Raw genomic sequence first — 56,971 nt, 5'->3', positions numbered from 1 at the left:
ACAATAGATGCAGCAATGACTCGGTGTAAAGTTTTTTTTTTTAAATTAATTAATTTATTTTTATTTTTGGCTGTGTTGGGTCCTCGCTTCTGTGCTAGGGCTTTCTCTAGTTGCGGCAAGCGGGGGCCACTCTTCATCGCAGCGCGCGGGCCTCACTATCGCGGCCTCTCTTGTTGCAGAGCACAGGCTCCAGACGCGCAGGCTCAGTAGTTGTGGCTCACGGGCCCAGTTGCTCTGCGGCATGTGGGATCCTCCCAGACTAGGGCTCGAACCCGTGTCCCCTGCATTGGCAGGCAGATTCTCAACCACTGCACCACCAGGGAAGCCCCCGGTGTAAAGTATTGATAGCTGCAGGTCTCGTGTGGAAATGTACTGTGGGGCAAGGTCTTTAAGGCTTCTCCTTGGCCTATGTAGGGCTCACAGGTGGATTCTAAATAACTGGGTCGTAATGTAGACATCCAGGGTGCTGTAGGTCTCTGGCAAGCGGATGTGCTCATATTAGCCAGTCTGACTGGAAGAGAGATGCTGAAGGGATCCGGGCCTATGCTGGATAGAAAAATCACAGTATCTCCTATCGGATTCTTTTCTTGCTTTGGGTATATTTTTTCTTTAATCATTTTATTGAATGGCCTAAACTTGATAGGGAACAATGAGTCAATAGCTTTCTTTTTGTTTCCATGGCTACCTTCCAGTATGATCCTTTGGCTGTCCTTTCCCTGAGAACTTTATTGTCACGTTTGAGTATGAAAAGAATAATTTTCATGTATTACAGTGTCTGGACCAGTCTAGATCAAAAGTTCACTCTCATGCATTTGCTTCAGTGCTTCTCCCCTCATGTTAGTCCAGGCCTCAGCCTGAAGTTCAGGGACTAACAGTAAGGAAAGAGCCGTAGGATGTTTTTCTGCTCCCCTGCTCCGTTCCCCTCCTAACCCCCAGCTCCTGGCAGCCCTAGAGCCTGGGGGAGGAGAGTTTACAGCAGAAGAAGGCAAAGGACATTGTTTACTTTTGAAATAGTTTTGTTTCTAATACACTCATTCTTTGTTATGGCAAGAATCCAATTACTAGCTCTTGGGTGGGGTATTTTATGGGTTCTTCAGAGAGCTCTGTAGAAAACTTCCAGATCATTCCCTGATACGGCTTTTGGACATCCTGGCTGGCCTCTTTCAGTCCCTCTCAGCTCCCGCTCGAGTCCCTCACGCCGTCCAGCAGTGCTCTGGGACAGTGTCACCCAGACTGCCTGCCCCAGCACCCATCTGGGCTACAGAAGGCTTACCATCCTTGCCCCAGTAAAAGGCAGAAGGGCAGGTGCTGCCACTCTGCCCCACTCGAGCCAGCCCCCTGCTTCAGGCTGCTCCGGTGGTGGTCAGGCACCCTCGTCTGTGCCTCCGTAGCCCAGGAGTTTCTGCAGCTCGGCACGGGTGGGGTGGGTGTGTTTCAGATACCCGTCTTCCCTGCTGGGAACAGCTCCATCCGTGAGTGGTGCTTCTGAGGTCCATCTCCACCGCACTCCGCACAGGGAAGGGTAGAGACATCACCGTGCTCCCAACTGTTACGAATTCCCTTCCAGGAAGCCTCCCTAATGAGTCTGGGTGTTTCTCTTATGTAGGTGTTGGGTGTGAAGGCTGACCACCAGTTTGGTGACTTCTCAGCAGCAGTGTGGTGAGCCCCTGTCTTTAGAATCCAGGGCATGTATCACCCACGGGATTTGGCTTTGAGGCACTATTCAAAATTCTGGGGCTTCCCTGGTGGCGCAATGGTTGATAATCTGCCTGCCAATGCAGGGGACACAGGTTCAAGCCCTGGCTGGGAAGATCCCACATGCCGCGGAGCAACTGGGCCCGTGAGCCACAGCTACTGAGCCTGCGCATCTGGAGCCTGTGCTCCGCAACAACAGAGGCCGTGATAGTGAGAGGCCCGCGCACCGCGATGAAGAGCGGCCCCCACTCGCCGCAACTAGAGAAAGCCCTCGCACGGAAACGAAGACCCAACACAGCAAATAAATAAATAAATAAATAAATTTATAAAGTTCCTACCAAAATTCAAAAAAAAAAAATTCTGGGCAACAACAAAACAGTCTGTACACATACTATAAATGTGGACAAGGTAGCAAGAACAACTGGCTTAAAAAAATAAATCCATCAGTTAGTAGAGTGGAATGTGATCCCAGCTTCTTTCAGTTCCATATCAGAGGCCAGTGACTGCAGACATTTCCCTAACTCTGAGTTTTGTATTATCCTAACCCTCCCTGGCTGCTAAGACACATCTCCTGTCCAGAAGCCCATAAAACTATTTCTTACTTTCCTCCCATCCCAAAATGCGTCTAACCCTTGGGACTTTTCCCTTAGAGCTAGTCTCAGAGGCTCAGAAGGGTAACAGATGAATGTTTTGATAGGGACCTTCTGGAATGCCTTCTCTGCTAATGATGAAATGTTCAGACCCAGAGGAAGGCTGGTGGAGAAGATAGCACCGAACATATCAAATTCTAACTGCATCACGTTTGGCGAGTCCCCGGGTTATTTTCTTACAATGCTTTGCACATAATAAAAGCTTTTGCCTTGAAACATCGATTGATTGATGTCCCTTTCCGTTTCTAATACATATGACAACATACCTCTCCATGTGTAACCACAATAAAGAAATGTTTTTAATGTTAATTTGCCACAAATGTATGAGAAAAGGCTGAACTGAAGCTAAGATTTAATTAGTTCTATTTTTATTTCTCATTATTTTCCCTACAATGCAGGTAGATAAAAACAGTGGCAGTTTTTGGTGAAAAGCATCTTCTTCCTCAGACTCTTTCTATAAAAGTAGATTCTGGCCAGAATGCAGATCACCTTTCCTTCAGGGGATGACATGCTATTGACTGCTTGGGAATCAATCAACAGTCCCTGCTCCACTCCTATCATTTTAAAAAATGCCTTTGGGGACTTCCTTGGTGGTCCTGTGGGTAAGACTCTGAGCTCCCAATGCAGTGGGCCCGGGTTCGATCCCTGGTCCGGGAACTAGATCCCACATGCATGCCGAAACTAAGAAGTCTGCATGCTGCAACTAAAAGATCCTGCGTGCCGCAAGTAAGACCCGCCGCAGCCGAAATAAATTAATAAGTAAATATTTAAAAAGTGCAGACCTTTAAAAAAATTTTTTAAATGCCTTTGTGTCCTTCATAAAGGAGAGTTAGGAAGACAGGCTATTTTTTTTCTTAATAAATCTTTAGTTTGTGTCCATTTCTTTGCAGAGGAAGCCATAATCACATGCTGATGAAAAATACCATCAGCGCCTGCACACGTGGGATTAGGATGAGGGCTGCAGGTCACCAGCAGGACCAGGTGATCCACCTGGCAACAAAGATCCTGTTTAGACCTCAACAAATGCACAAAGCACAAGATTTTTCTTTTAGGTCTTTGGTTTTTTCTTCTGCTTGGGTGCTAGTTTTTCCTTTGGTCTGGTGGATTGTCTCAGCAACCCATCCCCATGAAGCAACAGGATGGGGTGGGTGACAAAAGCCTGCCATGGCATCCAAGCCTTGGATTCAAGTCTCAGCCAGCTAATTACTCACCACGGGCATGTTGCCTAAATTCTTCATTTTCCCATTAGCAAAACAAATAATATCTGTTCTCCCAATCTCAAAAAAAAAAAAAAACCCTCAATATAACAGTAAATAAAACACAAGATACGTGAAAGTGCGTTGTCATCTCTTAAACCCTACGCAACTGTGTGGTAGGGATACGGCCCAGGGACAAGGTGTTAGGAAAGGGGGAGCAGGCAACTGTTTCGGTCAGCTGAGCTCCTGTTCCTGGCCGCATGCTTGGCTTCCCTTGGTTCTGAGAACAGAGACAACATTCTCCAGGCCTTACAGGCCCTACAGGTCCTGCAAGATCCTGTTCCTTCCTACTTCACCAGCCTTGTCTTTTACTTTTTTCTCTCTCTATCTAGAATTGCTATCCATCCTTTAGCTTGTAGGCAGTTATCATTTCCTTAGGGTACCCGCTCATTTAACCCGACTAGGTTAAATTGCTCCTATTGCATGATCTTAGAGAACCATGTACCTTTCCAGATTTGTAAAGTTTGTCACAACTACGATTTGCATTGATGTGATTTCCCATTAATATTTGTCTCCCCTAATTGCCTATACAAGGGGCAGGGATACACTTTGTCCTACCGTTTTATTCCTGGTTGCTAGCACAATGCCTAGCACGTGGTAGGTGCTCAATAAATATTTGTTCAAAGAGTGAATAAGTGGCCAGATGGATGAATAACAAAATGAGTCCTTCTTGTAGGTCCTATGGGACCCAAGGATAACTCTTGGATATTTGAGCTTCACCCCTGATTGAAACTTGGCCTAAAGATCCTTGAAACATAATCAAGAAGGGGTAGTTGATAAAATGGGCATTGGAACCAGAGAAGGCCAGAATACAAATCTGATGCAAACCACTCTTTTATACTCAAAAATTTATTTACCTAAGAGTCACTTGGATTTGTGTATGTCAAGTGGACATATACAAAAAGACATACTGGGAAAGGAGCTTTCTGGAGAAACTGTGCCTCCTAGAGGATGCTATTCTGGGTGAGAAGGTAACTGAGTCAGGTGCTGAAGACGAAGTTGCACCTGAGCAGACTCATTTCCTCAGGAAAAAAAAGAAGGGAACTGGTCTGGGCTATGCCGGCAAACTTGTTTATTCCTGTGTCGGTGCGTGCATATTCTGTGGCGGCTACTTCAAGATGCCAGGGCTATGCCGATGTTATTTAACTGAGAAGGAGAGGCATCTGAGCACAAGCAGTACAGCCTCAAGGCAAAGCACAGGACCAGCGTGTGGAGGGAGGGAGCTCCTCAGTCCTGCGAGCAAAAGGTGCCTCCAAACTTGGAAAAGGGATATATCTGGGGACACTGGGAACCATCACCCTTAGTTGTTCTCCTGTGGGAATTGTCGACGGGGTCAGCGGTGACTCTCAACTGATTAAGGCAGTGGGAGGCAGATGGTAGCGAGAGGATCAGGGTGGACACGCAGGGTAGTTTCAGCTGATGAGCAGGTTTATGAGTAAATGGGAGGCTCCTCCTTGAGGACTTGCAGAAATGCCTGAGGAAGACCTGGGCCAGGCGGTCAGGAAGCAAAGGAACTTGGGTCATTGTTGTGAAAGGGACTTTTCTGGTTGCCACAGCCTAGGTAGGTCTGCTGACACTTGGGTTAAAACTTAAGGGATTTATAATGTGATTTTGCATATGGTAAAAGACATTTCCGAGGAGCTGATAAATCTCTCCACGTGTATGCCCACATTGGGCAGTCCTTGGGTACAGCCACAAGGACTGATGTATTGTGAAGCTCCCTTTCAAATCGTGCACCCGAGACTGAAAATGAACCCAAGGAGGGTCCCTGTCCTGAGGTGATATTATAGGCCAATAATTCATTTTCATTTGCAAAGGCATATCTTTAGCTTTTCTATCTTCATATCCAGTAGACTAGGTTTTCTAGGTTGAATGCTATCTTGTAATATGTCTTCCTTAGTAATAAAAGAATCAAGTATATAATTAATGTTATGAGCTTACAAGTATTTTATGCAAATAAAATCTAAATCAGATAAACATGTTTTTAGAAACTGTGCCTTGATTTTTCATTCTGAAATTAGGATCACCATATCACCAAGATAGTCAAATTCTTGAACAAATGAGACAGTGACTTCCACCCCTAAAATGAGGCAAGCAAATATAGAGTGATGACGGATAAGGAAGAGACAGGATTCTCCTGACATTCCTCTGTTCCATAGATTCCTTGGCAAAGCTTGTCCTAGGTGAACAGGATCCTAGGTCTTGGCATTAGGTAGAACGAGCGATCGGACTCTTCCGCTGGAGCACAGGCTGGTGGGGCTGCTGTAGGGACAGCCATCTGGACAGAGGGTACATCTTCTTTTCCCAGGCAGGCCGAGAAGATGAGGAGTAACCCACCAAGGGCCGGGAAAACACCAGCAGCCCAGCGCAGGTAGAGGGCATCTCCAAACTCCCACCGAGGCACAATCTCAGGGACGCTGTCATCCCAGAAGTCTTGGATTGTGGCGTAGGCCACCCAGGAGACTGGAAAGAGGGGAGTGACCGAAGCTGATGCCTCCAAAGTCCCCCCCGCAGGAGGCAAAGCCACCTCTGAAATACCCATCTGATCCTGTGAAACTGGAAGCATTGGGCCCCAAAGCCAGAGAGCAGAAGCCCCAGTAGTCCATGGGAGGCTACCACGAGGATGCGGGACGCCTGGAGCTCCAGGGGCAGAGACGAGAAGGACTCAGAGGCCTTGCACACAGTGGCAACTTCCTCCTGATCTACGCAGACCTCCCAAAGTCCCATGATCCAGGTCTCCATTTCGTTCACCTCCAGATTGAGAGTTTTCCATTGGGGCAGGACACATGAACAGACCCAGCTAAGCAGAGAGCAGTCCCCCAAGCTGGGCTTTCCCGCAGAAACTCCAGGCCATGGTTGCTCCCGCCACAAAAGAAAGGCAGAAAGAAAAGGAGGACAGGCGGCTTGGTGACTGATAAGCAGGCAGGACTTTTGGGGAGCTGAGTGGAAGTCTTTCACTTTTGGAGGAGGTTCCTGTTTCAGTTTTCTAGGCAGCAGCTGAGGCAGGTGCCAGGAACTTGGCAAAGTTTGGGTTTAGGGGGTGTGCCCAAGATTGGATGTGGGTGTGGATCCTGGGGGAGGGTCCCATGAGAGGCAAAAAAGCCAGACAGTAAGCCATCAATACATATTTGATAAGTGTATTCATACACTTAAATCACTCCCCAGTTCCGAGAAGACGAGAATGATGTTCTGGGAATATACATTGATGTAATCTTTCTGGAGGGTCACATGACTTCATGTTTTACACTTTAAAATATCTGCATACTTTGACCCAGCACCCTACGTCCAAGAACTTACCTTAATTTACTGTGAATATATACCAAGATTTATGAAAATATCCATTGAACTAGTGTTAATAATTGTATATTATTATGTACAATTTAGGCAGCTGTTTTAAATTGATGTAGAAGAAATTTTAATGACATGAAAAATGCTTTTGATACGTTGCTAAGTGAGAAAAGCAGTGACCAAACAGTATATAGAGTATATAGAACGCAGTTTCACTTTCACCAAAAAGCGCATATATCCGTATCTATGTGTGTGTATGTATGTATGTATCATATACCACAAAATGTTAACCATGGTTATTTTAGTGGAAGGATTATGGATAGTTCTTATTTTCTTATTTGTGCTTGTCTATGTATTTTATACATTTTTACAAATTTATCATTTAGTATTTTTGTAAGCAGAAGAAAAAAATTCCCGAATCCAAGGAACCTATCCAGACCCAGAATATACCAAGAGGGAAAGCCTTTCCTCCCCAGTCCCCTGCTGCTGCTGGGACAGCAGTTATAAATAGATGGTGGTCACACCAGCTTCCATTCGTATTTGTTGCTGCTGCCAAGAGGCAGGTTCCGACAGGGAAGGCAATACTTTGCATTTACTGAGTGAGGCTAAATACCAGACTTTTGGCTAGATTCTTTATCCTTATTTAATTTTCACACCACCGCTGTGAGAAGGTACGTGTTAGGTAACTTGCCAAGGTCCCCCAGCTGGCAAGCAACAGATCCAAGTCCTGAGCCAGGCGGTTCGGACTGTGACATTTCCTATTCTTGTCTCCAGCGCTGCAACAGAGATGCCTCCTGAGCTGCACCTGCCCACTGGTGACACAGCATGCAGGCGTGGGCTCCTCTTTATGGCAAAATACGGAAGAAAATTGGGATTTATTATATTGAAGACATAGATGTTGACCGATGTATTCTCCTATACATATTTTAACCTACTGATTGCCCTGTGGTACACTACGATGTGCAAAAGGGGCGTGGGATAGTAGGCAACGAGGAAGCGACTGAAAAAAGCAGTTATCTTGACTTTACCCGTATGACGTCTCAACACCTAAGCAGCCTGATTAGCTTATCAGTCTTGTAGGGGTGGAGGGAGGTGAGCAGAAACTTCTGGAATGCCTTTTTTTCTTTCATGTTTTATTATAGAAAATTTCAAACACATACGAAAGTAGAGCAAATGGTATAAAGAAATCTGATGTATTATCACCCAGCTTCAGAAATTATCCACTCATACCAATCTGTTTTCACCCATACCTGCATCCACCACTCCCCCTCCCTCCCTTAATCCTATCTTGAAGCAAATGGGATGCTCTTTTCAATTGTAGGCTCCTTCTGCTGCTTTTATAACAACCACATGTTCTAATCAAAACGATGGCAAAATATTATGCATCTCTAGAAAGTGTCTGCTTGTACTATATCCATCCAGATTTGTGTTTGATACTTTGCTTCCTGAATCCAGGCATGCCACATGTGTGTGAGACATGATTGGTCAGGAGGAATCCTTTCAAACATTGCTCCTTATTTCTTTGGCTTTTCTTCAGAGCCCTTTCTTGGTGATTTATGAAAATCTGTGAGTCAGGAGAGATACAAACCACAATAAGCGTGAAATATGAAGGAGGTCAGATTAGTGAGGGAAAACAGAACCCATTCATTTGTTAATTTCTTTTTTAAAATTTTAATTTCTTTTTTATTGAAGTATACTTGATTTACAATGTTGTGTTAGTTTCTGGTGTACAGCAAAGTGATTCAGGTTTATATCTACCTATCTATCTACCTATATTTCTATATATAAATATATATATTAATTCTTTTCCATTATAGTTTCTTACAAGATATTGAATATAGTTCCCTGTGCTATACAGTAGGTCCTTGTTGTTTATCTATTTTATACACAGATTGTATCTGCTAAACCCAAACTCCTAATTTTTCCCTCCATGGCTTTCCCCTTTGGTAACCATAAGTTTGTTTTCTATGTCTGTGAGTTTGTTTCTGTCTTGTAAATAAGCTCATTTGTAACATTTTTTTAGATTCCACATATAAGTGATATCATATATTTGTCTTTCTCTGTCTGACTTACTTCACTCAGTATGATAATCTCTAGGTCCATCCATGTTGCTGCAAAAGGCATTATTTCATTCCTTTTTATGGCTTTTTATCCCACTGTGTGTGTATATATATATATATATATATACCACATCTTCTTTATCCATTCATCTGTCAATGGGCATTTAGGTTGCTTCCATGTCTTGGCTATTGTAAATAGTGCTGCTGTGAACCTTGGAGTGCATGTATCTTTTCGTATTAGTGTTTTCTCCAGATATATGCCTAGGAGTGGGATTGCTGGATCATACAGTAACTCTAGTTTTAGGTTTTTAAGGAACGTCCATACTGTTCTCCACAGTGGCTGCACCAATTTACATTCCCACCAATGTAAAGGAGGGTTCCCTTTTCTCCACATCCTCTCCAGCATTTGTTATTTGTAGACTTTTTGATGATGGTCATTCTGACCAGTGTGAGGTGACACCTCATTGTAGTTTTGATTTGCATTTCTCTAATAATTAGTGTTGCTAAGCATCTTTTGATGTGCTTTTTGGCCATCTGTATGTCTTCTTTGGAGAAATGTCTATTTAGGTCTTCTGCCCATTTTTGATTGGCTTGCTGTTTTTGTTCTTGTTGTTATTGAGTTGTATGAGCTGTTTGTATACTTTGGAAATTAAGCCCGTGTTGGTTGCATTGTTTGCAAATATTTTCTCTGAGTCTGTAGGTTGTCCTTTCATTTTGTTTATGGTTTACTTTGCTGTGCAAAAACTTGTAAGTTTGATTAGGTCCCATTTGTTTCTTTTTGCTTTTATTTCTACTGCCTTGGGAGACTGACCTAAGAAAATATTGCTATGATTTATGTCAGAGAATGTTTTGCCTATGTTCTCTTCTGTGAGTTTTATGGCATCATGTCTTATATTTAAGTCTTTAAGCCATTTTGAGTTTATTTTTTGTACGGTATGAGGGAGTGTTCTAACTGCATTGATTTACATGTGGCTGTCCAGCTTCCCCAACACCACTTGCTGAAGAGACTGTTTTTCTCCATTGTATATTCCTGCCTTCTTTGTCAAAGATTAGTTGACCATAGGTGAGTGGGTTTATTTCTGGGCTCTCTATTCTGTTCCATTGATCCATATGTCTCTTTTTGTGCCAATACCATGCTGTTTTGATTACTGTAGCTTTGTAGTATTGTCTGAAGTCTGGGAGGGTTATGCCTCCAGCTTTGTTCTTTTTCCTCAGGATTGCTTTGGCAATTCTGGGCCTTTTGTGGTTCCATAGAAACTTTAGCATTATTTGTTCTAGTTCTGTGAAAAATTTCGTGGGTAATTGGATAGGGATCTCATTAAATCTGTAGATTGCTTTGTGTAGTATGGCCATTTTAACAATATTAATTCTTCTAATCCAAGAGCTGTTAATTTCTTTTTATTTACTCAAGTGTTCATTCATGCCAGCATGCATTGTCTGTCTGTGTGTAGCAATCCCGCTCCATTCCCTATGCTCTTTTTTCTCCTTCCTAAGTCTGGCTCTCCCCTGTCTCTTCCTGGAAACTTGAGGGATAGTCCTTAGCTTATCCAGTGCTCAAGGAGAGGTAGGGCTTCTGCAGTTGTGTTTGTGGGTATTCATGGCTTAGTTTCCTGGAGGAAGATTCCAGAACCTCCACCTGACACCTCCTTACATTCTTAGTTCAGATTCCTTATTACTGTGGAACCTCCCTGATTCAATCAGAGACTGGGTGCTCCTCCCCCAATATTTCCTCTGCCCTTTGTACCTCCTTAGAGGTGGATTAAGCTTCCAGGCCTGTTACTTGCACAGACCCCTTCCAAGGCCTGCACTTAATTTTGTATTTGTTATTTTATATTCTTTTCCTTAAAGAGTCCTCCCCCTCCTGGCAACTCTATAAAATTTAGGCCCTACCACATCTGGATCAATCCCTCATCTACCTCGAAGATAGTAATGATCATATTTTCCTGAGATTATTTACTCACATATTTTGGATTCCCAGCCTAGCACAGTGTCCGTCATACAGTAGTTGCTCAATAAATATGTGATACAAATTTTCAGGAATTTCATCTGCAGGTCCTTCTTTCTCACTGGGCATTTATTATTAGTAGCATCTAGAATTCAAAGAGAGGCTGACAGGTCTACCAAACAGAAGTTTGGTTGGTTTTCTAGGGAGAGGCGATTCCCAAGATGTTATGGCTTCCCGTCTCAACCCCCTTTGCTCATGTCACAGGAAGCTGCCCCTGCATCACTAGGACAAGCAGATTGTTCCACAGGCACTTAAAATTGACAAGGGCCTTAGGGTCAGCATCTACTTGGGGGTCCACCTTCACAATGTACCTTTAAAAAAATTTTAAAAAGCATTTTAATCAAGGCAGTACATGTTTACTGTAGAAAAATAGAAAAAACAGGGAAAAGAAGAGAATAAATACCATAAATTCACCACTAAGAGAGTTAAATTGGTGTACTTCCATTACCTTTACCTCTATATATGTATCTATATCTATTTATTTTTTTAATACTGTACATAGTATATTGTGAAAATCTTTTAGTATGTAACGCATTTATATGCATATATGTATACATATATCTTATAGTATGTATGTAACACATTTAAATAATGAAACAATTTTTTTAAAGTTTTGATAAAATTGATTTGTAATCTGATAGAAAGTGCTGAGTATCATGTTCCAGTCCATACAGTACTAATGTTATTTATACCTAGGTAATATAAATAATATAAACTTATAATATATTTCATAGATGTTATATATGTATATACATATATACTATGTAATATAAAAGGAGTGCAATTATGAGCATACTTTAATTTATAATGAGGTGATTCCACTTCCTTGCACAACTGCAGAGGGCACCATTCATATAAACTGATGGCCACTGAGGCCCATGAGAATGAATATTTAACGAAAAAAGATCAAGATGGGCTCGTTGGGTCTTCAGGCTAGATAAATTTCACAGGTAAGCGTTTTGAAGCTGAGGAAAGTTCAGTTGTGACTGGTTATTAAATAAAAACATTTTTCTTCTAGTGAAAACCCTGCGGGAAAAGACAAGCTATTTGAAAACGAACAAGGAGAAAACGCGTCTCCGCACAGTTTGCCAACTACGGGACACCGTGAAAAGTCTACGCTAGGTAGCCGCGGTGCCTACTGGGAGTTGTAGTACGGGCCTCGCTTTTCGTGCGGAGGTCTGGGCCCCGCGAGACTCCGTTTCCCGGCAGGCCGCGCGCCAAGGCCTCCGGCGGGACTGGAGCTGCCGCGCTGGCTACAAGAGAGTGACCCTGTCCGGGTTGGTTCTTGTGGTAGCGATGGCCTCGTTCGTGACGGAAGTCCTGGCACACTCCGGGAGGCTGGAGAAGGAGGATCTGTGCACTCGGATCAGCCGCCTGACCCAGCGGGTGGAGGAGATCAAGGTGAAGCCGGGGCAGCTGGCGGCTGGCTATAAAGGGACGGAGGGAGGAGTAGAGCCATGGCAGCCAGAGTGGATGCCGGCGGTCAGGCGTGGGAGCCGAGTGGGAGGAATGAGGAGTGGGAGGGCTGGGAAGTATGTGGGCCGAGGAGGGGGCTTAGAGGGAAGCCCAGACGGGGGTTGGCGACTGCGGAGGAGAGGAGGCGGGACAGTGGAGAGGAAGAGGCGGTGACTGGGGCAGCGTTGGGAGGGGGGTTAGGCTGGGGAGGGATGGGGGGTCGAGGGCGAAGGCCGAGGAGACCACCAGAGCAGGGGAAGTGGGACTGGAAGCCCGAGGTTTCTAGGGAGGGAGCATAGGAGCGGGATAGAAATGAGGGCAATCCCGCCCAGCCCTCATCGGTGTGTGATTTCCTCCTCTGTCCCATTTGTGGATGAATATAATGACTTTGGGAGGATTGTGCCGTTCTCCTCCCTCCCTGAAATTTTTGTTATTAAAACCTATCGATATTTTATTAAACTCTCTTCTCCACCTCCAGGGCCTTGAGACTACGATGAGTGTTATAAAACTCGTGAATAGCACCTCTTTGGACCCTGCTGTCTTGAGATTGATACAAAAACAAAAGGCACAAACCACACGCAGTTCCACTTTGTACTGCTGTCTTTACCCTACATTTGTATTTGCCCACATCTTTGTTGCTTTCATTTAAAAAGATGTGCATATATATATGGAATCTAAAAAAAAAAGGGTCTCACAAACTTAGGGGCAGGACAGGAATGAAGATGCAGACATAGAGAATGGACTTGAGGACACGGGGAGGGGGAAGGGTTAGCTGGGACAAAGTGAGAGAGCAGCACTGACATATATACACTACCAAATGTAAAACAGATAGCTAGTGGGAAGCAGCCGCATAGCACAGGGAGATCAGCTCGGTGCTTTGTGACCACCTAGAGGGGTGGGATAGGGAGGTTGGGAGGGAGACGCAAGAGGGAGGGGATATGGGGATATATGTATATGTATAGCTGATTCACTTTGTTATACAGCAGAAACGAACACACCATTGTAAAGCAATTATACTCCAATAAAGATGTTAAAAAAATAAAATAAAATAAAAAGATGTGTACCCGTGTAGGTCGGATTTAAGGGAGCAATTTTATTACTGCACCATAAAGGCATAAAAATGGTTTTATTTTACCAAAATGATTTCCTAAATGTAAAGTATTCATGTCACTGGCATCTCTTCTTTAATATGGCTTTAGGATTTTTCATCACTTTTTATGTGATGGAAAGAGGGCAGGCTATTAAGCTACTTTAACGTGGCACTCAAGGCTCCTCCCTGTTCTGGACCTAACTTTCCTTTCACTAGTTTATTTTCCCTGACTTGAATCTTCAGACAGTTGAGAATTACTTTTTATACTCCAAACAGGCCCACTTTTTCCCTAGTTCCCAGATTTTACTTATGTTGCCATTTCTTCATCTTTAACCTATTAGTATTTCTACTCATTTTTCAAGTTCCATCTCAAATATAGTTCCCCGCATGAAAAATATCCCCATTTTCCCTCAGGCAGAGGTGCTCTATTTCCCAGTTGTGCTCCTGGAAGACGTTAACTCTGTTGCTATATTACATTTCTCTATTCTGTATTCTGATTACTTAAGTGCATACTGTCTTTCCTACCTAAAAGGAATATATTTGTGTGCAAACATAATTTATTCCTGTGTCTTTCAAAGCATTGACTAATTCAGTGCAAAGTATTCAATAATTTGTTTATTAAATTAGTTTGCATTAAAGGAGATAATGGAACTCAAATCAGTTTAGGATTTTAAGGGACTTCCCTGGCGGTCCAGTGGTTAAGACTTCACCTTCCAATGCAGAGAGTGCGGGTTCGATCCCTGGTTGGGGAGCCAAGATCCCACATGCCTCGCGGCCAAAAAACCAAAACATAAAACAGAAGCAGTATTGTAACACATTCAATAAAGACTTTAAAAATGGTCCATATCAAAAAAAAAATCTTAAAAAAAAATTTAGGGTTTTAAGATTCGGCCTTACAATTTTATAAGCAAGAGAATAGAAATTCATAAATCCATTGAGGTATACAGATTATGGGTTTAATTTATCCATTTACTTTTTTTTCTATTAGATGTGATTAAAATTAGTGGCTATAGTCTGAGCTGATACAGTTCCAAATGAGAATTTCTGTCTCTTCGTTTCTCTTTTTCAGTGTTTGTACAACTCTTGGGCACTGTTGGGTTTTGGTGATCATTGTCTTCTTGCACCCTAGTAGTGTTATGGGACTCTTAACGGTGGGAGAAATGTGTTTTTTTGAGGAAACCCGTTGGCTTGGAGGGAAAGTGAATGGGTGTGGGTACTGGCAAGAAGGCCCTAACTTGGAAGATACCCTAATAGAAGATGAGCTATGTATTTGAACAGAGTTCCCTACTCATCTCATTGTAATTTTTCCATCTTATATAATAGGGCGAGGTATGCAGTATGATCAGCAAGAAGTACAGTGAATTCCTGCCTAGCATGCAAAGTGCACACGACCTGGTTACCCAAGTGGATAAACTATCGGATGACATTGACCTGCTGAAATCCAGGATAGAGAGTGAGGTAAGAATAGTTTGTTATATAGGGTAGGTTTGTAGGGAGGCAGTTCAACTTCCTGATTCCTAAGACAATTCAGTTTTATACAGCTTTTAAAGACCTCACTTTCCTTATTGGCGAATGGAAGTTGAATTAGATGATTTTAGGGTAACGTCCAGTTTTAAAATACAAATATTTTCCAAAACTATACTTTAAACAATTTCTTTTTTATGGTAAAAAAAAAAAAACATTTTAAACTGTAATAATAATGTCTTGCATTTTAATAGCACTTTATAAATTAAAAAATAATCTCAGGATTTGATTGTCTTCATAATAAAACAAAAACAGATGAAGCATAGAAGTGAATAATTTGGCCTTTTCTCTTATCATCTCCTATTTTAAAATGCTTATCTCTCTTAATGGCCAGCATTCTCTTATATCTGCAGCTGGCCTCAGCATATTAAAGCTTCAGCACAATCTTTTCTTTCGGCCTTCTGGAAAACTGGCTCAGATCGCCAGTCACAACCACTCTACTTCCTGTCATAAAGCCACTTTCACTGGACATGCAGAGAATCCCTGCCCGTCTTGTACTGTGTCACTTTGTGGGGCTAGCGCTTGCTATACTTCTTATGGAAAGTCTGACAGGTTTTAAGAATGTTCATCACGTTTGCCAGAGCGCTGTCATCGCAAAGAAGTAAGCCCGTCTGGAAACAGGAATATCCATTTTATAATTTAAAAAATATTTTTCACATATATTATCTCACCAGGATTTTTCCCTTGCAGTTTCCTTTTAGGAAAAAAAAGCAGTTGAAAAAAATCAAGCTGATATTAGAGGTTTAAATAAAGTAGGTGTCTTGTACCTCTATTTCTAAATTATCAGTCAGGATGCATTGATATCCAAAGTCAGGATGTTGAGGTATTCTCAAGGTCCTAAAGGAAAGACACCAAGTCTCTTCTCTATGTGATAGTTACCAAAGAAGGAAAGGGAACAGATGTATTTTTAAAAATTCTCTATAAAAACTTGAATCACAAGTGGGGAAACCACTAGCTACCTAGAAAATGTATTTAACGGTGAGTTTACCAGTCATTCTGGTTAGAGGTTTTAATAAAAATAAATCCATTACTCTACAACTCTGGCACAGTTCAAATAATATTTTCAAAGTGTATTTGTCAGACAAATGAGTCAACAGTGCAATCTTAGACTGTGCTGTTAGAAATGAAGTATCTGGAACAAGAGAGTAATGGGCTCTTTGTACGTTTTGCTGGCTAGATTATGTCTGGTGAAATTTATTCAGTTCTGGTTGTTACATTTTGAAAGGTGACTGGTCTCGATGAGAGGGTCCAGGCCTGAACACTGTACCATCTGAAGAACAATGACGAAACTCAGAGTGTTTAGCTTCAATGAAAAACACTTTCAATATTTGCAGCCCAGTATTTTCATATGGGAGAAAGATTCAAATTTATGGCTAAAGAAGGGGAATTAGATTCAATAGGTGGACATTATAAAGGGGTTTATTGAGTCATTTGGTATATTGAGCATCTACAAGGTGCTAGATACTGTGGTAGTTGGTGAACTAGACAGTGTTTTATTTCAAAATGTGAATCTCATGCCTGTTATAGATGAATAAAATAGTGTGATAGACACTAAAATTGGAATAATCCAGTTAAAGAGAGCAGATGTATGTAGCTAAGGATGGCTTTCTGTAGGAAGTAGTGTTCAAACCAAAATCTGAAGTGGCAGGTAATTAAGCAAAAGACGCAGGAGGAATGGTTAGGCAGGCATAGGGGACAGCATGGTAGAGGCATGGAGGTAGTGGAGAGGTGTCACTTTTGGAGAGCTGCAAGTATTCCATATGACAGATGTTTAGAAAGTGTGGTGGGAGGAGACATGAGATGAGATTTAAAAAGGTAAGCAAGGACTGTGTGTATCAGTTTAAGTAGTAAGGACGTTATCTTGCTTGCCCTGTAGAAGCCATGGAGGAGTTTAAGCAGGGGCGTGATGTCAGATTTGAGTTTTAGGAATCCCATTCTGCTTGCAGTTTGAAGAAAGGACTTGAGGGAAAAGAGACTGGGAAATGAGAAGGCACTTAAAGCATTAGGAGGCAGTTAAAGTAATCAGGCAAGACAGGATGCAACCTGTTCCATCATCAGTGGCAGTGGGGGTGGAGAAAAGTGGATGAACCCTAGGGACTTTGAAAAGATATAGGATCTCTGGGATTTGTTGATATGAGGGGTGAGAGACTGCGGAGTCAAAGATAACTGGGGAACTAGGTCATTGATGTGTCATTCACTGAAACAGAATCTAAAGGGGGAGTAGGTTTTGTTGAGTTTAAATATGGGGTGCCTGTGGGGTATACAAGTGGAGCTGCACAGTTGGATTGTATGAATATGGAGGCTAGACTGTTGTAAAGAGTAATGAGAGGGCCAGAGAGAAAGGGATATCGGCATGTGTGAAGTGATCAGAGGGGAAATTTTGCTCCCAAAAGAAGATGAAAAGGAATGGCCAGAGAACCAGGAGGAAAATGAGTAGATATTGGTGTCATAGAACTAAGGGAAGGAAAGTAACAGTGTACTGATGCATGGTAATACTGGTGACATATGCTTTGGATTTAGCAACAAGGATTTGGTTGGTATTTTGGCACCAACTGCTTTGGAACAGCTTTGGTGGAATGGCGGGGGGTAGAAACCAGATCACGTGAGTTACAGAGTGAATGAGAGGTGAGAAAGTAAAGACAGTGAGTATGGATCACTCTTGCAAGAAGCTTGTTTATGAGAGGGAGGAGAGAAATCCTGTAGCTACCGAGAAATAGGATGGTTGCTGAGGTGGAGGATATTTTTTCATAGAGTTGGGGGAAATTTTAAATCATATTTAAATCTGATGGGAAGAGCCATGCTCTAATAGGTATTCATATAATTGGAATGGAGAATGACTTAGGGAGAAGTGAAAGATAGAGAAGAGAGGAAATAATTGATAGTGCAAAGTCCCTGAAAAGGTGGGACAGAATGGGAGGCGGATTCTCACTCAACGTAAAGAAATCTTTGTATTAGTTAGAACTATTCAACTGAAGAATGAATTATCACTTGGCAGTGGGGATACCAGTAATCCAGGTGGATGAGTTCTCTGATGAAAGATAACTGCTTAAACTAAGAATACATGGTGGCACGAGGATATTATGTTGATGGGAATGGGTATTCCTGCATAAGATAAGGGTTTGGGCTAAGTGGACCACTTAAAGTCTCTTCCTACTACATTTTGTGATTTTTATTCCAGTCTTAACCAGCATTTAAATTTCATCATGAATTATATTCACCTAATAAAGCTTATTGATTACAGTAAATGTTTCATTTCTTAAGTATAGTATAGCTTAAAAGTACTTGTCTTTGGTGTGTGACTTAGGTCCGCCGGGATCTTCACGTATCAACTGCTGAATTTACAGACTTGAAGCAACAGTTGGAAAGAGACTCAGTAGTCCTAAGTTTACTTAGACAGCTACACGAGGTCAGTGTACTCAAATCAAACTTTAGTGTTTTGGTGGTGAGAAAGTTATTTTTTTCTCCAATTGTCTTATCATTCAATGGGTATCCCCTGACTATGTGGTATTTTTTCATAGTTTAAAAATAAACAAGCAGACAGACTTGAAATAGTAGGATGTATAAAATAAAATACCTAATAACTATGCTTATCTTTTCAGTTTTCTACTGCTATTGAGGAATATAATTGTGCATTGGCAGAGAAGAAGTATGTTACTGCTGCTCAGCGTCTAGAAGAGGTATTAAACACTTTCTCTAAAGCATCAGCAATTAGTACTATTCTTTTTCAAAAAAATTAATTAATTAATTTATTGGCTGTATTGGGTCGTTGTTGCTGCGCGCGGGCTTTTTCTAGCTGCGGCGAGCGGGGGCTACTTTTCATTGCAGTGGCTTCTCTCGCTGTAGAGCACGGGCTCTAGGTGCGCGGGTTTCAGTAGTTGTGGCACGCGGGCTCTAGAGCACAGGCTCAGTAGTTGTAGCGCACGGGCTTAGTTGCTCCACAGCATGTGGCATCTTCCCAGACCAGGGCTCGAACCCATGTACCCTGCATCGGCAGGCAGATTCTTAACCCCTGTGCCACCAGAGAAGTCCAGTACTATTCTTGTTTTAAGTAAATTTTGTGTTGCATGTATTCCTTATCATTATACAAATATATTCTAATTGCCTAGAGTCCAGATGAAATGTTAACAATGATTCCATTTCACTACCAGGCACAGATATGCTTGAAGTTATTAAAATCCAGAAAATGCTTTGATTTAAAAATACTGAAATCTCTCAGCATGGAGCTTACAATACAGAAACAGAACATACTTTATCACCTTGGAGAAGAGTGGCAGAAGCTGATTGGATGGAAGTTCCCACCATCAAAAGGTGCTGCTGACCTCAGGTGGACTGCTTTGCTTAATCTGCCTGAACCAGTTTGGCCTCTGAATATATTCCAAATATTTTATGTTGGGAGAGAGGAAGGTTTCCTTTATTAATCTCCCAATTCTGTATTGAGTTCTCATGTTAAGCAGAATGCTTGTTAGGACCAAAATGCTTGTTGCTTCCCGTACATTTCTCTTTCTGTCCCTCTCACTGGGAAGGAGCAGAGAAGAGAGATGATGATTGGGAGGGGTCCAGGTGGTGAGGCTGTGGTAGAGGAGGTGGTAGCACTTTAAGACCACACAGTTTCCACTGCATCGTAGGATGTGCCCGTTCCCAAAGCTCTAATCCCAACAGTTTATCTTTTCTAGAAAGCTTAAAGAAGCTGTTCAACCATTCTCTCTCTCTTGCTAAGGAAAGGGGTAGGAGTTTGGCCCAGTTTTTTTCAGTCCTTGGAGAAAAATGGTGACAAAATCATGAGATGGGGGATGCTTTGCAAGTTGAAGAAATAGGATAACTCTGACCCTGGCTTTTATTTATACTACTTGGCTCTCAGCCCCTCTGCCCACCTCTGGGTGTGAACCCTCTTTGATATCTTGTTTACACAAAGTAAAACCTCTGAGGGTGTATGGGAAGGACATGCCATTAAACCTGGTATATTTTCCAGCATTTAATCTTGAAATTTAGTCTGTTTCAGGGGAAACCTCACAGTCTCCCCTTGCTCCCTTTCCCATATCCACTATGGCCTTCAAGTACATTGTATATGTTTGTGTGTACACACACACACGTGCACACACACACACACCCCACCCTGTATGTATTAGGTATTTTCAAGGAAGTCATCTAGAAAATTTTAGATTCTATTTCCAAGCAGACTGTAAAATTAAGAGAAGGTGGCAGGTGTGTTAATTCTTTGTTGTAACACACCCTGTTAAACTTGTTTGGCAGGCTGTTCTCTTTACTTCATAAGAGGGAACACAGAATAGGAGGCCTTAATTGAAACTAGGATCTCACTTTTTATTCTTTGCCTTCATTCTGTCATTCAACACATTCTTTTTTTTAATTGAAGTGTAGTTGATTTACAATGTTGTGTTAATTTCTGCTGTACAGCAAAGTGATTCAGTTATAAATATAAATACATACTTTTTTATATTCTGTTCCATTATGGTTTATCACAGGATATTGAATGTGGTTCCCTATGCTATACAGTAGGACCTTGTTGTTTATCTATTCTCAACACATATTTAGTAAGCAGTTATTGTATGCACATCGTCTTACTTTGGCACTCAGTTTGATTCTTTGAACATACCAAAGGAAGTAATTTCCTGTTTTAAAGTGATGCCAAGGACACGTATGTAGTAATTAATATTTGATTGCATTAGAAGTGTATTGTAGTAAAATCACATATTTAGGGCTCTTAGTAGACAGTGGGCTCTCAGGAATAGAAATGGGAACATCTTGTATTGCTGAGACAGCTGATATTTTTTCCCTTTTTCTTAGATATCAGCAACTTGGAATCTTGCCTACAAACAGAACTTCATTTATGCACTGAACAATCTCAGAAAGAAGAGAAGACCCCCGGGCCATCCATCAGTTCTGTCCTCTTGGCATTTTCTCTTCTTGGGGAGCTACATACCAAGCTTAAGTCATTTGGTAAGGCATAATACTTTGTTTCATTTACATGAAATTTCAGAAGGTCCATTGTTAAAGGAATGACAGAAAAATTATCAGTATTCTCTGAATAATATTGATGATGGATCATAGGGTTTGGCTTCATGATTTATCAAGTGGAATTGTATAAATATTACACTTTTCATTAAGGGCTTATATCCTTTCCTTTTTTCTTTTCTTCTTTTATTTTTTTAAAGTAGCTGCTGGTATTTATTTTATTTGATTTTTTGAATAATTTAAATAAAAATCTGTAGACAATCTGGGAAACTTCAGTGGGAAAACCTGCAGTGCATAATGGGTGTTGTGTAATGTCATGGTATATGTATTTTTGTTGTCAGGCTCGAAGATCTTTTTTTTTTTGAAGTGTCTTCTAGTGATTTATTTTTTATGAGTGTTCATAAAACTTTCAGGTCAGATGCTGCTGAAGTATATCCTTAGGCCTCTGGCATCTTGCCCATCCCTTTTTGCTGTGATAGAAAGCCAACCTAACATCATTATCATTCGTTTTGAATCTGTGATGACTGACTTGGAGCATCCATCGCCATCTGAAGTTTTTGCCAAGATCAGACTGGTCCTGGAAGTGGTCCAGAAACAACTTCTAGGTATGTATCCCCAAGGCAGTGCTTTTATATTTTAGAGAAGTCGATATGGTTTTTGAAAGTAAATATTATTTTAAAGTGGATAAAAATGTCAGCAATCTGAGTGAATGGCGGATCAGACGTGAGTAAATTATGTCATGGGAACAAAGTAGTTACCTTTTTATTTCTTGCTCTATTTTGCATTCCTTCTCTGCCCTGTGTTGACAAGTAGGGTCCTTAGTGGTGCCCTAGAGTCTGGGTTTGTAATATTTAGTTGAATTTTGGGATGCATTTCCCTCATGGGACTTTTAGGAACATCACATTTTGGGACTCTTGCTTTAGTTGTAGGAGAAGCAGAAATGAACCAAGTGCTGTTTTACATCTTTCGATGGGACAATCCCCATCAACCTAATTGATATAAACAAAATAGGTTTAACATAGGCAATGAATTTCATTCCATCTCAGCCTACTGGTTAGATCTTTATATATTCACCCTTGAAATAGTTTCTGTGTTGCTTGAATCATTTTTTAGCTGTCACACTATTAAAAGTAAAATTTCTTCTGGTGTTTTGTTATAATACTGTTGTTTTTAGTCTATTTGACTTACCTTCTTTTTGCTTTTCTCAGTTGTCTTATTGAATAGTCAAATTAAGCATTCTTGCTGTGGAGAAAATGAAAAAGAAATGCTGCTATTGTTTGTATGCCTTCCTGGCAGTCACATAATTTATTTATATATAAATAATTTATTTTTTTTTAATCGAAGTACAGTTGATTTACAATGTTTTGCCAATCTCTGCTGTACAGCAAAGTGACTCAGTTATATACATACAGACATTCTTTATTTTTTTTTTTTTTTTTTTTTTTTTTAAATTTATTTATTTATTTTTGGCTGTGTTGGGTCTTCGTTTCTGTGCGAGGGCTTTCTCTAATTGCGGCAAGCAGGGGCTACTCTTCATTGCGGTGCGCGGGCCTTTCACTGTCACAGCCTCTCTTGTTGCGGGGCACAGGCTCCAGACGCGCAGGCTCAGTAGTTGTGGCTCACGGGCCTAGTTGCTCCGCGGCATGTGGGATCTTCCCAGACCAGGGCTCGAACCCGTGTCCCCTGCATTGGCAGGCAGATTTTCAACTACTGCGCCACCAGGGAAGCCCCCAGACATTCTTTATTTATATATAAATTTATATGTAGAGCAAGGAATTCTTTCTAGTTTTGACAGCAGAGAATAAAAAATTTTAAGACTTGCATAAATTACAAAAATCCAAGGTAGTTTTCTTCTTATTCCTTTACTTAGGGAGATAATACACCCTTATTTTTATTAGATATAAAAACAAGTTGTAAGCAAAGTATCCAAGGATTGGAAGGAACTAGAAAGGTGACCCAATACAGATGTCTCTGATGCTTGACTCTCCTCTGTAACTCTCCCATCAACTGGTCATATAACAAACCTGAGCACCTTTAGTGAGAGGGAACTTACTTCCTCTTGAGGCATTCCATCCTACCTCTGGGCGACTCTGAGTACTATGAAGTTTTTGTTTGTTGGTTTTTCAAAAAAATTATATCTTCTTTCTTAAATGCTATTGCCAAAATGACCATTTTGGACATTAAATCTTTAGGGTAGTTGTTTAAAAAATATGTTCAGAATATATGCCCTGTAATATCTGCTTTACTGATGCTGTTTCTACTCTGTGGAGCTGTATAGAAGTCGAATTCTTATTACACATGATGGACTTTCAGATTCTTTATAGTAGCTGTTATTATGTTGCCTACATCTTATCACCAATATAAAACATCTTTAGTTTTATTTTATTTATTTATTTTTTTTTATTTTTTTAAAGGATTTTCTTATTTATTTATTTATTTATTTATTTATTTATTTATTTTTGGCTGTGTTGGGTCTTCGGTTCGTGCGAGGGCTTTCTCCAGTTGCGGCAAGCGGGGGCCACTCTTCATCGCGGTGCGGGGACCGCTCTTCATCGCGGTGCGCGGGCCTTTCTCTATCGCGGCCCCTCCCGTCGCGGGGCACAGGCTCCAGACGCGCAGGCTCAGCAATTGTGGCTCATGGGCCCAGCTGCTCCGTGGCATGTGGGATCTTCCCAGACCAGGGCTCGAACCCGTGTCCCCTGCATTAGCAGGCAGATTCTCAACCACTGCGCCACCAGGGAAGCCCCTAGTTTTATTTTTTTAATGAAATAGTTTTTTAAGTTCCTCTTATCTTCACTGATCTTCTGTGAATATATTTCATTTCTTCCTTAGTCCTATTATTAAAGTATGGTGTTCAAAACAGAACAAAGTATTCTAAGTATAGTCCAAGCCAATTCAAAATAGTATGGGAGTGTTCACACCCTCATTCTCAGTTTCCTGCTTCTGTTAGTATAGTCAAAGCCTATTATTACACAGTTAACTTATTGAGCTTGATGTCAGTGAAAATCCTATGTCATACTCACTGCAAACTGCTGCTTTACCATCTTGTACTTGATTTTTTGGCATTAACATTAATCTTTGTTAAATTTTACTTGATAAAATTTTACAATGTGTTTACTGTCCTTTCTACTTCATATCGAATGCATAATTGATAATCATGTTTTCTTACAGTTTAATCTGAGTCAGTGATGGTACTATTACCTAGGATAGGGCTAGATCAGAGGGCGCTCTGGGGAATTCCAGTAGAAACCTCTTTCCAGTTTGACGTTGGTCCATTTAAGTATTCAACCTAGTGTTTTATTTGCCAGTTTTCTTAGCCCTAGGATATTCAGAGCAGAAGACAACTCACTGTTGCTAGGTGCTCTTCTAATCTCTTTAATATCTTTCAGTCAGTATTCCCTTCCTTCATCTTCTTGCCCTAAATAAAACCTGAGGATCGTATTTTGTGGCCTTAGTTCTTTTTGGAATCCTCTACTTTCTTTGGATTTTAGTTATTCTGAAACTTCATAAAGATTTTTGCCTTTCGTCTTGTTTGTCTTTGGTTTTATGCTCTTTTCATCTTTTAAATATGTATTCTTTTCTCCCAAGTTTTCTGTATTACTAAGCATCATTGTACCAACAGCAAAGGACCTTTTAAAAGAGGAGAAAAAAAATTCTTTTGGAAATAATTTGGCAAACTATATAAAAAGCCTTAAAATTTTATATCCTTTAAACCAAGGTTTCAACTTCTAGGAGTCTGCCTTGAAGAAATAATCTTAAATATATAAAACCATTTATGTATAAGGATGTTCATTATAATGTTACTTATAATATTGAAATACTGGAAAGTCATAAAATCTTGAAGAATAGGGAAATGATGAAGTAAATTATACAGCTGTATAATAGACCACTTTGCATAATTATGTTATACTTTATTGATTTTTTTTAAAGTAATTAATTTTGAAGCTAATTGCTTCTAAAAAGCCAGCAACAAGCATCTATTAAAGGATTAAAAACTTTATTTCCATTAAAATCAGTTTTAAGTCAGGAATGCACATTATTATTAATATTCGTTAACATTGTTTTAGGGGTTATGGCTGATGCAAAGAAGAGAAAATAAGTATGAATATTAAAGTAAGGAGAAGAATTTATCTTTACTTGTAAATGATGTAATTGTGTACCTAAAAGAACAAAAGACTGCTAAAACTTTCATAATTAGTAAGACATTTGCTATGTTGTCTAGGTACAGTATAAATCTATAGAAATCAGTTTCTCTCCCAACTAGTAACAATCAGTTATAAATAAAATATAAAGATATCTTATTTATAATGGCAACAAAATCTATGAAATTCTTAAAAGATAAATTTAATAAGAATGGGAAGAATACATGTAAAGCAAGCATAAAACTTATTGAGGGCGTAAAGTACGGGGAGGCTATCGTGGATTAGAAGACAGTCTCAAAAAATTGTCAACTCATTCCAAAATAATGTATAAATTTAATACATTCCCAGTCAGATTCTTGTTATATATTTTTCCAACTGGACAAATTAATTACTCTAGAGCTTACATCAAAAAATATATTTATGAGACTTGCTAATAAATATTTGCAAAACACTAGTTGGAGAATTTTATAATTAAAACTATGTTCTTGACATAAGAAGATCAGTGGAATGAAAAAGCGTCCAGAAGTAGAGCCAAGAATTAGTGAGAATTTACCATTTGATCAAAGTCACATTTCTGTTTAGTGGGACAGATAGTTTATTAAATAATGGTGCTAGCAAAATTGGCTATATGGAATAAGACAAAGTTAGATTCCTGCTTCGTACTTCATACAGAGATACATTCCAGATAAATTAAAGCCCTATATGCAAAAGGTAAAACAATAAAAATGTTAGAAGAAAATTTACAAGAAGACTTGAATATTCTTAGGAAGCTCAGAATGCATAAAGGAAATGATTGATAAATTTGACTACATGTAAATGTTAAATTCTGTATGGTAAACAATGCCATAAACAAAGTCAAAAGATAATATTATACTGGGAGAAAATATTTGCCGTACATTGGCAGACAAGGAGCTAATATAGAGATTTTTTTCCAAAGAAAAAGAGAACATAATAACAGAAAAAGGGTAAAAAATATGAATAGGCAGTTTATGGAAGAAAAGGTGCAAGTTGTTAATAAACATAAAAATATGTTTTGCTTAATCTCCCTAATAGTGGAATGGAAATCACACCATCAGAGTAGAACTTTCCACCCCTAGGGTTGACAGAATTCAAAGATCTGTGTAAGACACTTACGGTAAGAAAATGGAAAGGTAGTCTCCTTCATCGCTTCTGTGGGTTTTTTAGAAAGTAATCTGCAGCTCTATAGTTATGCTAAAATATACATCGCTTTGACCCAGGTATCCCACTTTTTAATTCCTTACTATGTGATATCAACAGTGTATATGTTTGCATGTATGAGTACTGTATATACTTGCATACTGGAATGTGCATCATTTGAAGAATGGTGCAGCTATTTAAAAGAAATGAAGTGGAGCTAGATACAGTGACCTCAGAGATAGCCACGATCTATTTTTAAGGGATAAAAAATTACGTGTAAAATCTATGGCATGAACCCATTTTATAAAAAAGGAAGTAGCCCCTTATATGAATGTTATATTAGTTTGCTAGGGCTTCCATAACAAAGTTCCACAGGCTGTGTGGCTTAAACAATAGAAATTTATTCTCTCACAGTTTTGGAGGCTGGAAGTCCAAGATCAAGGTGTTAGTAGATTTGGTTTCTCCTGAGCCCCATCTCCTTGCCTTGCAGACAGCCTTCTTACTGTCCTCACATGGCCTTTCCTCTCTGTATGCTCATCCCTGGGGTCTCTCCTTTTCTTAAAAGGACACTAGTCATGGTGGATTAGGGCTCCACCGTTATGACCTATTTAAAGGCGAACACTGTCTCTGAGTGCAGTCACACTGGGGACTAGGGCTTCAACATATGAATTGTGGGGGACACAGTTTAGTCTATATCATGTGTCTGCGTGCGTGCCTGCATGTGTGCGTGTGTGTATTATTAATGTAAGGGAGGAAGAATACAAACCAAACTCTTTACTCTGGTTACTTGGACACAGAGAGAGAGAGATAAGCTTGTGGGTATGGAGAGGGAAAATTAGGCTTTTTCTTTGTAAACTTCAGTGGTGTTGGCTTTGTCACAACAAGCATATTTTGCTTTTGCCATGAATGATTTTCTAGAAAGTATACATTACTAAAATTTACCAAGAAATAGAGACTCTGAACATACAAGTAGTTGTAGAAGAAATTTGAAAGGTTGTTAAAGATTTTCCACTAAAAAGGCCACCATCAGGCACATACGGTTTATGGCTACATTCTAGGTACTCTTCAAATTACAGATAATCCCTTAGATAATCAAGCTCTTTTGGTCAGTAGAAAAAGATGGATAAGTGCCCTAATTAATTTTTTTAAAACCAGCATAAATTTGCTACCAAAATGTACACACAGAGAAAATGTATGGAATGATTTTACCCAGTCATTTTATCGCTAGCTAAATTTACAAGCTCAGATCCCCTTAAAATCACATTTTTGGTTGGACATTTAATTGTGATTTCAGGTGACTAATTTTGTCAATTCTTCTTTGAGAGGAAACTTGACAAATTCCTAATGTATTTGTTGAAATTTCTCTTAATATTGTGTGCTTTATCATCTCAAAAATTTTTTTGCACAGCAAGAAAAGTTTTGTTTTGCTCTGTTTTAGCAAGCTGCAGCTGCCATTTATTGTAAAATTTGTGGCATATTTTCTTCCAGTCTGTATTTTCCTTTACTGTTCTTCTAGCTTCTGCACCTTCACTTGATTCTGCATCAATAGTGTACCTTAGTTTTAAATTTAAAAGTTTGTTTATAGTCATTTTCTTAAGCTAGAAAAATATATCATAGTGAAAATAATAAGCATTCCAATTTTACTACCGTTTTCAGTTTATTATAGGTATCATTGTAACCTGTGCTGTATGTGCAAAATATTCAAATAAATGCATTACAGTGTTACATTGGTGCATAGGAAAACAAAGTCATTCGAGTGGAATGAATCTGTTTACACTGACTGCATCGAAGGTGTGTTTATATGAAATACTAGAAGTGATACACATGCCTGATGTGAGCACTACAGTATACATAGTAGCTTACATGATGCGATGGTTAAAGTGAGACATAGTCTTTTCAAAGCAACAAAATTGTGTTTAACAGAAAAGTATTTTACGCTACTTCCTCTTTTTTTTTTAGTTTAAAATTTTTATTCAAAAAACGTACAGAGGTCCCATGTACTCTTCACCCAGTTTTCCCCAATGTTAGCATCTTGTGTAACCATAGTAGAGTATCAGAACCAGGAAATGGACTTTGGTATGATTCACAGAACTTATTCAGATCTCTCCAGTTTTACTTGCACTCATTTGTGTGTGTGAATAGTTCTGTGCAATTTTATTACATGTGTAGATTCATGTAACTACCACCACAATCAAGATATAGAACTGTTCTATCACCACAAGGCTCCCTTGTGCTACCCATTATAACCATACACCCTTGCTTCCATTTTTAAACTTAATTTGAAATTGCTTAAAATGAAAAAAAAATTGAGTTCGTCAGTCACACCAGCCCCATTTCAAGTGCTCAGTAGCAAAATGTGGCTGTTTGCTCTCATATCGGACAGTGCAGGCCTAGACTTCAGCTATTGTAAGACATCTCAAGGCTCTGAGGTAATATGGTCACTTTCTTTTAAGGTTCTTATATATTGTTTAGTTAATTAATGATATATTCTAAATATAACTCCCTCAAAATGTGTTAGAAAAAGCCACCATAAAATATACCGTGGAAGAGATACTGAAGTATTCTGTTTGGTAGGCTAGATATTACGCTATAATGTAAGGTGTTTATTGATATTTTACTTAGGATAAACACTCAGATCCTTTGCAGAGATGAAAAAAGTATATTTATTATTGGAGAACTTGGACTTTATTCTATATTCTAAACTAGTTTCAACTTGGTATGCAGAACTTCTGAGTGCTTCATATAATCAGATCTGTAGATTAGCAGTAGATGATTATAATGTAGATGGCTTAATACCTTATTGTTATAGAGAACAGGCAGTCATACAGTGCAGATGATTCATTTGAGCAGTGAAAATAAAATAATAATTGTGTGTCATGCTTTTCCCATGTAGTCAGTTGAGATAGCTATAGAATTATTCGTGCTGTTTTCTTCCCTGTCATCTTAAAATTAAAGAATTCTAGAAAACTAGGGAATTTGAGAATATGTCCAGACTGTGAATAGTTTCTTGTTTAAAACTTTTTCTTTTGAATTCAGATTTGCCTCTTGATGCTGACGTAGAAAATGAAAAAACATCTAAGATCATATTGGCTGAGATGCTTGGTGACATGATCTGGGAGGACTTGTCCGAGTGCCTCATTAAAAATTGTTTGGTTTATTCTATCCCAACAAATAGCAGCAAGTTACAGCAGTATGAAGAGGTAAGAGCAGAGGTGTCACAGAAGGTTTGAAGAGACCATAGGTTCCTGTTGGTGTCATTTGTTTACCTTGGAGATCTTTTGTTCTTTAGTGACATCTTTAAGAAAATTATTCATAAAGTGTGGAGGCAAATTCCCTCTGACTTCATGTCTCTTCTGGCTTCCTACCTTTTGATTGGGTGGGGAAGTACGTTTTGTTATTAAGTACGTTTTCTTTAGTAAGATACTTTTGAAAAACAATTGTTTTTCTATTTGTGTCAGCTATAGTAGCTACTATGTGACGCTTTACTTTTTGGCTGCTTTTTAGTGTTTCCTCGAACACTACAATAAGCACAATAGTCCCCCTTTATCTCTGGGGCTACGTTCCAGTTCCCCCAGCGAAGGCCTGAACCTGTGGATAGTACTGAATCACATATGTACTATGTTTTTTCCTATACTAATGGGCCGGTAGTGTATATAGCATGGATATGCTGGACAAAAGGATGATTCATATCCTGGGCAAGACAGAGCAGGACGGTGCAATATTTCATCATGCTACTCAGAACAGCACACAGTTTAACACTTAGGAATTGTTTGTTTCTGGAATTTTCCATTTAATATTTTCAGACCATGGTTGACTGTGGGTAGCTGAAGCCGAGGATAAGGGGGGACCTTCTGTCTATTTATTTAAAAATGTTTGCACCTTTACTAAGCAGAGTCCAAAACTTCTAATGAAGATGCTCTTCCTAATGAATTTAAGGCTAGAAAAAATGAATAATATTTTTATACCTAGTAATTGATGGTCTTTTCTAAAACTTAAATGACCAGCTGGTCCTTGTTCTTTCCTATACATTGGATTTGAAATTTTAGTATTGGAAAGGAACATATGTATTTGATTCTTTTCCTTTTTTTTCTCTTGCGTTTCTTTCTCAGATCATACAGTCCACTGAAGAATTTGAAAATGCCTTAAAGGAGATGAGTTTTTTAAAAGGGAACACTACTGATTTGCTGATGTATGCCCGTAACATCAATTCTCATTTTGCTAACAAGAAGTGTCAGGATGTGATTGTGGCAGCTAGAAACCTAATGACCTCTGAGATTCACAACACTGTGAAGGTATTGGGGGGTTACAGGGTGTTACCTTGTATTAGGAAGCAGCTCATTTTTGAGATGATTATGGTAGAGTGGAAGAGCACTGACCGTTGCTGAGCTCATTGAGGCGAGTTATTAGTCTTCTTAAACATTAGTTTTCTCATCTTTAAAGGGGCCCTAATTCCTACCTCTTTTCTAGGGTATTGTGGGGTCCAGATGAGATAATGCACATAAAAGCGTTGTATAAATTTAAAAAGTCTACGTGAATGTAATAGATTACTGTTGTTGAAATCAGAGAGTATATCAACCTATAGAGTTTTCTCAACTTTATCACTTGAATTTTTAGTATACAATTTCGTGACAGGTATTGTTATATCCAGAGATTATATCCTGTTGTGAAATGTTGACTTTATCGGTTAGGCTAATAGAGGTGCTAGTTTTGAAGTTAATAAAAACAAACAAAAAGATGTGCTCTTTGTATGGTATAAACAATTATCTGTAAAATCCGTGGACAAATTAATTTGCGTTGAGGGTAATTTACTCCTTTGACCTTAGATAACTCTGTGTATTTTTTTTAACATCTTACATATATAAAATAATATTTGACAAATGTAAGGTGTTACTTAGATTAAAAGAAGACCTACACTAAAGTAATCCCTTAATAGAAAATTCCTCAGCCATTTATCTGTTATCGCTGAGAGGACTGCACTCTTCCTCCCTCTGTCCTTTCTGTCATCCCCCACTTTCCTGGGGGTAGGTACCCTGTTATAGTGTCCACTTCAGTAAAATATTAAATTAGCCATTTGAGGTGCACAGATATTAACACATTTTGATGTAATCTTGGGTTGTTAAGGGAGCCGAAATGCACTCAGTACCGGGAGCTGGGCTGCAGGTTTTTTTCACATGAATATCACTTATGTCACTCTTGTGCACAGAATCCAGTGGCTTCCCATCTCATTCAGAGAAAGACCCAGTAGCCTTGCAGTGGCCTCCACGGCCTCCTGTGAACTGTCCCCTTGTTGCCTCTCCGACTCCATCTCCTATTGCATTCCTCTTCAGTCACTCCGCTCATTTGCCAGGCCGACTCGGCTGCACAACTTTTGAACCTCTTCTTCCCTCTGCTTGGAATTTTACCACAGACTTGCTCCCTTTCCTGACCACTCTTTTAAGATTGTGACCTCCCACTATTTCCTGTACTCTTTCCTTGCTTTATTTTTCTTCATATCACTTATTATCAGTAAATATTCTATATGAATTATTTATTGTTTCCCCCCACTAGAAAATAAGCTCTATGAGGGCAGGATTGGTTGTTTTTTTTTTCCTGTTTGTTTTGTTCTTTACTGTTTTGTTTACTGTTGTATCTGTAGCATCAAGAAAATACCTGGTGCATACTACTATGTACTTAGTAAATATTTGGTAAATGAATTAATATATATCCCATTAACTCTGTTATAACTCCTTGTTATAAATAGGATTGTTACTAGATCACTTTGTGACTCTGGGCTAAATCTTTTAACCTTGTTGGACCTCATTTTCCTCTTCTGTAATATGACAGAATTGAACTAGATAATCTCTGAGCTCCCTATTCAACTAGTTGTGACATTTTATAAGACTGTATTTTCCCCCCAAGTACCCAAATCCTAATGATGTAGCTTCCCCTAGATCAGAGTTTCTCAGCAGTGCCACTGTTGACATTTGCGGCCAGATAATTCTTTGCTCTGGGGGCCTGTCCTGTAGGATGTTTAGTAGCATCCCTAATCTCTACCCACTAGATGCCAGCAGCACCTCTCCCAGTTGTGATGTTTGTATTCTCATTTAAATGTCATAACAGCCCTATGAAGTAGACATTATTATACCATTTTACAGATGGCAAGTCTGATGACTTAAACATTTTTATTAGACTTGGAATTAGACTAATAATTAGTCTAATAGTAATTATTAACTAATTAATAAGTTAATTAGACTTGGAATTAGACTAATAATTAGTCTAATATTAGACTTATTCTGTCAGAAATTTTCCATAGAGGTCCAGTATGTGCAGAGCAGAGTTGCTCTTCTTGCAGTAGGAACCTGCTGCTTCCACCTGCTTAATCTCTCCTTTTATTGGCCCCTGAGGCATCTTTGAGAAGCAAGGTTTGAAAACCATTATTGTAGTGCAGTTTCTTCATATTACAGTGAGAAAATTGAGGTCAAGAGAGGTTAAATGACTTTGTTAAAAGTTAGGGTAGAAAATATCACTGATGTTTTCAAGCTAGAAGCCTAGTGTTCTTTCCTTTAGTCTTGACCAAGTCTGGGTATTTTCATTCTGTATAAATGTTAGGGAAGCTTTTTTGGTTTTTGTTTGGAATTTTGTTTTTAAGAGCAGTATAAGCTAGCCTGAATGTGTTGTTTCTTTGAGTAAGCCAACACATGTTTCTGGTGGGAAATAATTTGTTTGATGACAGTGGAACGCAAGTCATACTGGTGTGTGTGAATCTAATAGTCTAATCTGAGAAAGAAGATTTTTGAAGGTCCTTTCATTTACCTGAAGTCTTGGGCCAGTTTCACAGCTTTGCTGTTTCCGCCAAGAGTGAGAGTGCACAGAAGAACTAGAAGAATGGCACAGTAAATGGACTGCCTATTTCTTATGACGTGCTTTCACCCAAGATTGAGCAGTCATTAAAGTACTGCCCTGTTTACTCAAATCTTTTAATTATTCTGTAGATCCACAGCTTAATCATCATGGAAGCAACTGGTATCTTATTCCTCACTGTATGCTTGCATTTGGATTATTCTAAGGACAGTGCATTTTCTTTGTTTCTGTATTTGACCCTTAGATTACTCCTGCTTCTAAGATAAGTGTGCCAGATTTACCTAGTCCTGCTGAGGATGACAAGCTACAAGTACAGAAAGTGTCCACAACTCAGTACAACGAAGTGATGAATTTAGAGCCTGAAAATACGTTGGACCAACATTCCTTTTCTTTGCCCACATGCCGCATCAGTGAATCTGTGAAGAAATTAATGGAACTCGCCTATCAGACTTTACTGGAGGCAACAACTAGCAGTGATCAATGGTACGAGTTCTGAGTCCTCTGAAAATGTCAATGACTTGGTTAAATGTATATCTAAACTAGACATTTATTAAGAAAATTAACTGGAATTCTTTGGGTTTTCTTATCTTATTAGTTAATATTATTTTCCCTAGAGAAAAGTATAGTACACAGGTATGTATTGATAATTAACTTTTATTTACAATAACATATAATCTTACAACAAGGTATGAGAAATAAAAGCATTGTATGGATGGACAAATGGGTTTGTCATTAAAAACTGTTAATCACTTTTTAACAAAAAGCTCTTTAATTTTTGTTTACTTTTAACTTTATTTGACTTCAATGATATTACATGAGAAAGTGCTTGTGAAGAACTTAGAATGCTACCTGGGAAATAATTAATACTCAGATGTTTATCAGTATTGGTGGTGGTGGTCTTAGTGATAGTTGTACCATCTGTTTCAGCATGCTCTGGCCCTTTAGCTCGACGTTCATTTTACCTTTTGAAATCTAGGCCCTAATTAATTTACATTTTAAATGTTAATTTTAAAGCAATAATAGTTTGTTGGGCAGCCAAAGGTAGAAGGAAAAGAATGGAATGCACCAAAGTTCTGATTTCTCCCTTTCAAGAAGATTTCTTCTAATCAACATTGTATTCAAGGTACCCAAACTCAATCCATATACTTGCACATTTGTACTGAATCTCTTTTTGTTTAGTAGGCTCTTCCCCTGCTCCTAAACTTTTAAATTGAGGAGAAAATGGTAGCCAGTAGCCCAAGTTGATTATAGAGCAGATTTACAAAAGCCTCTTTAGTTTGGATCTGTGTGTAGTAGTATTTTTACTTTTCATCCTCATAGTAGAAAACAGTTTCAATTAGGGCTTGACTTAACTTGCATCTTCCGATGGGCTTCTGGAGTTTCAGTTTTTATCTCCATGTACAAACTAACCCCTTTATTTCATTCTGCTCTAGAAAGAACATGTTCACTAAGATACTTCCATGACTTTAATGAATCATTATATTCACAAGTCCATCCAGTTTTAAATCTAAGTAGGAAGAAAAATACATGTAAAAGGAATTATGCACTCCTTTGGCAGAATAATATAGGAGTGACTGTTTCATTACATGGCATTCACCTAAAATGTAGCAGACCGGAAGTTAGGGATGCAAGGCAATTTTTCCTAAGAGAATACCAAACAATATTTTTGTATACTGAATGTCTATGGACATTCTTCCCACCAAAAAAATAGTTTTAACAGGATAAACAAAAACACAACTACACTATAACAACTCACTTTTCCTATTATCAAACTTCAAACAGCAACACATGCAACAAAAGTAACATGAAATAATTTAGTCAGGTATCATAGTAATCAAGTTGTAACAGTGTTTTGGGGTATAGTGACCGTGACTAATTTTTAAAATTTATTTGTGGAATTCCTGTGATGTATTCAAGGTACATAGTTTAAGTTATTCTTATGTAGAAGTAAGCTACACAAACCTTATATTTGCTCTTCCTAAGTGCTTTTTAATAATAATCTTTAGGTGTTCTAAGACCAGATTTAAAGGGCAAGAAAACTTGAGGTTGGATTCTATCCTAGAAATGTTGATTCATCTCCTTGCATTGGGGTGAGAAGGAGGGGAGGTGGAGGCTGAAAGGCAAACTGGTTCCGACAGCACCAGTGAGTGCCTTTATTGATACCTTGCCCTTTGCAGAGTGTGTCAGTGAGTAGGTGACATTTGCTCGAGGCTTAGCTCCATTTGTTACTGAAGGGATACTCTGGGTACTGGCAGAACACAAATTGATAAATGGAAAAGAGGCTTTGGGTTGAATGCTGCTATTCTTAATATTATTAATGGGTCCAGGTTTTTAGACCTGCAGTGTAGTTAGTGAATACCGGCTGAGAATCTATGCCATCTAGAGGAATGGTGTTCTCAGCAGTGACCAAGGCAGCTGTTCTCTCCAGCTGTAGTTTTAGCTGCTGACTCTCACTTCAGGTGCACTGAGTTTGAATTTTTTTTCTCATTGCCAATATATCCTTATGCATTTCTGTTGAAACTGTGTTTTCCTTTTAGTGCTGTTCAACTTTTCTACTCAGTGAGGAATATCTTCCATTTGTTCCATGATGTTGTCCCAACATATCACAAGTATGTGCCACTGTGTCTGACTTCTGTGTAATATTGTAGGTCAAAAATGTTTGTGAGTCAGGTTAAAACCAGTAATTTTATATTCCCACCAAAGATAATTGGTTACTAAAATTCACAATAAAATGCACTAAACATTTACATTACATGTTTAAAGGACATTGGTCATTTATTAATAAATTAATAAGGGTACTATAATCTTGCAGTATAGTAGGTGACACAGATTTAAAGACTCAAAAGGACTTTACCCTGTTACTGATGGTAGGTACTTGCAGAAGTGCCTCACTTTATTTGGTTACAAAACAAAAAGGTCATCCATCACTCCATATTGCTATCCAGTAAACATCCCACATTTTCCTTTGGCATTCATAGCTTTGCAGACTTAATACCACAAGAGATTGCTATTTAACTGTCGATCAGCCGCTCTTAGCAATCTTAAGCTGTATTTACCTAATGTCTTGGTTTTTTAAGGTTTCTCTTAACATTAATCTGAGAAGTTACTCATAACTTTAAGCCTCCAGGAATTCTCTCTGTTATCCAAATTAAGTGTTTTGGATAACTTTTACAAATGTTTTAAATAATATGTCAACAAAGCTATTCCTTAGTCAAGGACTCTGGTTTCAAAGAAAAAAATCAGTTTATTGTTTGTAGTATGTAGTATTTTTTAGTTCAGATTTTTGAACAATTGAGATGTTTTTAAGTAGGACCAGTTATTGTTTTTGTTCTAAAAGACAGCTTATTTATTGTAAACATTATTTTTATTTGTATTCTCTTTGCTGTGGCTTAAAACTTTTATTTCACTTTCTACTTAGGTAAAGGAAAAAAAAAACATCTTCGGGTCAGCTAATAGCCATGTCCTTGGGGATTCAGAGACAGTTGGCTTAGGGGTTTTCATGCTTAGAAACATTTTTCACACTGGTGTGGAATTAGATTTCCCTCTTTTTCCCCATTGTATGATCTGGGAACTTTATGCTAGACCAGTGGTTTATAAACTTCAGTGTGTGTCAGAATCACCAGGAAACCTTGTTAAACTACAGACTGCTGGATCCCATGCCTGAGGTGTCTGATCAGTAGGGCTGGGGTAAAGCCTAGAATTTTTAACAAATTTCCAGGTGATGCTGATGTTGTTTGTCAGGGGACCACACTTTGAGAACCGCCGTTCTAGATTAGAGTTCGCAGCTTTGGCAGTATTTTAGAGTCTTTTATGGACCTTTAAGAATATATATTTGCTTAGGCCCTACCCCTAGAGATTTTGATTTATAGGTATGGTTTAAGATTCAACACATCTCTGTTTTTTAAAGCCCTACGATGATTCTGATGTGTAGCCCAAAGTGAGGACAACTGTCTTAGATTGTTAGTTTCCAGTTTTGTATATTCTAGCCTGACATTGAATCAGCAAACTAGGAAGTATTAATTGAATGACTGCTAGTGGATATGTAGCAGAGGTATAAGACAAGATCTCTTCCCAAGCTGGGTAGGTAGACTAATATGTGCAGAAGAATTAGAGCAGTGATTTTCAATCTTTTATGAAAATTTAAAATCACATGGGAAGATTTTAAAACGTATAAATGCCCTGGCTTCACTCAGAAGTTGTGATTTAATTTGTTTGGGGTGAAGTCTAAGCATCTCTATATTAAAATTTCTCAGGTGACCCTGATCTGTAGCCAGCTTTGAAAACTAGTGAATTAGAAAATAGTTGAGTGCTTCATTATACAAATGAAATGGGAATTTGGAGAAAAGGGAAGCAAACCTGTATTTCCACAGACTTATCAGTGTTAGATTTCAAGGGAATTATTATGTACAGCTATGCCAGGTTTCTAGTATAAAGAGTTGACACAGGTAAACATCTTGATTCCCTTGTTCTTTTTTGTTAATCACTAGGATAGTTTTAAAGGATAAGGTCCCATGCAGGCAGAACAACCTCAGTGACTGAGTGGGAGTGGGAGTGATGAGGTTATGCCTTGTTATGTACAGCATTTATACAGTAGACAATGATTAACACCTAGAAATACATTAAAAGAGTGACTTTTCATCAACCCCAACTTCAATAACAGGAGATTTCTTTCTTTTCCTACGCTTCCTCCTGACCTAGGGAGAACCTTCAAAAACTGCCCCAGTTGGCTGCCATTCACCACAACAACTGTATGTATATTGCTCACCACTTGCTGACCCTCGGGCATCAGTTCAGATTACGTCTTGCCCCCATTCTGTGTGATGGCACTACTACTTTTGTGGATCTTGTACCTGGCTTCAGGAGACTTGGTAACTGATACTTTAAATTTAGGAAGCATATTGATAATGCAGCTTATCAGACTAGTATCTTTGTAATTTACGAATGCAGCAGTTAGAAATTAGGTGGTGGTCCTGAGCTGTATTGGAAAGTGGGAGGGCATTTAATTTGCAGGTGTTCCCAGTTATTTAGTTTTATAAAGTGAATGCAGTCTTTTGAAAGCATTACTTTTTCATGACGTGATTTCATGGTACATTAGTGTTCCAGACTGCATTGCTGGTGTGCAGTGAATTCACCAAATCAGAGTTATGTCAGTAGAGTGACACATACTAAGATGTAGTGTGACAATTCTGTTAGCATTGTTGGTAAGAGCTCACTAATGACAGTGCTTATTCTTTTGCAAAACCTCAAACTAGCTCCCTTCTCTTCTACCTCCCTTAGCTTTACTTCTGATTATTAAAAATCAAAAGAAATGAAATGTGGGGTAAGTCAGTAATGATAGCCTAAGAAAAGCAGAGAATCTATATGATTTACTTAGCTTTTCAATTCCTGACTTTTCCCTTAGGTGGTGTAGATATATCAGAAAAATAAGCAGTTACTTCTGCTGTATAAGCAGTTTTTCTTATCTGACTCTGGACAAACTGTTGGAAAAGACTTACTATCCTGAGGGTGGGCTTGGAGGGACCGGCTAATGTATTAGAAGTGATGTTTCTAGTAACCTTAGGGCAACCTTATGATGTTATCTAACAAGCAATTGTTTTCAAATAGGCAAAATCAGATATTTGGTTCATGCTTGTCTCTCCTCTTCCACCCTGGTTTTGCACTGTGTAACTGAACAACTTTTAGAATTCTTTATTCTCTTTTCTTATTATAGGGACAGAGTGTTTTTTGGCCCAAATGCGGGCACAGAAAGGAGAACTTCTGGAAAGATTATCAAGTGCTAGAAACTTTTCAAACATGGACGATGAGGACAATTATTCTGCAGCAAGTAAAGCAGTCCGACAGGTGGGAGGCTGTTGTTCCCTCTGGAATTTGTACTCTTTCTTTAGATGCTCCCCACCTTGTTTTTTAAGCAGCAAAGAGTATGTAACAGGTAGCTCAGTTCATTCCCCAGAGCTCCCATTGGAAAATGTGGCTTCCTTTTACAGTCTTGTTTACGATCTTTCCCTTCCGCTACCCCACCAAGTCAACAGGAAGCTATCTTCCCATCAAGCCACTAGTGATGGGAATAATAAGTCTGTCATAGCAAGTATTTAACCCATGAACTTAGGTTTGGGAAATTTGAAATACTAGCTTTCATCTTAGAAAAATGCCTCTCTCTCCTAAGTGACTTATCTTTTTACTAGTTTTCCCATCCTCAGAATAAGTCAGTTTTTCATCTAGCAGAGATATCACTAGGGTGAAATATTCAAGAAGCACATGTTCTTGATTACTTTACCTCACCGTTATATAACACCTCTTCTCCCATACACACACACGCACACAAGCACGCACACAATAAATGTAAATCTAGAAAAATGTGAGTTGTAACAATCTCTCTTCCATGTAAATATCTGTATTCTTCTGACAGGTACTGCACCAACTAAAGAGACTTGGAATTGTGTGGCAGGATGTCCTGCCAGTGAACATATATTGCAAGGCTATGGGGACTTTACTCAGTACAACAATTTCTGAGATCATTGGCAGAATCACTGCCCTAGAGGTAAGGGCCATTAGATGTCTCACCAGACTTGAGATGCAGTATTGTCACTTTCCTAAGGAAGTGATGTTGAAGTCTCATTTTTAGTCAACACAGATGGTGGAAGAAATTGTTCATGTTTCATGTCTAACTCATTATACTGTTATTTTTTTTCACTTTTATCTTAATTCTGTTTTGCTGGAGACTTGCTAATCTCTCTCTTTCATACCTATATAAGAAAGTAGGATTACGCTGCTTCTCCATCTAGCATCTGTGTAAATTATGAATGAGGAGGTTGGAAATGGGGCAGTGCTCCCAAAATGTAAAGTATGAAGTCATATATACTTAACATGTACGTGAACTAAATAATTTAATTTAGTAAAGTGAAATGCAGCCTTGTGCAGGTACCACGTTACCAACACACTGGTGAGGTTGGGACTATATGTGTGATCCTATGGGAAAGTTGCCTGGACTCTGCCAGCTGATACCTCTTAAAGTATAGACTGGCTAAACCCTTGTGATAACAATCCCTGCTTTGCAGCAAACTGCACCACATTCTGTTGGAGAAATGGATTTTTTCATGCAGGCAAACTAAATTACCGACAATCTGTTGAAACATATTTTGTGTCATTCTAGCTTTAGGAGTATTGTCAGAACTGATGGAATCTAGTGTCTAGTAAGTCGTGCTAAATTGGTTGGAAAACATCTTGCTGTGGCTGACCCCCTGAATAGTATACACCAAAGATGTGCTTTTTACTTACTACTAAGCTGGCCCAATTCTGTTCTGTTGTGTTCCCTTTGTGCAAAATCAGGACATCTCTACTGAAGATGGTGATAGATTGTATTCCTTATGCAAAACAGTGATGGATGAAGGACCTCAAGTATTTGCACCTCTGTCTGAAGAAAACAAGAACAAGAAATATCAAGAAGAGGTTCCGGTCTACGTGCCAAAATGGATGCCATTCAAAGAATTGATGATAATGTTACAAGCCAGCCTGCAAGAAATTGGGGATCGGTGGGTAAAATCCTTCTATAGGATTTATATATCTCTTCACAGCTATAAAAGAGTATTAGTGCCATTGAGAGCAGTGCTTCTCTCTGTTTCTTAATATTACTCAGGAAGGTTTCATATTGAGTAGCAGTAGGTGGGGTCTTTGCATGGTCTATCATAGTGTGGATCTCATGACCACTTTTGATAACGTAAAGACTTCTTGTTTCTATTATTTTGGTCTTGAGCATGTTGTTTTGTCATGCTGTACGTATGATCTTGTACTTCTTGCACTTACAAGGAGTACAGCCATCTGACACCTGGATGGAAATTCTTGCCCATTTTAATCAACAGTGGATGCATTTTAAGATTGGCTTTGATATGTTAACAGAGAAGTGACTTATCTGTAAGAATATTCAGCATCAAACCATTGTTTGATTGACCAGCAGTTTTTCTACGGGGAGTAAAGTAGTTTTAGAGATTCAGCACCACACACGTAGAAAGGATTCATCTTTTCTTAAATATAGTAGATGATGTTTTCTCTCAATACCATCAGTTAATGTTGCTGTGCTCTGTAATTGTATGCTATGTCGTATCATACTGAGTGTGTGAAGGTCATTAATACTGTGCAAAAACAGGATAGATGTGGGCTAGTTATACATCCTTGGATGCTTTTATTATTGTCTTGGTATATTTTTAACAAGCATGCATACCTTGTATAGGGAACTCACTGAATAGGCATTAAGGTCCATATCCATCCCTATAACTACTTGTCTATCTACTTTGGCTTGGTTTATTATAGATGCTCAATTACATTAGACTAGTTGTCCTAGATGTGTCTGAGTTGTTCCCAGCAAATATTATCCATTCTAAAACAAGGTAAGTGAGATTTTTTTGCTTGAAAAAGAAAAAACACATCAAAACACCTCTGACTACATTTAGTATAAAATTTGATTTATTCATTTGTTATTTACAAGTCCTTAGTGAGTTATGTCTTCAGGTAAGACTCCAGAGGGCAGCAGATAAGAATTTTTCTTTCTGCTGTTAAAGGGCCCGCTTGCAGCCCAAGAATGATCGTTAATTCTTTGTTATGAGAAAAATTACAATACTGATATATCTCAGCTTCTTTTCTTCTGCCTAGGAAGATTTTTTTTCCTCCTAGAGATTTCAGTAAATATAAGGATAATAACTAATTGAGAAAAATTTTTTTACCAAGGAAACTATCTCCAGCTGTGTAGTTTAAACATTTAAAAATTATAAAATATACATATGAAAGAGTACAGTATATATAACATATATTCACAGTTTAAAAAAAAAAGTGAAATAAATGTTCATGTACCTATTACTCAGCTTAAGAAAAATATTACCACTATCTTTGAAGACCCTTATGTACCCTTTTCCAAATTGTCCTCACCAGAGGGGTAACCACTATCTTGAATTTTGTGTTATTTATCTCCTTGCTTTTCTTTATAGTTTTACCACATTTGCACATATCCCTAAATGGAGTCTTCTATAACTTGCTTCTTTTGTTCAGAAAATTCTTTCATGAAGGTATCTGTAGCTGCGGTTCATTTTCACTGCTGTATCATATTCCATTATATAAATATTTCATAGTTTTTTTAAAAAAACTGAGTTATAATTAACATACAATATTATATTAGTTTCAGGTGTACAACATAGTGATTTGATATATTTATATATTATGAAACGATCACAGCAGTAAGATCAGTTACCATCCGTCACCAAAGTTGTTACAGTATTATTGACTATATTCCTCATGTGTATGTTACATCCCTGCCCGTGACGTATTTATTTTATAGATGCATATTTCATGGTTTATCCTGTTGCTTCACATTTTCACCAGTATTTGGTATTATCAGACTTTAAAATTTTTGCTAGTCTAGTTGCTATGAAATGGTAGCTCATTGTCATTTTAATTTATATTTCCTTAAATTCTAATGACATTGAGCATCTTTTTAGTGATCATTTTTCTTCTATTGTAAAATGCCTGTTTATATTTTTTTTATATTGGGACTCTGTGTGTGGTTTTTTTTTTTGAAGTATAGTTGATGCACAGTATTATTAGGTTACAGGTATACAATATAGTGATTCACAATTTTTAAAGGTTATACTCTCTTTATAGTTATTATTGGCTATATTTCCTATGTTGTACAATATAGCCTTGAGGCTTATTTTATACACAATAGTTTGTACCTCTTAGTCCCCTACCTCTAAATTCCCCCTCCCCGCTTCCCTCTCCCCACTGGTAACCACTGGTTTGTTCTCTGTATCTCTGAGCTATTCATATTTTTTACCCTTTATTCTACGGGGTTGTTTGTGATTTCATATGTATTTTTTATACCTATCCTTTGTCAGTTAAAATGTGTTGCCTGTGGTTCACTTTTTAAAGTAGTTACAGATCCCATTACTCTATATAACCATATGAGGATGTGGTCATAATTGTCAAGTTCAAACGGGCTTAGTGAGTATAGAATGAGGGAGAACAGTTTTATCTTCCTAACTTGGTCTCTTCGTCTGTCTATGCTGTTACCAAAGTGCAGCCAAGAAGCAGAAGATGTCAAAGGTACTGACTGGTAGATTCATAAAGAAGGGGAAGAATGCCAGGATTTGTTTTATTTCCATTTTAAACAAATACACTTTTGGGATCAAATACGCAATTTAAAAATCTGGCTTATACTTAATAGGAAATAGAAATTGTGTTTTCATTTTGCAGGTGGGCAGATGGAAAAGGGCCCTTGGCAGCTGCGTTCTCTTCCAGTGAAGTAAAAGCTTTAATTCGTGCCTTGTTCCAGAACACAGAAAGAAGAGCGGCTGCCCTTGCCAAGATTAAATAGCTCCATCTTCCTGAGAAAGCTGTGTCTTGAGCAGGTGGATTCCTTTCTTGGCGTAATTAGTCTTTAAAGACTTCTTGGAATTACCTGTTGGTTTTGGTGAACCGATATATCATGGAAGTTTGATTTCACCTAAGAACGCCGTACCTCCTGGCCTGTATGAGGCTTTGTTGAAGAACTGGATGTTAGGATAAGATGTCAAATGAAGCACCTCAATTTGTTGTCTTTTTAGCCACCCTCCCTTGATAAGAAACTATAGGGTGACGTTGTTTCATGTTGCTTCCAGGGCCCTCTGGGAACTGTATCCATTGAAAATATAAGCCCTGGCCTTGGATCAAGGAATCCAGGTCATTCCAAGAGTCAGGATAAAGAATTTGTGAGAGATGGGAGATATATTTTGGAGGGCAAGGGAACCATAAATTGGTCTTACAGGAATTAAGAAGACTTCCTTCAATATTTCTTTCCAATAAATAATGCTTTTCAGAGTTAAGGGTGAGTGTCTTTAATAACATGGGGACTTTGACAAAAGAGACCATCAAGTTTTCCTATCTTTTGTGCCATTCTTTTTATCGACATTTATGATCCTCACAGAGGACTCACTGACTTACCGTCTTTCTTCATGACACTATCTGATAATTTAACATTTCTTTCAGTATAAATTTTTGGCACTTTTTGCTATTTCAACTAAATTATATATTTTTTCTGGCTGAGCCACGTGGCTTGCAAGATCTTAGTTCTACCAGGGATTGAACCTGGGCCCTCAGCAGTGAAAGCAAGGAGTCCTAACCACTGGACTGCCAGGGAATTCCCAGACTAAATTCTATTTTATTGGTTGGAGTTTTTTCTTTTTTTTTTTGTCTTCTCAAATTCCACTGTTTCTGTACCTTGTCAAATGGCAAAGGTTTTAAATTGCAGTGTTCCTTCGGTATGTATGTGCCATGAGATGCTAAGTCTGGGTTCAGTAGCCTAATCTTTTATTTGGTGGATGTGGGTAATCCTTCAGCTGAACTTTCCGTGTTTTTAACTCTTTGCAGCCATTGGAGGTTTATATTCTTTTTTTTTTTTTTTTTAGAGCAAGATCTGAAGGTCCTACCTCTTTTTTTTTTTTTTTTTAATTAATTAATTAATTAATTTATGGCTGTGTTGGGTCTTCGTTTCTGTGCGAGGGCTTTCTCTAGTTGCGGCAAGTGGGGGCCACTCTTCATCACGGTGCGCGGGCCTCTCACTATCGTGGCCTCTCCTGTTGTGGAGCACAGGCTCCAGACGCGCAGGCTCAGTAGTTGTGGTTCACAGGCCTAGTCGCTCCGCGGCATGTGGGATCTCCCCAGACCAGGGCTCGAACCCGTGTCCCCTGCATTAGCAGGCAGACTCCCAACCACTGCGCCAGCAGGGAAGCCCAGGAGGTTTATATTCTATTAAAATTACTCTCTGTAGGACTCTGGATTGTCTCTCTTCACCCTGAAATGTGGAATTCCGCTTGTGAAAAGAGGGTAAAGAGTGGATCTTTGTGTGCCTTGGAGGAGATGCTGTCTGGAGGATATTTTCAGTACAGTGAGCCTGCTTCCTTAGGCTCCAACCCCTGATCCCTGGCACACATTCTGCCTTCACCTTCTTGTTCTTAGTTCGAGCTCAGCCCCTACATTCTGGCTGCTTAGTTTTTCTTTTACCTATTGAGGGGTCATAGAAGAATGAATTAGAAAGAAGATTGGTTTCTTTTTATAAGAGAACTCAGTTGTGGTTAATGACAACCGATCTGTCTATACTCAGCATATCCTACTCTGAGAACGCACAGAAAAAAGACTTGCCTGAACCAACTTTAGTTTTTTTGAGAATAAAGTAGTTGTCTCTCTTGAGAGGGGGAAGGGACCATTTTCACAGGTGAAGAAAATACCTGTTTCTGAAGATCCACACCATTTCAGGTAGCATTCTTTTTTCAGCAATTGAGAGGATGGGGAACTAAGAACAGAACTGAAGTAAAGGCACTGCAGGACTGTGACACACATAGCAGATTTCTTTTGTTCCTAGAAGCTATTCCTGTTGCTTGACAGGTAGAGCAGTTGGGGGGTGGGATGTCTCGTAACTGAAATGCACACTCCTCTCGCGTTCCCTTCCCCCGTTAGCACAGAAAACTGCGTCATAGTTCTTCCGAGGCTCTGTAGACGCCGTCCTTCAGGACTCCTTCCTCTAATGAATGGTCTGTATGTCATGGCACACAGAGTGGGCCGACTCCATCCTCATCCCTGGCCAAGGCAATTGACAGCTGGCGGTTACGTGGATATTCGTTCTGGTTAGGGACGAGCCATCTGACTTAGCAACATGGGAGTTGGGTCTGGCAGCTCTTACAGGGACCTTGAAGGTACCTATTCAGATAGGGAACCTGAGACGGAATGGGAGGGGAACCTTCTTCCTCTAGGAAGAGCGTGCGGATTATGTGAGTAAGGGAAATTTACGAGGCTTGACTCATTCAGTGGATCTGTAGGCCAACGGGAAGAAACCTCTTCCCAAATGACACCCAGAGCTATACAAATGACTGGGAAATGAAATTCCAGAAGGGGTCCCCAAGATATTAGTAAAAAGGAAAGTTTTTTGTTGAAAAGAACCTAAATCCCTTAGGTGACTTGATAGTGGCTGCTGTTACCTTGTGGATCCTGAATTGTTGGTGACCCATTCATGGTCAGTTTTGCACTGGATTTCTCTCTGAAATGGGGACCCTCCAGATGGCATCTTTCCTCAGGCCTGGGAGCAGCACAAGGCATCTAGGCCTAGTGTGTGGAAATGGAAGCAGGGAGCCTGTCCATTTTACCCTGGGCTTACATTCTGGCCTTGATCAGCCCAAGAGGGTCATCCAGACTCTGCATGCATCTGTATTATAAACTGTGACATATCACTGAACAATCACTTGTGAATAGATCAAACAGTATTTTCTTTGATTAATAACATTGTTAAAAATGATATGGATAATCCTCTTTCCATGCCTGCAAATACTTAACGCTATCACTTAAGGCAATGACTCCCAGCCTTTTGTGGGGTTTCATTCTATTTTTATTTGATTTCCAAAGATTTTGTCTATCTTGTGAAAGTTCTGAGAGGTGCACACACATCCTCTGGGGGTGTTTTTGTTATAAGAAAACTGGCCCAAAGGAGTAGTTTGCCCAAGCTCCACAGCTAGTTTGTGCCACGGAGAAATGAAGGCATGTATAGGAGTGAGTTCTTAGTGAAGGAGGTAGCTGTAAATTCAGGAAGGAATAAGACTTTTGGAAATTGCCTCACATATAAAAAGTCTTGGCACAAAGTAGCCTTTTTAAATTGGGTTTTGATGCCCACGTTCTTCCTAATCGTGGAACTGATTTTGAACATTGGTTTTGTGATAACTTCCTCCTAAAAATAGGCATTTAGCTAAAGCCTAAAATTTCCTGAAAGTTACAAAGCCCCAATTTTGAGAAGTTTTTCAACTATACGGTTTAGACAGAAATTCCTCTCCTTGTCATGAGGAGTTTGGTTGAGAAGTTTGTGATGTCACGTGATATAACTGGAGCTAGCCTTAGATGTCTCAAAACCATGTTATGAAATCTCTGCCTCAAGTCTGGGGAGGAGGGCAATGGTTCTGATGAGCTATGTATAAGTTCTGCACGCCTCAGGAATCGGGTGCCCCAGATTTCTTGCGTAGTGCGAGAGAGCGGGGTGGGAGTGGATGGGTCTTAGCTGCTCCTGCTATTGAAGAAGGCACTAGTGCCAGGGCCGAAGACACCTACTCCCTCTTTTGTCTCAGCTTTGTAAGTGGTTCTAAAACTTCCTACATTTATTCTACTTACATTTATTGGGTGCCAGGCATTGTTCCAGTCACTCAACAACCCCCCCCACACCAAAAAAAAAACCCACAAAAATTCTCTTTCTCTGGTGATTTAAATTCTGGTGCTGAAGACAGATAATAAACATGAAGTAAGTAAATTAGATAGTATGTCTGAAGATTTTTAAGTGTATGCAAAAAATAAACATAGGGTGATAAATCTGAACTCCTCTGGAATTCCAGGGCTGGAGGAAAGGGGAGTGAGCTGACATTCTGAATGGGAGGGTCAGAGGGCACCTCCCCGAGACAGTGGGTAAGCCATGTGGATGTCTGGGTGCAGACAACTCTGAACAGAGAGACCAGCCCTTGCAAAGCCCTAAGGTGGGGGACAGTGTGTCTGGTGAAGGAATAACAGAGAATGAGGGAGAGAGGAGGAGGAAAGGTGGTGAGAGATATAACAGGAGAGGAGGGGGCAAGATTGTGTAGGCCATTAGAAGGATTTTGGGTTTTTTTTTTACTCTGAGTCAGATGGGAAACTAGTAGCTTAAAAAAAAAAAAAAAAAAAAAGGAAACGTATAAAAGAAGAGAAAATAGCGTGGTGAACCCCTAGGTACCCACCACCCATCTTCAGCAATTGTGGTCATACAGCGAATCTTGTTTCATCTGTGCCCCCCGCTCACCCCCGCCCCATTGCTCCCGCAAACACACACTGAATTGTTGAAACAAATGCCAGGCAGCATATCATTTTAAACCCAGGGCTCGTTCCTGTGAAAAGTCTGAATGTTGTTTCTTGCGAAGCTTTCTCTTTTTCCATCTCTCTTTCAGCCCCTGTCATCCCCCCTCTCCTCTGCCAGCAGGAGTTGTCCTCTAGCTGCCCGCCTCCCTCCCTTTTTCCCCAACCTCAGTTCCCCACTCAGGCTCAGCCTGTATCCACTCCACTCCCATCCCCTGAACACTGGGTATTAAATAACAAACATCTTAAATGCAGTTGACAGCTAACTCACTACCACTTCCCCTTTGCATCCTCCTTCCCTCTGCCCAGCCGCTTGCTCTAGCTAACCCAATCCCATGGTTTCTGGGTGTTCAAAAGTTGCCCAGGAAAAGACTCCTCTTGCTGATTATTTCATCAGAGAGGATATCTCCTGCCCCCTTAGAATCAGATTCTCCTGGGTTCCTCTCACAGAGAAGCCCAGTAGACATGGCGACCCAGCTCCAGCTATTGGGTGTTGGCTGGAATCTGGGACTGCCTTGGTTTAAGGCAGAGCAACCCTCTTCCCTAAGGGGTGTCTGGGTGGAGTGGCGTTAGGAGTGGAGCAGCTGCTGCCTGGCTTCTGTCGCCCATCCCCACTCTCTGACTTTAGAAATGCTGCCTTACAAGAATATTAATTATTTTCATGTGCATGAAGGGCTCCATTTATGCTTGATTACCATGCAGCATGATAAAAATTATGCATAGCATTAAGTATGTCAGGTTAACTTTGTTATAAATTTCACTTAATTTCCGTACTAAGTTCTGTTCCTAAATGCATACTCTAGTTTGTTTGCCATATCCATATCTACGTTATTATTATTCAAAACTAAAAAATTAGGACTTCTTGTTCACCCTCTATCTATTTAGTAATCTTTTCTTTGGTAATATTAACTTTAATCGCATTGGTCTGAAGTAGCAGTAGGTCTTCTGCCCCCTTTTTGAAAACTGGGACACTTGCTCATCTCAAGGACTATGTAACTTGGATTTGTGATTACATCTGAAGTTTCTAAGTCCCATGAGATATAATTCCCCTGAGTGTAGAACTGTGAACTCATTTAAAATCCAGGTTTTCTTTTTTCTATCTTTTCACCTATCTTAGCTTTCATTTTCCTCTCAAATATGTTTGTTCCACCCTTTCCAGTTGGAAGATAATTCTCCTTGATAGGAACAGGGAAGCAAAATAGTGTTTGAGTTGTTCACTTCTCTTTGTGTCATTTTTTTAACATCACATTATCAACTTCGAGTATAGCTGAATCCTTTTTATTCCTTTTCTTTCACTGACCATCCTCTTTCCTTGTGCCCCCAAATTCCTTGAGATAACGTTTTTCATAAACTTCAGCATATTCTGGGCTTTGATCTTCCTGATACTATTTTTTCAAGTCCAGGCCATTCTTATATTTTTGCGTATGAAGGGCCTATTTTTGTTGAACCCATCACTTGTTTTCATTTGCAGCCACACTCCTGTTTTTTAAATTGTGTTGTCATATTTATTATACAGTCAGATTTTCAGTTTTGAAATACCCCCCTCCTCTTTCATTCATAGTATGATATCTTTTTATTTTTATTTTATTTATTAAGCTATAGTTGATATACAATATTGTGTTAGTTTCAGGTGTACAGCTTCAGATTCTTTTCCATTTTGGGTTATTATAAGATATTTAATTTAGTTCCCTGTGCTATACAGTAAATCCCTGTTGTTTATCTGTTTTACATATAGTGGTGTGTATCTATTAATCCCATACTCCTAATTTAATCCCTCCCCTTCCCTTTTCCTCTTTGGTAACCGTATGTTTGTTTTCTATGTCTGTGAGTTTGTTTCTGTTTTGTAAATAAGTTGATTTGTATTATATTTTTAGATTCCACATATAAGTGCTATATGATGTCTTTCTTTTAGAGTCTATGGCCGTGAGATTATTTCTGGCATTTTTTGGTGCTCTTTGAAATATGCTTTCCTAAAGCCAGGGCCTGTGCCTAGGCCAAATCATTTCTTCCTCGCCTGTTGTGAAATTTACAGTCATTCTCTAACTGATGTTTTGGATAAAAAGTTACCCTCTTTGCTTCTTTGGCTTTCTGAAAAGCGATTATTAGCAAGACAATTAAAAAACTCATTGGACATTTTAGTTTTTAGCAGAGTGGGACCTCTAGTAGACTTATGGAAAGCTGAAATCCCCTATATCCCTGTGTCAACTTCTTTTTTTTTTTTAAAGATTTATTTATTGATTGATTGATTGATTGCTATGTTGGGTCTTCGTTTCTGTGCGAGGGCTTTCTCTAGTTGTGGCAAGCGGTATCCACTCTTCATCGTGGTGCGCGGGCCTCTCACTATTGCGGCCTCTCTTGTTGCGGAGCACAGGCTCCAGACGCGCAGGCTCAGTAGTTGTGGCTCACGGGCCCAGTTGCTCCGCGTCATGTGGGATCTTCCCAGACCAGGGCTCGAACCCGTGTCGCCTGCTTTGGCAGGCAGATTCTCAACCACTGCGCCACCAGGGAAGCCCAACAACTAATTTTTTTATAAAGTCACAGCCTCATTAAGAAAGTAATGTTATTCTTCCATGAAGCAGAAACAGGAAAAACCTTTTTTGATTTGCACTGAAGTATATTTCCCCTTGGAGTTTGCTTCAGAGTATAAGAAAGGGGCTCCTGAGAAGCCCCTAATCTTGGTTCTCTGTTTTTTTGTTTTGCATTTCTGGGAAAAGAGTAGTAGGAGCTATGGGTGAGTATGTGGGGATGAAAAAGGAAGGGAAGAAAGAGCTCTGATCGTTTGGAGGATCTTTGTGGCGGCCAGCTGGTCTACCGAGACTTGGATAAGAGGAAGGGCAGAGGAGGCAGGGTCGGGGGGTGAAGTGCCAGCGTGGGCTGTGGAGTCACACAGACCTGGGTTTCATATCCAAGTCTACACTTACTTAGTTCTGTGACCTTGGATGAGGTATTTATTCTCTCTCAGACTCAGAATTTTCGCTTGTAAAATGGGGTTAATAAGATGACTGACCTCATGGGGTTGCTGTGAAGATTTAATGAGATAATTTATGTAAAACACATAGCATAGGGCCTGGCACAGATCAATGATCTGTGTTAACATGTTAACTCTAGTGTTTAACACTTCAAGCTCAGTGCACTCAACTTAGAGTTTAATTATGTAGGTGGTTCTCTAACTGAATTGCAGCTTTTTGAGGGTAGGAATGGTGTCGAATGCTTTTCGTGGACAGAGTAAACTTAATAAATAATTATGGATTGATTTGAATTCAGCCCCACACAATGTGTGACAATGTGGCCCAAATGAAGAGAGAAGTGGGGCATCTTTGTGGTGTGAGCTGGAGTGTCCTTGTAAGGAGCCCATGAGATCTCTAACATTGGAAATGTTTGATTTTGGTCCTAGGAGAGCTTCCTCCCTTGACTGTGTGTGAATATTTGTATTTTTGTATATGTATAAAAGCCTGTTTGTTTAGAACTGGAGATACAGTTCTTGTTATCAGGACTCTTCAGCACTAACTGAAGGCCTGACCGTGTCCCTGAAACACTGCTAAATTCTGCAAGAGTTCTGAACCAGGCAAGAGCCAACCATCCCAGTGCACTTGGAATTTAGCATATTTGATTTACATTCTAATTCTCTGGAAGTTGGTCTTCAGCTTTGACAGGATAACTTTTATTTTTTTATTTTTAATTTAATTTAATTTATTTTTTTAAACAGCAGGTTCTTATTAGTCATCAATTTTATACACATCAGTGTATATATGTCAATCCCAATTGCCCAATTCATCACACCACCACCCCCCACCCTCCGCCGCTTTCCCCGCTTGGTGTCCATATGTTTGTTCTCTACATCTGTGTCTCTATTTCTGCCCTGCAAACTGGTTCATCTGTACCATTTTTCTACGTTCCACTTATATACGTTAATATAAGATATTTGTTTTTCTCTTTCTGACTTACTTCACTCTGTATGACAAAATCTAGATCCATCCACGTCTCTACAAATGACCCAATTTCGTTCCTTTTTATGGCTGGGTAATATTCCACTGTACATATGTACCACATCTTCTTTATCCATTCGTCTGTTGATGGGCATTTAGGTTGCTTCCATGACCTGGCTATTGCAAATAGTGCTGCAATGAACATTGGGGTGCATGTGTCTTTTTGAATTATGGTTTTCTCTGGGTATATGCCCAGTAGTGGAATTGCTGGATCATATGGTTGTTCTATTTTTAGTTTTTTAAGGAACCTCCATACTGTTCTCCATAGTGGCTGTATCAATTTACATTCCCACCAACAGTGCAAGAGGGTTCCCTTTTCTCCACACCCTCACCAGCATTTGTTGTTTGTAGATTTTCTGATGATGCCCATTCTAACTGGTGTGAGGTGATAGCTCATTGTAGTTTTGATTTGCATTTCTCTAATAATTAGTGATGTTGAGCAGCTTTTCATGTGCTTCTTGGCCATCTGTATGTCTTCTTTGGAGAAATGTCTATTGAAGTCTTCTGCCCATTTTTGGATTGGGTTGTTTGTTTTCTTAATATTGAGCTGCATGAGTTGTTTATATATTTTGGAGATTAATCCTTTGCCCGTTGATTCATTTGCAGATATTTTCTCCCATTCTGAGGGCTGTCTTTTCTTCTTGTTTATGGTTTCCTTTGCTGTGCAAAAGCTTTGAAGTTTCATTAGGTCCCATTTGTGTATTTTTGTTTTTATTTCCATTACTCTAGGAGGTGGATCAAAAAAGATCTTGCTGTGATTTATGTCAAAGAGTGTTCTTCTTATGTTTTCCTCTAAGAGTTTTATAGTGTCCGGTCTTACATTTAGGTCTCAAATCCATTTTGAGTTTATTTTTGTGTATGGTGTTAGGGAGTGTTCTAATTTCATTCTTTTACATGTAGCTGTCCAGTTTTCCCAGCACCACTTATTGAAGAGACTGTCTTTTCTCCATTGTATATCCTTGCCTCCTTTGTCAGAGACTACTTGACCATAGGTGTGTGGGTTTATCTCTGGGCTTTCTATCTTGTTCCATTGATCTATGTTTCTGTTTTTGTGCCAGTACCATATTGTCTTGATTACTGTAGCTTTGTAGTATAGTCTGAAGACAGGGAGTCTGATTCCTCCAGCTCCGTTTTTTTTCCCTCAAGACTGCTTTGGCTCTTCGGGGTCTTTTCTGTCTCCATACAAATTTTAAGATTTTTTGTTCTAGTTCTGTAAAAAAATGCCATTGGTAATTTGATAGGGATTGCATTGAATCTGTAGATTGCTTTGGGTAGTATAGTCATTTTCACAATATTGATTCTTCCAATCCAAGAACATGGTATATCTCTCCATCTGTTGGTCTCATCTTTAATTTCTTTCATCAGTGTCATAGTTTTCTGCATACAGGTCTTTTGTCTCCCTAGGTAGGTTTATTCCTAGGTATTTTATTCTTTTTGTTGTAGTGGTAAATGGGAGTGTTTCCTTAATTTCTCTTTCAGATTTTTCATCATTAGTGTATAGGAATGCAAGAGATTTCTGTGCATTAATTTTGTATCCTGCAACTTTACCAAATTCATTGATTAGCTCTAGTAGTTTTCTGGTAGCATCTTTAGGATTCTCTATGTATAGTATCATGTCATCTGCAAACAGTGATAGTTTTACTTCTTCTTTTCCAACTTGTATTCCTTTTATTTCTTTTTCTTCTCTGATTGCCGTGGCTAGGACTTCCAAAACTATGTTGAATAATAGTGGTGAGAGTGGACATCCTTGTCTTGTTCCTGATCTTAGAGGAAATGCTTTCACTTTTTCACCATTGAGAATGATGTTTGCTGTGGGTTTGTTGTATATGGCCTTTATTATGTTGAGGTAGGTTCCCTCTATGCCCACTTTCTGGAGAGTTTTTATCATAAATGGGTGTTGAATTTTGTCAAAAGCTTTTTCTGCATCTATTGAGATGATCATATGGTTTTTATTCTTCAGTTTGTTAATATGGTGTATCGCATTGATTCATTTGTATATATTGAAGATCCTTGCATCCCTGGGATAAATCCCCCTTGATCATCGTGTGTGATCCTTTTAATGTGTTGTTGGATTCTGTTTGCTAGTATTTTGTTGAGGATTTTTGCATCTATATTCATCAGTGATATTGGTCTGTAATTTTCTTTTTTTGTAGTATCTTTGTCTGGTTTGGGGATCAGGGTGATGGTGGCCTCATAAATGTGTTTGGGAGTGTTCCTTCCTCTGCAGTTTTTTGGAAGAGTTTGAGAAGGATGGATGTTAGCTTTTCTCTAAATGTTTGATAGAATTCACCTGTGAAGCCATCTGGTCCTGGACTTTTGTTTGTTGGAAGATTTTAAACCACAGTTTCAATTTCATTACTTGTGATTGGTCTGTTCATATTTTCTATTTCTTCCTGGTTCAGTCTTGGAAGGTTATACCTTTCTAAGAATTTGTCCATTTCTTCCAGGTTGTCCATTTTATTGGCATAGAGTTGCTTGTAGTAGTCTCTTAGGATGCTTTGTATTTCTGCGGTGTCTGTTGTAACTTCTCCTTTTTCATTTCTAATTTTATTGATTTGAGTCCTCTCCCTCTTTTTCTTGATGAGTCTGGCTAATGGTTTATCAATTTTGTTTATCTTCTCAAAGAACCAGCTTTTAGTTTTATTGATCTTTGCTATTGTTTTCTTTGTTTCTATTTCATTTATTTCTCCTCTGATCTTTATGATTTCTTTCCTTCTGCTAACTTTGGGTTTTGTTTGTTCTTCTTTCTCTAGTTCCTTTAGGTGTAAGGTTAGATTGTTTACTTGAGATTTTTCTTGTTTCTTGAGGTAGGCTTGTATAGCTATAAACTTCCCTCTTAGAACTGCTTTTGCTGCATCCCATATGTTTTGGATCGTCGTGTTTTCACTGTCATTTTTCTCTAGGTATTTTTTGATTTCCTCTTTGATTTCTTCAGTGATCTCTTGGTTATTTAGTAACGTATTGTTTAGCCTCCATGTGTTTGTGTTTTTTATGGTTTTCCCCCTGTGCTTCATTTCTAATCTCATAGCATTGTGGTCAGAAAAGATGCTTGATATGATTTCAATTTTCTTAAATTTACTGAGGCTTGATTTGTGACCCAAGATGTGATCTATCCTGGAGAATGTTCCATGAGCACTTGAGAAGAAAGTGTATTCTGTTGTTTTTGGATGGAATGTCCTATAAATATCAATTAAATCTATCTGGTCTATTGTGTCATTTAAAGCTTCTGTTTCCTTATTTATTTTCATTTTGGATGATCTGTCCATTGGTGTAAGTGAGGTGTTAAATTCCCCCACTATTATTGTGTTACTGTCAATTTCCTCTTTTATAGCTGTTAGCAGTTGCCTTATGTATTGAGGTGCTCCTATGTTGAGTGCATATATATTTATAATTGTTATATCTTCTTCTTGGATTGATCCCTTGATCATTATGTAGTGTCCTTCCTTGTCTCTTGTAACATTCTTTATTTTAAAGTCGATTTTATCTGATATGAGTATTGCTACTCCAGCTTTCTTTTGATTTCCATTTGCATGGAATATCTTTTTCCATCACCACACTTTCAGTCTGAATGTGTCCCTAGGTCTGAAGTGGGTCTCTTGTAGACAGCATATATATGGGTCTTGTTTTTGTATCCATTCAGCAAGCCTGTATCTTTTGGTTGGAGCATTTAATCCATTCACGTTTAAGGTAATTCTCGATATGTATGTTCCTATGACCATTTTCTTAATTGTTTTGGGTTTGTTTTTGTAGGTCCTTTTCTTGTCTTGTGTTTCCCACTTAGAGAAGTTCCTTTAGCTTTGTTGTAGAGCTGGTTTGGTGGTGCTGAATTCTCTTAGCTTTTGCTTGTCTGTAAAGCTTTTGATTTCTCCATCGAATCTGAATGAGATCCTTGCCGGCTAGAGTAATCTTGGTTGTAGGTTCTTCCCTTTCATCACTTTAAGTATATCATGCCACTCCCTTCTGGCTTGTAGAGTTTCTGCTGAGAAATCAGCTGTTAACCTTACGGGGGTTCCCTTGTATGTTATTTGTCATTTTTCCCTTGCTGCTTTTAATAATTTTTCTTTGTCTATAATTTTTGCCAATTTGATTACTATGTGTCTCAGCATGTTTCTCCTTGGATTTATCCTGTATGGGACTCTCTGCACTTCCTGTACTTGGGTGGCTATTTCCTTTCCCATGTTAGGGAAGTTTTTGACTATAATCTCTTCAAATATTTTCTCTGGTCCTTTCTCTCTCTCTTCTCCTCTGGGACCCCTATAATGCGAATGTTGTGTTTAATGTTGTCCCAGAGGTCTCTTAGGCTGTCTTCATTTCTTTTCATTCCTTTTTCTTTATTCTGTTCCACAGCAGTGAATTCCACCATTCTGTCTTCCAGGTCACTTATCCATTCTTCTGCCTCAGTTATTCTGCTATTGATTCCTTCTAGAGTAATTTTCTTTTTTTTTTTTTTTTTTTTTTAGAATTTTTTTTTTTTTTTTTAATAGCTACTTTATTTATTTATTTCTTTATTTTTGGCTGTGTTGGGTCTTCGGTTCGTGCGAGGGCTTTCTCTAGTTACGGCAAGTGGGGGCCACTCTTCATCGCGGTGCAGGGACCGCTCTTCATCGCGGTGCGCGGGCCTTTCACTATCGCGGCCCCTCCCGTTGCGGGGCACAGGCTCCAGACGCGCAGGCTCAGTAGTTGTGGCTCACGGGCCCAGCTGCTCCGTGGCATGTGGGATCTTCCCAGACCAGGGCTCGAACCCGTGTCCCCTGCATTAGCAGGCGGATTCTCAACCACTGCGCCACCAGGGAAGCCCCTAGAGTAATTTTCATTTCAGTTATTGTATTGTTCATCTCTGTTTGTTTGTTCTTTAATTCTTCTAGGTCTTTGTTAAACATTTCTTGCATCTTCTCGAGCTTTGCCTCCATTGTTTTTCCGAGGTCCTGGATCATCTTCACTATCATTATTCTGAATTCTTTTTCTGGAAGGTTGCCTA

The 56,971-nt window shown here is 39.2% G+C and overlaps 2 protein-coding genes across 2 annotated transcripts; one reads left to right on the top strand and one right to left on the bottom strand.

Moving 5' to 3' along the window:
• Window positions 1–5,780: 5,780 nt before the first annotated feature.
• On the bottom strand, window positions 5,781–6,455 carry CLDN25 (claudin 25). Its single transcript, XM_007198358.1, is given in 3 exon segments — window positions 5,781–6,110; window positions 6,113–6,413; window positions 6,415–6,455. Coding segments are annotated over 3 exon segments (672 nt in total).
• A 5,706-nt stretch (window positions 6,456–12,161) lies between these two features.
• Window positions 12,162–43,972, top strand: ZW10 (zw10 kinetochore protein). Its single transcript, XM_007171997.3, has 16 exons — window positions 12,162–12,355; window positions 14,823–14,957; window positions 18,328–18,429; window positions 18,623–18,700; window positions 19,172–19,331; window positions 20,826–20,978; window positions 21,407–21,598; window positions 29,330–29,493; window positions 30,403–30,585; window positions 33,378–33,616; window positions 35,671–35,742; window positions 37,832–38,001; window positions 38,844–38,974; window positions 39,540–39,671; window positions 40,460–40,662; window positions 43,370–43,972. Exons 1-16 carry the CDS (start codon window positions 12,251–12,253, stop codon window positions 43,488–43,490), a joined length of 2,340 nt encoding a protein of 779 aa, XP_007172059.2. The 5' UTR covers window positions 12,162–12,250; the 3' UTR covers window positions 43,491–43,972.
• The last annotated feature ends 12,999 nt before the right edge of the window (window positions 43,973–56,971 follow it).

This window comes from Balaenoptera acutorostrata, chromosome 9 (genome assembly GCF_949987535.1).
Source record: "Balaenoptera acutorostrata chromosome 9, mBalAcu1.1, whole genome shotgun sequence".
In the NCBI taxonomy this organism is placed as follows: Eukaryota; Metazoa; Chordata; class Mammalia; order Artiodactyla; family Balaenopteridae; genus Balaenoptera; species Balaenoptera acutorostrata.
This window is presented reverse-complemented; position numbering and strand designations above follow the sequence as displayed.

Excerpts from the sequence above, each read along its gene's own strand:
- ZW10 (XM_007171997.3), top strand. The coding sequence starts at position 12,251 with ATGGCCTCGTTCGTGACGGAAGTCCTGGCACACTCCGGGAGGCTGGAG. Across the intron at positions 18,430-18,622 it reads TACTTAGACAGCTACACGAG|TTTTCTACTGCTATTGAGGA; the intron begins GTCAGTGTACTC and ends TTATCTTTTCAG. Across the intron at positions 18,701-19,171 it reads CTGCTCAGCGTCTAGAAGAG|GCACAGATATGCTTGAAGTT; the intron begins GTATTAAACACT and ends TTTCACTACCAG.